The sequence below is a fragment of the Agelaius phoeniceus genome, chromosome 33, assembly GCF_051311805.1.
Source record: "Agelaius phoeniceus isolate bAgePho1 chromosome 33, bAgePho1.hap1, whole genome shotgun sequence".
In the NCBI taxonomy this organism is placed as follows: domain Eukaryota; kingdom Metazoa; phylum Chordata; class Aves; order Passeriformes; family Icteridae; genus Agelaius; species Agelaius phoeniceus.
In genome coordinates this window covers 1449193-1514447 of record NC_135297.1, presented here as the reverse complement: position 1 = coordinate 1514447, position 65255 = coordinate 1449193, and the positions used below count along the sequence as shown (strand labels likewise).

Genomic DNA, 65255 nt, shown 5'->3' with positions numbered 1-65255 from the left:
CTGCCTTCCAGCAGAAGTTAAAGATCCATGAATTCCTCACCTTATTGTGATATATGTTATGGAATAATTCGTGCCTGTGTAAAATATACATGAAATAACTTGTGCTTGTACAAAAAATTCTTAAAGATTTAAAACCACAAACCGCAGCCGGGGGGGAAAAGATTGCTTCACAAATTGAGAAATCACAGATGGCAGTGGAGACAAAAAACTGATTAGCAAACAAAAAGACCTGGTGGGTGTGCAGAGATGGGCCCTTTCCCAGGACAGTCCAGAGACAGCCAAGCCATGAATACTCAGTAAGAATCTATGATCAAGACAGTCAGAATCTTCAAGGGTGTGCATCCCAATGCCAGGTTCCCATAACTCGACGATCAGCATTCATCACTTCCCAGAAACAGTTTTGTCCAGCCCAGCACAGAGAAAAGGAAACTACATAAATATGTGAAGCAACAAGAAGAAGAGGAGCAACTCTGCCCCAGGCGGTAAAATCTGTATAAAACCAACCCGAAGGAGACAACATTCGTGAGCAGAGGGGATCCGAAGCGATAGAGTTTAGATCACCCAGTGCCGATCCCAGGCTCGAAGCTGCCCCTTTGATTGTGGCTATCGGAGACCGAATCTTGGTTGCAAAATAAAAAAACCCTTTTTTATTGATTATTGATTGGCTTTATCATTTATTACTTATATTATTATTAAGCCATAAAACAAACTGGATTGCTGGGGAAGATGAAACAGGAAAGCCTTAGAAATACGATTCCCTGGTAAAAGATTTTGAGAATATAGAAAGTATAAGCGAGATTGAAATGAAAGCAAGCTTTGAGATACCTCAGTTACTGAACAACTTGAAAACAATGGCATGGCCAGCTGAAGGTAATCCCCTTTTGATCAAACAATTCCCTCTGCTTGCAGACAGTTCCAAGGGTCAGAGCAGACCCCACTAGCTTGGCAGAAGGGGTCCAAAGAGGAGTTTTTAGGGTTTAAAATGTAACACAGTGTGGTAATGTAATGGTTCTTATAGGGTGTATGTAAATGCTATAGGATTTGTATCTTGTACTAGATTGGTTAGTGAGAATTAGAATATTCAGCACAGAAGATGATTTATCATATTGTAACGAGAACCTCGCCCTCTCATCCTCTCTCTCTCTCTCTCTCTCTCTCTCTCTCTCTCTCTCTCTCTCTCTCTCTCTCATCTCTTGCCACGCTCTTGCCTTCTCTCTCTTTACCACTCTCTTTACTTCTCTTGGGCCTGCTCCAGCTGCATCTGGCAGCTCCCAGCAGGGCCCTGCACCCAGGCCCTTTGCAATAAACTGCACGTTCCACAGCCTGGCTTCAGAGATCTCTCCAGATCCCTTGGAAGGTGAGACCACCTGGAGACCAGAGGAGACCAGCTGGAGCTGCAGGGACAGCTGATGATTGGCACAGCTGAGCCTGGGGAAGCTCCCATAGCTCCTGCCTTCTCCCTCCCTGTTGACAGCTCCCTCTCTCCAGCCCTCAGACCCTGCCTGTGGTAGTTGGTGTTTTACAGTTGTTTTAACATAAAAGTTAGACTTCCTATGTTAGTCAGTTATAATGGTTTCTCCCATGTACCCCATTATGTTCCCCCTAATGGTTCAGTCCTAAGTTGCTCACCACAAAGTTTTCTGCCACTTGTCTGCCCATCAGTGTGTCAGTCTCCCTGCTCCTCCCCTCATTCCCTTAGAAGCCCTTGTCAATCTCAGTTGTACTACCCCTTACTCTTGTCAGTCTCTGTAGTCACTCCCCTTGTATTCTCAAATGTTCCGTGTCAGTTAGCTATGTCTCGATGGTTGATTGGTTTGTGAGGCTTCTTCCCTCCCCTGAATGATCCTTATTGGAGTTGCTGAGTGATCTGTTCCTCCCCTAAGATCCCCTCATTGGGTGAGAGTTGTATCCACCCCTTGCATGATCCCCTCTTTAAAAATGCTAGTCGGACCCATTTTCTTTGTGACTTGCACCTGACCCCTTTTGGGAATAAACCTTCCTTGGAAACTCAGACCAGTGATCCTTCCTTGTTTCCTTTGCCTCTGATTTCTCGTGCCGTGCTCCTGCTGTGTCACCCACGCCGTAGCGATTACCGCCACCCTGGATGGTCTCGGCAGAGATCAGGGGGCGGCCACTCTCGAGTGTGCCCTCGGCCAGCAAGGGTGTGCCAGCCAGAGAACCTCCATCCCGTGGCTGCAGAGCCCTTCCACACCTGCCCATCCCCTTTCTTCCCTTCCAGCTCATCCCTTTGCTTCGCCTTCCATTAATAAACAGTTTGGCTTCTTCGCTTTACCTGCATCTCTGTGGAGCTGGATCAATGCAAATCCAGGGCCCCGGGTCACTCAGGCCCCTCCTGCCGTTCTCCTCCACGCCGTGTTTTGTGCACAGACACAGAGGAACGAGGGCAGATGAGGCTGGACAGGTCCCTGTGCTGAAGGTTCAGTTCCACAACACTGTGGAGGTAGAGATGTTGCTGAGCACCCTGGAGCCCCTGGACATTGGAAGAGCCAACCCGAGGATGCTCTGAACCCAGCTGTGAGGGATTCCATGGCAAGCATCCATGGAGGGCAAAGGAGCTTGGAATGCTGGAAGGTTTCAGGAACAGCTTCCTGAAACCACGGCAGTGCTCCATCCCTGCCCTGGATCAGGAAGAGAGCAGAACCAGAGACCATCTGGGCTTAACAGAGAGCTTTGGGTGTGCCTAAGGGCAAATGAAGCAGCAGCACAGTGCCCGAGACTCAGACGCGCGACCGTGCCAGTGCCCGGAGCGCTGTCAGGCAGTGCCGGGATCCCGGGTGTGGTTCTGGTCCCCACAACTGAGGAATGGCAGCCCCAGGCTCAGACCCAGTCAGAAAGCCAACCAAGTGAGACCAGAGGGAGGGCACCCTTCCAGTTTCTCTTGGGTATGGCCACAAAACAGCCCTTGCTGCTTCTTCCTCCGCCTGTGTTTGGGGTGTGCTAGTGGCAGAGCCAGCCAGGTTGTGCTCTGTGTTCCAAAGCCTGTTGAGAGCGGGCATGAAAAGCGCTGTGTGCACAGCAGAGAGTCCTGGAAGGTGCTGGCAAGAGCGTCCTGCAGGGACAGGGCTCTGGGCTCTGGCTGGGAACAGCCTGGTTTTGCTGCTGTGAGTGCAGGCAGGAGCTGAGGCAGGTGAAGAGGCAGCAGGCAGCTTGTGTTTGTAGAGGGCCTGGGGCTGCACCTCTAAACCTCCCCCTGGACACACACTTGGGGGAATACGAGCTAGAGCTGGAGTGCCTGTCCTGAAAGGACCTGGAGTCATTCAGCCTTGCCAGCTTTTCTAAAGAGTGTGTTGGTGTTCCCCAGGAAAGCTGCACATTTGGGGAAATGCCTTTGGAGGAAAGGGGCTTGCTTCTCAAGGGAAGTGCTTCCCAGGGAGCTCCCAGTGAGGTAGGTGCAAGTGTCCCCCTTTGGCTCTCTGTGCTCCTTTCAGTCCTTGAGGCCCCTTGCACTTGGCAGAGGGGCAGGGCAAGGGAGAAGGCTGTGAAGAGCAGGTTTGGCATCTGCCTGGACCTGCAGAGACCAACCCAAGCACCTGCAGCAGGGTGTGTTCCCCCCTTTGGACAGAGGTGTGAGCAGGAGCATCTCTGTCCAGCCACGAGCCCCAAAGCTCTCTTTGAGAGCTGTGGATTAAAAGGCCTTTACGCACACACTTTTCTCATCTTCCCTGTCTGCTGTGTTTCAACTCTTGGCAATGTGCATTTGCCTCCTGCCTGGTGGAAGCTGCTGTGGCCCAGGGCTGGCACAGAGCTGGGCTGTGTGGGCCAGGCAGCGTGGAGAGCCTTGGCTGCCCTTGGTGTGTCCCTGGCCTCACAAAAGGCTTGGAAGGTTTGCCTCCCAAGGCATCCTGCTCATTGGCTCTCCCTGTGCATCTTGGAGAGAGCAAGGTGGGCATTTCTGGCAGCTGGGCATCAGCAGGCCTCAAAATGGGGGCGTGTTGTGGAGCGAGCCCAGCTGAGATACCTGAGAGGAGCCCAGTGCTCCTTGCTCCCCTCTGCTGACACGTGAGCGTTTGTCTGGTTTTGGGATGGCCCTGGCTGTGTCAGGGGTGCTACGTGGACACGAGACAGCCGGTCCTGTCCTGCTGGGTCCCAGCAGTGCCTCACAGCAGCCCTGCACCCACATCAGGATGCTGGCCAAGAGAGGTCCTGGAAGCTGAGGCAGCTGATTTTAAGCTTGTGCAGGTGCCTACAGCTCAAGGGCAAGTGTGTTCCCTCGGATATAGCAGTCCTGAGGGCTCTCCCTCATTAAACGAAATCGGCAGACAAATGCATTGTCTGCCAAAAGCCCTTTTATTGACTTGGCAGGAGGACAGATGTCTGCACCCCACTAAAAGGTGTCTCTGCCACGTATAAATTTCAATGGGTTGATGTAGGAATTGTATCAAAAATACCATCCATTTTTAAACTGCTGAGATGATTCGATAGGCAGGGGGTTAGAAGTACATTGTGTCAGATTCCTAGACTTGAAGCTGATGTCCAGGCACTGCCCAGGAGCGCTCTCAATGCCCTAAAGCAGCACAAAGCCTTCCTCTTCCCTGCACTGGGCTGATTCCCTACTTGCCCTTAGTTCTTCTGGCAGACTATGTCTAAAGCTTTTTGTCAAGTCACTCTCAGGTCAAGTTAGGCCTGCCAGGTTTTTCTTATGCTAGCTGGTGCTAAGGACTTATGTCTGTCTGTGCTAAGCACTTGTTTACTAATGTGAATTGCTTGTGCTTACTTATGTCAAACCAAGGCCTTGTTCCATTGCCAAAGGTGCCTGAGGCCCCCTGCTCCTTGTGGCACCAGTTGCTTTGCTGTGGGATGTTCTGCCTCCCCGGAGAGCAAAGAGGGAGCTGGAGAAAGAGCTGGCCAGGCTGCTCTGGATCCTTTCCCAGCAGCCCTGGCTGAGTGGAGCAGTCCGAGCTGAGCGCAGAGGTGCCCATGGAACAGCCGTGCCCAGGAAGGCTCGGTGGGAAGGGTGATCCAGGAACCACAGGCCTGGCAGCCTGAGCTGCCACCGGGGAAGGCCTTGGAGCAGATCCTCCTGAGTGCCAGCCCACGGCACGTGCAGGGAGCCAGGGCGTCTGCTGGAGGCTGGGAAAGCTCTGCGGAGGGACAGGGACAGCTGGGGGTCCTGGTGGGGTGTTGAGGGCTTCTGTGTGGGAGTTTGGGGGGTTGGTGTTGGTGGGTGTTGGGGAAGGCGTTGTCTGGAAGGTGAGAGGTCTAGGCTGGAATTTGAGTCAGTTTGAAGGCAGCATCTGTGCTTTGGCACAGCTTTGGTTACAGAGGGCAGAAAGAATATCTGTGACTTTTACTCTTCATGGTCCTGATTCTCCTGCAGGGAACAAGAGGGGAGAGCTGTACTTTACTGGCCACTTAGATATCTGTACCGGGGGGAGGATTAGCCCTTTTGCCATCTACTCATTTGCTTGGGCTACTTTTGTAACACTGAGTGGACCTTCATTACTTGAGAGCTTTTATTCCTTAAGAGAATTAGGATATCATCATCCCTTCATAGGAAACTGTTTGCAAACCAAAGAATGGCCTTTTGTTTGCCTCTGTGTAGTGTTATGTTCTGTCAAGTGACCCTCATTTGATGATTTTAAGGCAAATGAGTTGCTGCTTTGAGAAGGGAAGCAAAATTCCAACTCTTCACATTCTCAGGCCATCCCAATGAATTTGGAAAGTTTGCAAATTTTTGGAACTACTTGAGTTGAGCAATGGGAAGTAAAACTTTCCTCAACTGAGGAGTCTTAAATGCCAGGTTCTTCTGTGTCTTTGTCACTAAGGTGTTTTTGTGCTGAAGGAAATGACTTCAATGAGAAAATAATTTCAGCATGGAGTAAGAGACCAAGTGTTGCCAGCAGTTGCTCCAGGTGCTGCTGCCAACAGCCCCTGCTGAAGGAGCACAGCCCCCAATGCAGGTGGGCTTTGGCTCCCTGTGGCACAGAAGCCCCCCGGGGGCACAGGTCTCTGGGGCAGGAGATGGGCACCAGCGCTGCCAGGGCTCGGGGGGTGGCAGCTCTGCTTGGGCAGGGACTCTGCCACAGCTGCTGATGTCAGCGCTGCCCGGGCCCCAGGGGTCAGAGCAGCATTTGTGCCCTGGCCCAGACGTTCCCTGTCCATGTCACAGCCGTGGGTTTAGGATGGCCACCAGCTGGGACGTGTCCCAGGGAGGCCGTGCAAGGTTTTGTGGAAGGTCCTGTGCCCTTCCCAGCATGGCTGCATCGGCAGCCCTGGGGCTCCTTCTGCTGCCCTGAGCCCACAGAGCCGGGCAGCGTTTGCTGATGGTTTGAGCTGTTCCTAAAGACCCTGTTGGGCTGTCTTAGACACCTTAGGTGAGGGATTTCTTCCAACCTGAGCCACTTTGGCTGGGCTGGGGGCGGCCCCAGGGCAGAAGGCAGTGTGTGCAAGGGCCCTGGCTGGCACGCTGCAGCACGGTCACCGTGCCATGGAACGGAACCCGGTGACCAAGGCCCCTTTGTGACACGTGGGAAATAGAAGCTTGCCTGGCTGCTGGGAACAGGCAACGGGGCAGAACGGGACAGAGCGGTGCCGTGAGGAGCCCCCGCACAGCGCACTCGTTCCTGTCTGACCCGCAGCCTTTCCCAGGCGTTATTCCTGCAGCTGAGCTCGAGGCCAGGCCACAGGACTTGGTGACCCGTGGCCTTGCCGAGGCTTCTCTTCTGCAGGTGCTCTGGAGGGCAGAGCGTGGCACTTGGTGCCCCAGAGGCATCTCCCATCCCTGCCACCAGTGCCCTCGAGGCCCGACCACAATCCTTGACAGGAATCTCCTGTCCTTGTGGCAGGAGCCCTGGAGACCAGAGTGCAGGACTTGCTGTCCTGTAGCCTTCCCCAGGCTTCTGTCTTGAAGGTGCCTTCCAGGCACAACTGCAGGACTTGCTGACTCGGAGCTTTTCCCAGGCATCTCTCCTGCAAGTAGCCACAAATCCAGCCACTAACATGGAGCAGAGACCCCTCAGAGCGCCCAAGGTGGCCTGGGGGGAACAGGAGGAAGAAGGCCCTGCAGCTGCCCCAGCACAGGAAATCAAAGAGGTGGTGCCGTTTGAGCTGCCGCAGGAGGGTGAGTGCCAGAGCTGGGCCACAGGCTTGGTGCCTGCAGCCAGCTTGGCACCTTTTCATCCCATCCCATCCCATCCCATCCCATCCCATCCCATCCCATCCCATCCCATCCCATCCCATCCCATCCCCTGGGCCATGCCCATGGACAGGACGGAAAAGGGGCCGGGCAGACACCCCGCAGGGGCCGTGCTCCATCCCCTGGGGCATCCCGGGGCTCTCCCTGCCTGGGGAGCGCAGGGCTGGGCCGTGTTCTCCGGCCTCTCCCGCAGCCCCTCAGCTCTGGCTGCGCTCGCTCTTTGCCAGGTGCAGCCCTGGAGCGCACACAAGAGCAGGAGCCCGCCCGTGGCCTCTTCCGCAGAACAACGCAGGTACCTGCAGCCATCCCCACCTGGGCTGGGCCTGCTGGCACCGCGCTTGCAGCATTCCCTGCAACATCCCTGGCTTCTTGCCCTTCTCCTACAGCTGGTTTGCAAATTCATCAAGAAAATCCGGGCAGAAGAGACCCGCACCATGGGCACTGGGCTCAGAGCCTATTCGCACATCTTCAAAACCAAGAGCAGTGCTGCTCTGCTGGATATGCTGGTAGAGGAGGGCTTTTCCAAGCCAAAGCAAGTAAGCAGCCTGTGGCCAGGCTTTGATCCTCCCAGGAATTGCTTGGTCTCCCAAGCTGTTGTGGTTTATGGCAAATTTGGAGGAGAATTTCCAAATTAGGGCCCCTCCAGTAAGCAAACCCACACAGCCCCTCCCCTCAACTGTTTCGGGAAGGATTCCTCGGAGAGGAGTGGAAAGAACCTGTTTATTTAACAAGCACAGCACCCCCCAGCACACAAAGTGAACAATACCGGATGACACTGCTCTGAAAAAAGATGACAAATTCAGAAAGTCTCTCTTGGGTGGTGGTCACTCTGTTCTCAGTCCCTCCAGCGCTGGGGCAGCCGGAGCAGGTTCGAAATGGTCAGAAAAAGGAAAGGAGAAACAGTCCAGGAAGAAATTGGACAGTTTAGCTAAACTAGCTAATGAGCAAAGCAAGCAGAAGCGAAGCAAGCAAGAGCGAGAGAGAGCAAAGCGAAAAGCAAAAGCAGAAAAAGCAAAAGCTGCAGTCTCTGTGTCCCGCCAGGCTGATAAGAAAACCAAAACAAAACTTTCCCTCTTCAGAGCCGGTCTTAAAGGTACAGAACATAATATCCAACATTAACAGAACACATGAATGGGGATACAAGCATCATAACGTCAACCTAGGACATTCCACCCCTTATCCCCATATCATCAACATACTACCACACATCATGCATTTTTTCACACAAAATTTCCATCTGCTCCCCCAAAATTTACAAGCAATACCCATCATGCCCTCATCACATCCCCACACTGGACCACTGAATCCATGCCCTATACTACAGAGCTGCAGGATTTCACCCCTTTCACCTTACTCACTCAAAGCTCCATCTCCCACTTGCCCAGACCTTCAACACTTACACATTTCCTTCTATCTCATGTCTTTATGGTTTAATGTACAGACAATGGCAGTAACATCCAAGGAACAGTGATATTGCATATCATTCTCACCCCACAATCAGATCTCCCTGTGGTACACATCGTGTTGCTCCATCTCTTTGCATTATCCACCATGTGCAACCTGGTCCCTGAGCAAAAACAACCCCATGAATGGGTTTGTCTGTACTCGAGGCAGAATTGACCCACACAGTCTTCCCTAACAAACCTCTGACACGTACCACTGGGACTTTATCTCCATCTATTACATTCAGGGACTCAGACTGGGCAAGACCTGCTCGGTTGGTGGAACCTCGGGTGTTAACTAACCAGGTGGCCTTTGCTAAATGCTGCTCCCAATTTTTGAAAGATCCCCCACCCAAAGCTTTTAGCTGGGTTTTTAGTAGTCCATTGTACCTCTCCACTTTGCCTGCAGCTGGTGCATGGTAGGGGATATGGTACACCCACTCAATGCCATGTTCGCTAGCCCAGGTGCTGATAAGGCTGTTCTTGAAATGAGTCCCATTGTCTGACTCAATCCTCTCAGGGGTACCATGCCTCCAAAGGACTTACTTTTCAAGGCCCAGGATGGTGTTCTGGGCAGTGGTGTGAGACACAGGGTAGGTTTCCAACCATCCAGTGGTGGCTTCCACCATGGTCAGCACGTAGCGCTTGCCCTGGCGTGTCTGGGGCAGTGGGATGGAGTCAATCTGCCAGGCCTCCCCATACTTGTACTTGGACCATCACCCACCGTACCACAGGGGCTTCACTTGCTTGGCCTGCTTGATGGCAGCACACGTCTCACAGTCATGGATAGCCTGAGAAATACTGTCCATGGTTAGATCCACCCCTCGGTCTCTTGCCCACTTATAGGTGGCATCTCTGCCCTGATGGCCTGAGGCATCATGGGCCCATCGAGCTAGGAACAACTCTCCCTTGTGTTCCCAATCTAGGTCTATCTTTGACACCCTTATCTTTGCTGCCTGGTCTACCTGCTCATTGTTTTGGTGCTCCTCATTGGCTCTACTCTTGGGGACATGGGCATCTACATGGTGGACTTTCACAGGCAGCCTCCCTACCCTGGTAGCAATATCTTTCCACTCACCAGCAGCCCAAATTGGTTTTCCTCTACGCTGCCAGTTAGCCTTTTTCCACCTCTCCAGCCATTCCCACAGAGCATTGGCTACCATCCATGAATCAGTGTAGAGGTAGAGCTTTGGCCATTTCTCTCTTTCTGCAATGTTCAGGGCCAGTTGAACGGCTTTGAGTTCTGCAAGTTGACTTGATCCACCTTCTCCTTCGGTGGCTTGTGCAACCTGTCGTGTGGGGCTCCATACGGCTGCTTTCCACTTCCGGTTCATCCCTAAGATGCGACAGGAACCATCAGTGAAAAGAGCGTAGTGTGTTTCCTCTGGGGGCAATTGGTTATAGGGAGGAGCCTCTTCAGCCCGTGTCACTGGTTCTTGTTCTTCATCTGTGACACCAAAATTCTTACCTTTGGGCCAATTTGTAATTACCTCCAAAATCCCAGGGCGATTCAGTTTACCTATATGGGCGTACTCAGTGATAAGAGCAATCCACTTGCTCCATGTGGCACTGGTGGCATGGTGAGTGACAGGAACCTTGCCTTTGAACATCCACCCCAGCACCGGTAGTCGGGGTGCCAGGAGGAGTTGTGCTTCTGTGCCAATCACCTCTGAGGCAGCTTGGACTCCTTCATAGGCAGCCAAGATTTCTTTCTCTGTGGGAGTGTAGTTGGCCTCAGAGCCTCTGTAGCTTCTACTCCAAAATCCCAGTGGTCAACCCCGAGTCTCCCCAGGCACCTTCTGCCAAAGGCTCCAGGACAAGCCATGGTTCCCGGCTGCAGAATAGAGCTTGTTCTTCACATCTGGTCCTGTCCTAACTGGGCCAAGAGCTACTGCATGAGCGATCTCCTGCTTGATCTGGACAAAGGCCTGTTGCTGCTCAGGGCCCCAGTGGAAAGTGTTCTTCTTGCGGGTGACCAGGTGGAGAGGGCTCATGATCTGACTGTACTCAGGAATGTGCATCCTCCAAAAGCCTATGGCACCTAGGAAAGCTTGTGTCTCTTTCTTATTGGTGGGTGGAGACATTGCTGTGATCTTGTTGATGACGTCTGTAGGAATCTGACGCCGTCCATCTTGCCACTTCACTCCCAGGAACTGAATCTCACGAGCTGGTCCCTTTACTTTGCTCTTTTTAATGGCAAAACCAGCTCCCAGGAAGATTTGGATGATTTCCTTTCCTTTCTCAAACACTTCCATTGCCGTGTTCCCCCACACAATGATGTCCTCGATGTACTGCAGGTGTTCTGGAGCCTCACCCTTTTCCAGTGCAGCCTGGATCAGTCCATGGCAGATGGTGGGGCTGTGCTTCCACCCCTGGGGCAGTCGGTTCCAGGTATACTGCACGCCCCTCCATGTGACAGCAAACTGAGGCCTGCATTCTGCTGCCAGAGGAATGGAGAAAAATGCATTGGCAATGTCTATAGTGGCAAAGCACTTTGCTGCCTTGGACTCAAGCTCCTACTGGAGCTCTAATATGTCTGGCACGGCAGCACTCAGTGGTGGAGTCACCTCATTCAATGCACGGTAGTCCACAGTCAATCTTCATTCTCCTTCAGATTTTCGCACAGGCCAAATGGGGCTGTTGAAGGGTGAGTGGGATTTGCTGACCACCCCTTGGCTCTCCAGCTCTCAGATCATCTTATGGATGGGGATCACAGCATCTCGAGTGGTTCTATACTGTCGTCAATGCACTGTGGAAGTGGCAATTGACACCCGTTGCTCTTCTCCCATCAGACATCCTACTGCAGATGGATTCTCAGACAGCCCAGGCAAGGTGTTCAATTGCTGGATGCCCTCTGTCTCTACAGCAGCTATCCCAAATGCCCACTTGAGTCCTTTTGGGTCTTTGAAATACCCACTTCAAAGGTAGTCTATGCCCAAAATACATGGGGCCTCTGGGCCAGTCACAATAGGATGTTTCTTCCACTCATTCCCAGTGAGGCTCACATCAGCTTCCACCAAAGTGAAATCCTGGGATCCCCCTGTCACACCAGCAATAGAAACAGACTCTGTCCCCACGTCTCGACGGAATTAATGTACATTGAGCACCGGTATCAACCAAAGCTTTATACTCTTGTGGTTCCGAAGTGCCAGGCCAACGAATCCACACAGACCAGAAAACACGATTTTCCCTGGCCTCTACCTGGCTAGAGGCAGGGCCCCTCTAAGCCTGGTTATCCTTCTTTCCCTGGGCATATGTCTTGGATGTTCCTTCAAGGGGATCAGACGTGGCATCATCAGCATCATACCTGGTGGTTCGGCTACGGGCAACTGGAGCTGCTTTCTTTCTGGTGGCTTCCTTCAATTCACGCACCCATCGTGCCAGAACAGCAGTAGGTTTTCCATCCCACCTCCTCATGTTTTCTCCACAGTCACGCAGGTAGAACCACAGCTCTGTTCGTGGGGTGTACCTTCTCTGGCCATCTGGGGAACATCTGCCTTGGATACCAGAACCTCTGATCTGTACTGCCGAGATTTGGAGAAGGTCTTCTTTAATCTCCTCTCTGAGCTTCTTATGATTCTCCTCTATCTTATCCTCTAAGTTCTGCAGACGTGTTTCTACCGCTGCAATTCTGGCATGTGTTGGGCCATGCACAGCATCTGCATATGCTTGGAGCTTCCTTGCCATATCCAGCACAGTCTCATTCCTCTCATCCCTCTTCATTATGGCTAGGGCAGAAGCATATTCGTGTGGCCCAAGTCGCACAAGTTTCCGCCACGTCACAGATGTGCATGGCACCAAGTCTGGGTTCCTAGTTGTCACATCATCTGAGAAGATAATCTCTGCCACTGCCATTTCTCTCAGGCATTGGATCCCTTGCTCTATGGTCTTCCACTGTGCTTGTTGCATGTAAAGATCATCTGCACACAGGTATCTTTGTGCAACACTTTCCAAGACCCGTGCCCAGAGGCTGTGAGGGTTTGCTCCCCTCATCATTCCTTGGTCGATGACAGGATCTTGTGATAGGGATCCCAAATGCCTCGCTTCTGTGCCATCCAGAATTGTAGCCTCGCCTGCAGCATCCCAGAGACGGACTAACCAACTAATTATAGATTCATCAGGTCGTCTGGTGTAATCCTTCCGTAAGCCACAAAGGTCCTTCAGGGAAAAGGACTCAATATTTGCATCTGGTCTTGCACCTGCTGCTTTGACTCCTGATTTTATGTCAGGAGGCATTGAGGTTCCTTCTGCTGCATCATCATCATCATCATCATCCACTGGTCGATTGGTCTTGTCCGTGCATTTCCCACTTCTGGTACTGGTAGCAACAGCCATTGGTTTAGCTGCTGGCTTAGGCTCACTATCTGGTTTGGCTGCTGGCTTTGAGCCTGTGGTGTTGGCTGCAGCCTGAGTGACTGGGATAGCTGCTGATTTATCTCCCTGCCCCCCTGCCTCTGTCTGCTGTCCTACAGTCTCCAACAGAGTGTGATAAGCATATGCCAGGGCCCAGCTCACTGCAATGACCTTTCTCTCCTTAGGCTCATCCTGATATTTCTCTTTCAGATATTTCCCCACCTCAGCTGGGTTCTGAATTTGTTTATGGGGAAAATCCCAGACTATAGGGTCGGAGAATTCCTTCAGGATTTGGCCCATATCTTCCCATTTCCCACACCACTCAGGATGTTCCACGCCTGGCTCTACTCCTGAGTCAGGGGTCTCATCAGCCCGTCTAGAAATCTCAGCCCTCATTCTGGAGAAGCAGCAGACTGTATAGAAGAAGGTTACCAGATTGAATACTAGAAAGATGGTTTCTTTAACATTCAGGGGAAACTGAACATCCTTCACTACTGATGCAACCGATTCATAGGAGAAGAAGGAAAGCAAAGGCTGAAAAGCCTCATTCCCTGCTGCTCCTCCTCTAACAAACTGGATCAATAACCATAGCCAGTAACCACTCATACCTGGAGCAGACCCCAACATGTTTATAAACTTCTTGCAAATCATTGCCATCAAGCCCAGCAGGATAGCTATTCTGGTCACTGCCCCTCTGCTGTAAAAACTACGTATTAGGGACAATACTAGAACTATTTCAGGATAAGAAAATAAACCTTGGGACCACAGAGGTATTAAGATCTCGAAAAACCCTAGGAACCAGAAACACATGCAAGCCTTCATCCCAACACTCATCATGAATTCAAAAAGCATGGCTATTAACTGCTTCAAACAAACAGAGAGTAATGGCAACCAAAATACACTCAAAACAGGGTTTTTCTACTCTCTCCCTCTCGCCCCACGTTGGGCACCAAGATTTTGTCGTGGTTTAGGGCAAATTTGGAGGAAAATTTCCAAATTAGGGCCCCTCCAGTAAGCAAACCCACATGGCCCCTTCCCCCAACCAGTTCGGGAAGGATTTCTCGGAGAGGAGTGGAAAGAACCTGTTTATTTAATAAGCACAGCACCCCCCAGCACACAAAGTGAACAATACCGGATGACACCGCTCTGAAAAAAGATGACAAATTCAGAAAGTCTCTCTTGGGGGGTGGTCACTCTGTTCTCAGTCCCTCCGGCGCTGGGGCAGCTACTGCAGGCCACAAGGTGCAGGATCTTGGTGTTTCTCAGGTGCCAGTCCGGAGCAGGTTCAAAATGGTCAGAAAAAGGAAAGGAGAAACAGTCCAGGAAGAAATTGGACAGTTTAGCTAAACTAGCTAATGAGCAAAGCAAGCAGAAGCGAAGCAAGCAAGAGCGAGAGAGAGCAAAGCGAAAAGCAAAAGCAGAAAAAGCAAAAGCTGCAGTCTCTGTGTCCAGCCAGGCTGATAAGAAAACCAAAACAAAACTTTCCCTCTTCAGAGCCAGTCTTAAAGGTACAGAACATAATATCCAACATTAACAGAACACATGAATGGGGATACAAGCATCATAACGTCACCCTGGGACAGACACCAAGTCCCACGCTCTGCCCTCGAGAGCAGCTGCAGAAGAGAAGCCTCAGCAAGGCCACGGGTCACCAAGTCCCGTGGTCTGGCCTCGAGCTCAGCTGCAGGAATAATGCCTGGGAAAGGCTGCGGGTCAGACAGGAACGAGTGCGCTGTGTGGGGGCTCCTGACGGCACCGCTCTGACCCGTTCTGCCCCGTTGCCTGTTCCCAGCAGCCGGGCAAGCTTCTATTTCCCACGTGTCACAAAGGGGCCTTGGTCACCGGGTTCCGTTCCATGGCACGGTGACCGTGCTGCAGCGTGCCAGCCAGGGCCCTTGCACACACTGCCTTCTGCCCTGGGGCTGCCCCCAGCCCAGCCCAAGTGGCCCAGCTTGGAAGGAATCTCTCACCCCAGGTGTCTAAGACAGCCCACACAGGGTCTTTGGGAACAGCTCAAACCATCAGAAAACACTGCCCTGCTCTGCAGGCTCAGGGCAGCAGAAGGAGCCCCAGGGCTGCCGATGCAGCCATGCTGGGAAGGGCTCAGGACTTTCCACAGAAGCTGGCACGGCCTCCTTGGGACACGTCCCAGCTGGTGGCCATCCTAAACCCACGTCTGTGACATGGACAGGGAACGTGTGGGCCAGGGCACGAATGCTGCTCTGAGCCCTGGGGCCCGGGCAGTGCTGACATCAGCAGCTGTGGCAGAGTCCCTGCCCAAGCAGAGCTGCCACCCCCCGAGCCTGGCAGCGCTGGTGCCCGTCTCCTGCCCCAGAGACCTGTGCCCCCGGGGGGCTTCTGTGCCACAGGGAGCCAAAGCCCACGTGCATTGGGGGCTGTGCTCCTTCCTGCAGGGGCTGTTGGCAGCAGCACCTGGAGCAACTGCTGGCAACACTTTGTCTCTGTCAGAACTTCTCGCTCCCTGCTGAAATTATTTTCTCATTGAAGTAATTTCCTTCAGTACAAAAACACCTTAGTGAAGGCACGAAAGAATCGGGGGTTTAAGACTCCTCAATTCAGAAAAGCTTTACTTCCCATTGCTCAACTCAAGTAGTTCCAAAAAGTTGCAAATATCCCAAATTCATTGGGATGACCGGGGAAGGTGAAGAGTTGGAATTTTGCTTCCCATTGTTATAAATGATCAAATCGTGGGCCAAAATTATCAAAAATTTTGCAAAGATTTATTCATTTGTCTGCGAGACCGAATTCCGGTGTTCAAAACCACCACAGCCAAAGAGACAGCGTCGAGCCCGAGTTTGGCGCTGGGTGAACCTGGACCTGACCCCTCGAGTGTCAGAGTCTCCCCCATTCACACACGCTGCTTCTTGCAGCGAGGTTTTATACTTTTTATTGTGCCCAAGGCAAAGATGACCATATTTCCTTTGTAACTCTTCACACACATCGCTGTTCCTTTCCATGTGCAGAGCTGGACAAAAGCCGGGTCCAGGTGTGCCATTGGTGTCAATCGGCTCCAGGGAAGCCGTGTATGCAGATGTATCAGTTTGGCCCTGCTGACTATCCTGATAGATGCAATTGGCAAGGCGATAATCGCTCTTGGGTGGCTCCCGAGGACTCCGGAAACCAGTGATCATCGCCCTGGACGCTTCTATTCTTATATTAAGGCGTCGATCGTTATCTTAACGTGTGTCTGGGAGCTTGTTGAATCTAAATAGACAGCTGCTCCCGGCCGGGATGGTCAGACACATAGATTTGGGATTTTACAATATTTTATACCATACATTAATAGCATGAATTATCCCTACCAGATATTACAACTGCATTTACATCTTCAGCACTGCTTTCTAAAAAAAAAAAAAAAAAAAGGAAGGGGAAGAAAACTGTACAGCTCATGGTATTTTACAGTGTCTAAAACCTGCCAAGGATCTTCGAGGTGAGATCCTTTTGGAATTAATGGGATGGAGAAGTAGTACAAAGGGGAGCATAAAAATAGAGTAAAACATCTTGGTTTGTTTCTTTCTATTTTCATTTCATTTCCTAAACACTGTTTCGGTTCTTCCAGAATATTGTCCACAGTCCTGTTTGCTCTTTCCAAGAGCCTTTCCTGGAGAACCAGGTGCAGCTTCTGTCACAAGATGTGCCACCAACTGCAGCTTCTCTTGGCTTTCCACACCGTGCGTGCAGCACGACTCTTGCTGCAAAGCAGGACAAATGTTTGAAGAACTTTACAGCTTGTTCTTTCTTTTCCTTGTGGGCTGGACACTTGTGCCATTGGTGATGTTTTCATTGTTACTGTTCTACCCTAAGAAAACATGATGGGCTCCCAGGAATTGTTAGGCAATGCAAGCCTGACTGAATGCAGAGAAAGAATCTCCAGAGCCTGCAGCCAGAAAGGGAGAGATGTGTGATAATCATTCCAACATCCCCATGGACATCTTGAAAGTGATGTAGAAGATGAAAATGGGCAGACAGAGGGAGTTTGTTTCAGTGTTCAGTTCAGATGCTTCTACATCTCCTGCATTGATATAAATCAAGAGTACAGTCAGTTCATGAAAAGCAATTCCAGAGGCAATTTCTGTGATGGCCTCTGTCAGTTGATTCTATTTCAGCAGCAGCAGCAGCAGGGCTGTGTTTGAGCCCTGCAAATGTGGCCTGTGTGGCTGCTTTGATTCTCTTTGACTTTGTGCTCAGGGACTTGAGAGCATTTCAAGATCTGCTAATCATGATGCCTATGACCAAAAGCCTGAGTTCACCAATTCCCTGTCAGGGGCTATGTACAAATCACCAAGAGGATGGGACTGCTGAGGAACGTGTCTCGAGCTGTTTATTTTCCAGCATCAGTCTCATTACATGGTTATGACAATGGGATGATGCCTGCAGCTCGTGTCCTCGGCAGCAGACAAAGAACTCAATGTTACAACTTACTTTAAAAGTTTTTTTATCAATCCCACAAAGCAAAAGCATATTGACAGTAGTTCTATCCAACCACTATAAGCACAGGTACCTTTGGTTAAAACAGTGCTTGCTTATTTTGAATACAATACCTGCTTGTAAGCCTTAAAACACAATGCACAGAGCTCAAGCTTAGAACTTCCTAATATCTCGTTAGATAAACTTTTGTGTAGCTTAGGGAGTTAGTCTACCAAGCGTTAATACAAAAACCATTTTTGTATTTGTCCTTACTTTCTACTTCTAATATAACTTTTCTGCTGACAAATCTTATGGCTACCGCTTAGCTCTAATCGCAGTTCTGATGTCTCTGAGGGCTGTCTTTTGCAGCTTTCTCAAAACCCTCTGATTTTAAGGATTCCTAAATTCACTGTCACAAAAGCACTCTGGGTAGCGCTGATCAAAAAAGGCAATTGCAGTTTTACAGATAAATTTCAAGTGGCAAGCAGAAGAGGGGCAAGAGCAGCCATGATCTCCAATTCTCAAGGCAAAGGCAGAAACAGCCTCCTGCTGTCAGCTCAGGGTGAGTAAAACAGTGCTGAAAACAGCGCTGGAACCCGATCCTTTCTTCCTCTGAGGGCTGGCTCAGGGCAGCACAGGCGGGCCCTGAGGAGTCAGGGCTGTGTGTGGGTGATTGCTGCTCTAGTCCAGAATTGAGCTGGAAAAAGCCCTTGGGAGCCGAGGCAGGAGCAGGTGGGAAGGGGCCGGCGCTGCTGCTGCTCCTGGCCGGGAGCCCCGGCTGGGCCGGGCCGGCGCCCCCTGCGCTGCGGCTGCTGCTGCTGCCAGAGCCGGGCGGGACTCGGGGACAGGGAACAGACACGGGGGGACAGCAAAGGCCTGGCGGCTGCAGGGATGGTGGCGCTGGGGCCAGCGCCAGCACAGAGCTTCAGCCCGCAGTTAACCCCGAGGGAAACGCTGGGGAAAGGCTCCATTTCAGCCTTTCTGCACTCGTGGCTGTGAAGGGACCGAAATAAAAGGAGAACAAGCAGGGCCCGACCCCTTCTCCTTTGGGAGGAGCCCCAGGCCTGGGGCTGTGAGGGGCCATGAGGGTTATAATTTGTGGTGAGGAGCCAATCACCGACAAGTGAGTCCAAATGAAATGTAATTTATTAATTGACAGAGCAAATAATAATACGCAAATTACTGGGCTGGGTCCAGCCGGGGAGTCTCCGCTCCACCAACAGCTCACACCCACCCGGCTGTTCAGGCCTCTCTTTTATCTATCGTGGTTGTGTATTTTCTGGTGTTTTCTGCGTCTGCGCCGATAGTTGCTAGGGGGTCTTTTTCTGCCTTTTGGTGGTCATTTGGAGGAAGGCTGCTGTCCTGTCTCTCAGAGTTTTGATGACCCTGCAATAGCCTTTACCATATATAGGTGTGTGGCTGCATATAGTTACATATTGCATATTCAGCTTTTCAACATATTAGCTTGTGACATATTGCGGTTTAAGCCTTATGACATTTTGCAACATATTAGCCCGTTATATTTATCTTGTGGTTTTTCATCGGCTTTTCCTTTTGATGAACAAACTTGAGAAATTAACCTATTACAGGGAGGAGCCCCGGGCCTGGGGCTGTGAGGGGCCGTGAGGGGCCGTGAGGGGCCATGAAGGGCCGTTGGGGACCTTGAGGTAGAGAAGGGTCTCTGAGAGGCTGTGGGAGGCCAGGCACCTCATGGAACCCAGGGTCACTTATGACACTGTGGAACCAAGGAGACTTGTTGGCAGTATGGAAACTTACGGAGTTTCCATACTGCAAACAAAAGTCCATTGTGACATTCTGGGGCCTCATGGAACCATGGAGACCATTATGACACTTCAGGACCCACTGGAACCAAGGGGCCATTGTGACACTGCAAGGCCTCGTTTAACCAAGGGCTCATTGTAGCACGGCAGGGCCTCATGGAATCAAGGGGATCGTAGTGGGGCTCCATGAGACCATGGGGACATTCTTACTCTTTGGAACCAAGGAGACCATTGTGACACTACAGGGCTGCATGGAACTGTGAACTGATGTGACAGTGAGGGGCCCAATGGAATCAAGAGGCCATTCTGTACTTCAGGGCTTCATGGACCCAAGGTGCCCTTGTGGCACTGCAGGGCCTCATGGAATCCTGGAGACCATTCTGGCACTTTGAGGCCTCATTGAATCAAGGGGCTCTGCAGGGCCTTGTGGAACCAAGGAGCTCTTTGTGACACTGCAAGGACTTGTGAAAGCAATGAGAAAAATCTGGCACCCTGAGTCCCCATGGCACCAAGGGGCCACTGTGCCACAGCCATGCCCTGAGGAACCAAGGCTCCATTGCGATCCTGGGGAGCCCAATAGAACCAAGAGACCATTGTGCCATTGCGCTGTTCCACGGAACCAAGGAAACCATTTTGACACTGCAAGGCCTCATGGAATCAAGGGGACATTGTGCCAATGGGGACCCAAAAGACCACTGTGATATCACTGGACTTATGGAAACAATGATCTGTTTTGATACTATGGGGCCTCATGGAACCTAGGGGCAATTGTGATGCTGCAGGGCCCCAAAGATCCAAGAACATGGAAAAGTTCTGGTTGGCTTGGCCTGACTGGTCCCGCTGACCTTGGCATGTTGAGGGTTGCTTCTCATCTGCCCCTAAAACCCTGGACTTCTGTGCTTTCCTTCCTGTGGGAAAAAACTCTCCTCCTCCAGGGGTTCATGGCTGAAATTGGGATTCTACATCCAAATTCAATTATATCGAAGGATGATTCCTGTATGAAACCTGCCAGGACAGACAGCTTTGGGTGGCCTTGGCATCTTGGAGGCCACCTCTCATCTGCCTTCAAAACACAGGGGGGCCAAGCTTTTCTTTCCATGGAAAAATCATCTTTCACGTGTCCATAGCCAAAATCTGGAATCTGCCTCCAAAATTCCCTATATCCAAGGACAGCTCTCAGACAAAAGTTGCCAGGACTGTCTAGGTTCCCTTGGCTTCCTGAGGGCCAGCACTCATCTGCCTGTGAAACACTGGGGCTCTGTACTCTCCTTCCAATGGAAAAGAACTGTCCTTCTCATCCAGGTGCCCATGGACAAAACTGGGATTTGGCCTCCCAAACTCCATCTACCCAAGAACTGCTCCCAAACAAAAGCTGCCAAGACAAACAGGTCTGGCTGGCCTTGGCCTCCTTGGAGCTGCTGCTAACCAGCCTTTGCAACACTGGGGCTCTGCCCTTTCCTTCCTGTGGAGAAGAACTGTCATTCTGGTCCAGGCACTCATGGCTGAAATGGAATTCCACCTCTAAAACTACCCAAATATCCAAGGATTGCTTTCAGACAAAAGCTGCAGGGACAGACAGCTCTGGCTTGCCTTGGCCTCTGGTGACTGCCTCTGATCTGCCTTCAAACCCCTGGGGCTCTGTGGTTTCCTTCCTGTAGAAAAGAACCGTCCTTCTTGTCCAGGCACGCATGGCCTCAAGCACATGAGCACTTTACAGGGACAGAGGTGCTCTGGGCTCAGTGGGGTGGAGACTGAGGAGAACAGAGGAGAGCCCTGGGAGGGACTGAAGGGTAGATCATTTTACCATGGTAGAGAACAGCCAGAGAAAGAAAAAAATCAAAGCTATGGGAACCTGGGGAAGACAAGATGAGGAAAAAAGAGAAAGGAATTTCCCTCACAGGGGAAGGCTGTGGTGCAACACATCCCCCAGAAGAAGTCTGGGTCAGCCCAAGGCTTTGTGTGGGCAGGCAGAGGCAGGCAGGAGGCAGAGCTGTCAGCAAAGGAAGGGCCCAGCCAGGTGGGGCAGCCGGGGGATGCCGACAGCCTGCAGGGACAGAGGCGCAGGGCAGGGACACCGTAGGACAGCCTGGGCTGCACAGGGCACAGGCATGGGCAGCAGCTGCAAGACAGCCCTGCCAGAGCCAACTTGGGCAGCACTTTGGCCATGGCTGCTGGGCCTGGGCCTGAGGCAGGAGCAGGAGACAAGTGACCCTTGCAGGCCTGGGGCCTCATGGCCTCCTTGTCCCTGCTCAGCAGCCTGGCAGGGGCCGCCCCATGCTCCTGCCCTTGGCATTGCACATCCCCACATGCCAGTGCCCATCCCGGCAAGAGCCCTGAGCAAGGAGGGAGGGACAGCATCTGCCTGGCCAGGCCCTGGGGCTCAGGCCTTGGCCCTTGGCATTCCTCAAACACATCCAGCTTTGCTCAGCACCAGAGACACCTTGGCCTTGTTTGTCCCCAGCTGTCATCACTGCCTCCAGGGTTCTGCTCTACCTGGAACCTGGGGACTCTTTCTCAGTCGTGTCCCTCAGTGGGACCCATTAAAACTTCAAGGAACTTTGGAGTCTAAATTTATCTTTGAGTTCTTGAGATGTTTTTTAAACAGTATCTCAGGGACTGAGTCTGATGTAAACAACACCTAAGCCTTGAGAGGATCATTAGAGTTTTCCTAGTCCAGTGATGGAAAAAGATTTCAAAGAACTTGTCAGAAACAGACATTCCTATTTTAAATGATGTATTTTTATTTTATTTCTTTTTAGACCAGAGGTAGTTTCAGCATTCTGTGATTGATATTGACCCAGGGTCTCTCCTCAGCAGCTCTGGCCTGCTCCCAGAAGCTGTGTCTGGAGCTCTGACCCAGTGAGGACAACCTTGCTCCACAGTACCCAGCCCCATCCTGTCTGTCCTCACTCCCCTGGGACCTGCTGTGCTTGGAGAGCTGGCTGCACCCAGCCTAAGAGGGGTTTTCCCTTTTTGTATTTTTTGAAGCAATCTGAAACTCTTGAGTTTCCCCACTGCAAACAGACACACTGCTCAGGTGTGTGCCAGCCCCAGGTGCCACCAAAGCCACTGCAGAGCTGCCCTGGGCCAGCTGTGAGGGTGGATCATCAGCCCAAGCTGCACTGGGCCACTGCAAGGGGCTGTGGCCATGGGCACTGCCCTGACCCCACTGCTGGGTTTGGCTGCCACGGCCACCGTGAGAAATTAAACTGTCCTTGGAAACACTGGGGAGGACAGGGACATACTGGGGAACACTGGGAACACTGTGGGAGACACTGGGACATACTGGGAGTGATACTGGGGACTACTGGTGCAAACTGGGGAGACTGGGGACATTGTGGGGAAGACTTGGAGACACTGGGGCATCCTGTGGATGACATTGGGGAGGAACTGGGAGGGACTGGGAATGGACTCAGGTGTATTGGGAGAGTCTGGGCTGTACTGGGAGGGATTGGAGGGACACTGGGGTTGTACTGGGTTCAACTTGGGATGAACGGGGTTGTACTGGGGATGAACTGGTCTGTACTGGGAGGGACTGGAGAGGTTGAATGGGCTCTTCCCGCATCCATTTTTGAGTCTCCCGCCTGTCACTGGCCGCAGCCTATCAGCACCGGGATCGGTGCCTCGGGGGCGGTGCCTGGTGGGGCCGCCATTTTTCTTTTTGCCTACAACTGCCATCATGCCCCGCGGCCCGATCGATCCCCATTGGAGCCGGGACTACAACGCCCGTCATGCCCCGCGCTCCACAGCCCCCCCCCCCCGGGATCCGCCCCCATCTGTCCCATAAGTGTCCCCCAGACCCTCCAGAGTCCCTCAGTGCCCCCTCAGCGCCCATTCGGGACCAACCAAAAGCGTCCCCGTACCCCCTGAGTGCTCCCAACCCCACAGATACCCGGTACAGCCACTTCTGGAAATTCATCTCCTCTTATTCCCCGCGGCCCCAGAGCCCCTCAGAACACAGTCCCGCGCCTAAAACTCCTGCCGTTCCCATGCCCTAAAGAGCCCGGTTAGAACTCTTCGAACTCCCCCCAAGGGCTCCCGAACCGTTTACGTTCCCCCGAGGACCTCAAGTCGAGGCTCGGACGCAAAAGTGCCCCCCAAGAGCCTTCTCGGATGCCCAAACGCCGCGTTCCAACCACTTCTGGGACTACAGCTCCCATCATGCTCCGCGGCGCACGTCCAGCGCCATTCCAGCCGGGACTTCATCTCCCGTCATGCCCCGCGCCCCTCCGAGAGCCATTGCAGCTGCGCCAAGAACTCCCGTGATGCTCCGCGGCCCTGTTAAACCGTATGATACCCGCGCCTACAACTCCCATCACCCCCCGCGGCCCAGAGAGCCCCGTTAGAGCCCCCCAAGGGCCCGCCTGGACCCCGAAGGGCCCCAAATTCCCCTCCCTGACCTCCAAGGGCCCCCCTGGACCCCGAACTGTCCCTCAGAATCCCTGAGTGCCCCTCCAAGTGCCCACCCGGCTCCCCCAAGTGTCCTCTAGACCCTCAAGTTCTCTCTGAATTCCCTCCCCAGACCCAAAACTGCCCCAAATGAGCCCCAGAAATGTCTCCATGGACCCCAAAGTTCCCCCTCTTGACTATATCGAAGAAAAATATGATAAAAAAGATGACAAAAAGACTACAAATATAACTAGTTAGCATAAAGAGGAAGAAATAAATAGCCTATAGATATTAATTAATTAATGAAGGGAATTGTGAAAAGTGCCTATTATATGGCTCTACACAGATATTTACCATCTGTATTTTGATGTATTGATTAGTAGTGATGAATATATATTTTGATGTATTGATTAGTAGTGCTGTATTGGCATTTTAATAATAAATGTAGTTTTGCAATTAGAAGGTATCTTTGGCATTTAAAATAAGAACTATGTTAGTGGTTTTTTTTAAGAAAGGAATGAGGCACTCACACCAGACAGCAGCCACAGGACACCTAAATCTTTCAAGGAAAAGAATTTATTGCCTTCTTATCAGAAGAAATGAACTTCTTCCCACTTTGAAGGCGCTGTTGGGATTAGAAGGAAGAAGTTGACAATGACCAGACAGAATCCTGTATTTGAATGGAATTGATGCATCATGTATGAAGTGTATGAATATGCAACGGGCTATTGTTCTTAAGGGTTAATCCTTTGTTAACTTTATTACCTTTTCTGGTTTCTTCAGGTTAATTTCTTCAGAGATCCCTAGGTTGGTCTGCATGGCAGATATTACCATTTTTAATTAAGCAGGGAAGTAAGCATGATAAAAAGAGCAAACCAGCAAGTGTACACACAGTGAAGAAAGTTACCTTTTTCCACCAATCTCCTTTGAAAGTCCATAGGTTATCCCACCAAGTGGAATCAAGTGCAGGAGTCTGTTCTTGGTTACTTACATATGCTAGTTTTTTTATTTCATTTGAGATGTTTCTAATGATTGCACTCTTCATCTCTAATACTGCCTGGAGCCTGATGACTCTGTTTAACATAGACATCAGGTTCCAATAAGCCCAGGACTCATCTTGAGCCCAGGTGGCTGGGCCATAAGTCTTGATAATTTTTCTTGGGGTCCGAACCTGGCTCTTACAATTTTGGATTTCCCCAATTTCAATTGCACTTTGCCTCCTCCTTTTGGTTTTTCTTAAATCATCATATATATGAACTCCTAAACTTGATCCAGATTCTTTGGGTAATAAAAAGAAAGCTGGTTTTATCATTCCAATGGTGCAACTGCCAGACCAGTCTCCTGGCAATTTAGTGTATGCTGTAGTACTACAGATCCAAAACAGGTGTTTAGGGGCCCCCCCAAAATGTATGCTTAGGTTCTGTTGGACATTCCCAATATTTAGAAATGGCTTTCATTCCCCAAAAGGGGTTTATCCCTTCTTCAGTATACTCATAAAATTCATATGCTTCATGGTAGATATACACTTGTTCTTTTCTTTTCTTTCAACAGACCAAAATCTATTTGGATCTCTTGGGATCCACCGGGTAGCAGAGTTCTTTACTGCTAAATGCCTTTTGCAGACCATTCTTTTTACTGGTGTACTGTACCCCTTAATACTAAATTAATACTAAATTCTGAGTTATTCTGTATCCAGTTACAGATTTCTAATAGCCTTAGATTAATCTTCTCCCATGGCCAAATTTCGGTCATCTGGGTACAAACTCGACAATCAATTAAATTTAGTTTGTGGCTAACTTTTTTCCCTGAATCTATGAATAGGTTCTTACCTCGGGGTATCTCTAAATGGTCTTGTTCTCTTATTGCTTTTACTGTCTCTTTCTCTTTGACCTGATGTACCAGGCTTGCTTCAGTAGCATCACATTCAAGCACAACCAGGTTTCTCCTACAGGGCACTGTCCCAGGAGTTGCTGCCTAAAAGTGGTGGTATTCTGGACTATCCAATACATTGGGGGAGGTTAACACAATTCGAGTTAGAATTGGTGTGGACTCTAGACAAGGAGCTCACTTCTTCCTCCTCATAGAGGGGTTGGTAGCACTCACTGCATGGCTCTCTTGGGTTCCCCAGAGCACCACCAGCAATTAGAGCCATCATTACTGCTCTTCCCAAGAATCTGGTATGGGTCATCTGGCACGACCGGCCCACCCGGCCTTGCCTCTTGGGGAACTTTACCAAGAAGAAGCTTCCAAGCTCTTTAGAGTCCCTTCTACCGCTTCTCTGGTTAAACTTCTCTTGGTCCGTTCCTTACTCATTTTGGTTTCTCTTAGGGGAGTGGTCTGTAGAGGATTAACCTGGTGTCTTTGGAACTGAATTGGGGGAACTTAACCAGAATTACTTATTAACAGTCGTTAACTTTTTACAAACTTATTTTAAACACAGAACTGTCTTCTAACACTTTAAGATAAGGTATGGTTCTGATACCAAACTCTTCTTATTCAGTTCATCAGTCTTTTGGGCTCTTCCTTTTGAGAGTCAGCTTTAAGTCTTTTGGTCCTTTTATAATGGTATACTCAGGTGAATTAACTCATGATGTGGTTGACTCCTGTCCTGAGTTAGGGGGTGAGTCACGTGGAATCCAGTCCAATGCTAGGGGGTGAAACTGACATTGAATCCGGCCCAGTGCCAGAGGGAGAGTGGTGTGGAGTCTGGTCCAATCCCAGAGGGAGAGTGGTGTGGAGTCTGGTCCAATCCCAGAGGGAGAGTGGTGTGGAGTCTGGTCCAATCCCAGAGGGAGAGTGGTGTGGAGTCTGGTCCAATCCCAGAGCGAGAGTGGTGTGGAGTCTGGTCCAATGCCAGGGCATGAAACTGATGTTGAATCTTGGTCCAATGCCAGGGGGTGAGAGTGGTGTGGAATCTGAGGATGTGGGTCTAACGTTTTCCTCTGGTCCGCACAGTCAAATTAGCAATGAGGAGTACCTGAAAGGGGCTTTCAAATATAGGCATTAATGGTCTACTATGATTTTATCAAAACCCAATTTCTTGGGTTAATGTTATGTATAATTTGTTAATTTCCCTTTTTCCATAGCTTGCATGTTTCTCTCATCAATTTCTGCCTACTCTGTATTTTGCAAGGAGTTGTATTTCTGTTAGCTAACTTAACTCCCAAAGGGCTGTCTTGGGAGTATCTTTTCTAGCATGCTTTTATTCTCCCATTTTTCTTGGCATCTAACTTACTGGTTTTCTGTTCAATTTTCAAGATCTTATCTATTCATCCCCTGCCTCTGTTTTTCACTTTCACTAACAGCTTAAATACCACTTTTCTTTCAACCCCTTGCATCTAAAACAAGCTTTTTCCCCACACTGCTTTTCAACACAATACACCTCCCTCCAAGGAGATGTGGTAAAACTTACAATGCACAATCCACATTACCTATACTTTAATTCATCTACATTCACTCACTTTTATTTCTCATTCACCTTCACACATTCCTTCCCACCCTCAAGACACAAAGTGGATCTTTATTGCCAGAAAATCACGGGTCCCTGTGGCCCCCCCTCGCCTTGGGGTTGGCCTCCAGCTCTCAGTATCTCCGGGCCTTCTGGAAGGGCCCTGGCTCTGGCTGCCTCCGGTGCCCGTTCACCTGTGAGGCTGCCTGCGTGTCACTCACGCTCTTACAGCTACGGCCCCCTCACACACTGGGGAACACTGGTCTGGTTTGCAGGTCACACACACTCTTTCTACTGCCCCCTTCCTACCTGCCCGGGAAGTTGAGGCTGACTTTGTTTGTGACTCACTCTCACACATACAAGACAACAATAACGTACCTTTTACTTTCACATCACTTATTACAAGTTTAGTGCTACTGTCCAGTCCTAGTGCTATTGGATATCCTTCTACCTAGCTGTTTTTGTCTAACCTCAGATGTTTTTGGGTATTTTACTATACTGTTTGGTACTTTGTTTAGAACAGGACTTATCTGCTCCTGTATCCAACCAAAAATCCAAATCCTTTAGGGGTCCCATCTCAGTGTTTACCAAGGGCTTTCCTAGATGTTGCATTGGGTCCCCTAAAGTGTAAAACCCCTGACACCTTTAATCATCACCTCTAAGAACCCTCTCCAAGGCTTCTTGTTCCCTGGCTATTGCCTCATCGAGACTGAGCTTTCTACAAAACTTCCTGATGTCTCCTGCCTCTCCACAATAATAGCAGTGTCATTCACTCAAAGGGGCTTGAGGTCTCTCTATCTCTCTTGTACCTGACAGTCCTGGCCTATCTTTGCCTCCTCCTGGTGGTGGACCCACCCACCCCACACTTTCTTCAGCTATGGCAACCATGATCTTGGCCTTGGCCTTGGCCTTTGCTTTTTCTTCGTCTCTCCTTAAATACACTTTCAATGCTTCTCTTAATAACTTATTTCTGTCCTTCTCTTGCAGATCTTTGATTTTTTCAAGTTTTCTCCATATATCTGGCCAAGATTTGGTAACAAATTGGACTTTTAGTAGCACTTGACCTTCTGTGGTGTCTGGGTCTATTCTAGAGTACAATTGGAAGTTCCGCTTTGGGCGATTAAGCCAAGCAGCAGGAGCTTCATCCTTCTTTTGTGCCCCCTCAAATGCCAATTTGGTATTAGTTCCTTTGGGAACTGACTCTTTGATCCCTGAATTATCAAAGACCTATATTCCATTGTGGCCTTCCTCCCTTCCTCCTGGTTAGGGTTCCAGCTGGGATCTGTCAGTGGCAATTTCTGTTCACCTGATGGCACTTGGGGTCCTGGACAGTTCTCTTTCTGCCAAATTCTTATGCCAGCCACCCTAATCATCTGGACCTCTTCTGGGGAAAAGAATATATTTAGAATGGAATTCATCTCCCCCCAAGTGTAGATATTTGGGCCTAAGAATTGATCCACTTGGTTGGCTATGCCCACTGGGTCCTCAACTAAATGCCCTAACTCTTTCTTGAATCTTCTCACCTCAGAAGCTGTTAGAGGAGCATCCACAAAGCCAACACCTCCCACTACTCCACCTATAGGAACTTCTCTAAGGGGAAAAAGTCTCTCTGCCTTGGAGGTCTTGGATCTGGTACTGCAGTACGGCCCATCTTCAGACGCCATGCTACCAGTTTGAGGGATATCAGGGTTACCCTGAACTTTCTGCAGATCAGCAGGTGTATTTGGTGATAGCTGTTTACTGGGCAAGGAGACATTTGTGTCCCAACTAGGAGGAGGTAAAGGGACAGCAATAGGAGGGGGAGAAGAGCTTGGGTACATATTAAGTGGAGCTGGAGAAGGGGTGGAGAATGCAGCAGGTGGGGTAGGCAGGCACTTGTGGTGGTGCAGAAGGAACTGGAGGAGCCAAAGGGGGTGGTGAGGGAGTGGTTACTAGGGGAGATACTGGGTCTACCATAGGGGAAGCCTAAGAGGTAGAAGGAGGAATTTGAGCAGGCAGTAATGAGATAGCAGCTGGGGGAAGAACTGGACCTGCCATTTGAGGTGCCCGAGGAAGAGGATTATAAGGTGGAGGGGCAGAAGGAGGCAAATAATCCAGGGGATCCCATCTTTTACCAATTCCAGCATCCTCTCCTTCATTCCCTTCTTTCTTCCTCTGTACCTTACAAATTCGCACTCCTTCATCCCCAATAGCGTTCTTTAACCAGCAAGCTACATACAATAATTGCTCAGGATCGGTATCTCCTCGAGCTGTCAGACAATGACTCAGTTGTTGGCACATCCACTTGTCCCTTGTCCCACACCAAGGCCATCCTCCTTGCACCTCTAATTCTGGCCAGACTTCTACACAGCAGTGGATCATCTTCACCTTATCTAATCCCTCTGCTGCCTCTATAGAATGCCATTTCTCTAACAGTTCCCCCAAGGGGCTATTGGGAGGTATATTCCTCAGTCTCTTGCCTGTCTTTTTACTATTACACCCTCCCATTTTTCAGGTCTCAACAGAAAAAAATCCCAAAGGTGCCTCTACTGACAGGTAATCTCAAGAAAAATTTATTTGCCTGATGCTCAGGACTTTACACTGAAACAACTGCCTGATCTCTTGATTGCCTAACTTTACTAATGTCAGGTCTTGTATCTATCAGGACTTGAAAACACAAAACCCTGGCGTAAGAAGCCGGTTCGTGCCTGACTCCCCTCTGTCAGGAAAAACAACTGCCTGATTTCTAGTTTGCCTAACCTTCCAAATGTCAGGCCTCACCACATCAGGACTTAAAAACAAACCCCAGCTTCCTTCCCTGGGATTTGTGCCTGACCCCTTTGTCAGGACTGAATTTGCCTGCAGGACTTGTGAGCTTGCCCGAACCCTCCTCGGGACTTGCAATCTGCCTGACTTCCCTCTGTCAGGACTTTTGGGGGTGCGTGGCACTCATACAACTATTTCCTCCACACGCCCGGAGGGGCGGCCCTCTCTCCCCCTTAGGAGACGACTCACTCACGCTGATTCCATGCGCTTCCCCTGTTCCCGGCTGGGCCCTCGCAGGAGTCCGGAAACGCGGCACTGAGGGGTCCACTCTGGCTCCGAGGGTCCGGCCCTCGTCTCACTCACACACACACTCGCTCCTCTCCTACTCCCGCCACCGGATTTCTCACCAGTCCGGAGCTCCTCAGTGTCACTGGTCCCAAGCCGATCTCTCTGGTCCTGATGGCCAGCTGTCCTCGAGGCCCAAGATGGCCACTCCTGGTGTCCTCTTCTGGCGTGGCTATCCTGGACAAAACCCCAGCTGAAATAAACAGGGCAGGGGAGCATTTCTGCTTTTAATGCCTTTATTAAAAGTGATCAGCTCAAGATTGGGAAGCTCAACAGGTCTGCAGTCTCCATCTTCTTTCCCAGGGTGACTCAGAGGAGGAGGATCTGCGCAGCTTTGTCCATTAGGGGCAGAGCTGGGGGTCCAATCCTTGTGGGAGCCTTTTGGGCATGACCCAGATGTTGATCTCTACAACTTCTCTCTCTCTCTGGGTCCCGGTTTGAGAGGATTTTCTGCTCAGGGTGAGGGGCAATGAACATTTTCAGCATCTCTGCAGGCTCAGCCAGGGCCTTTACTGATACAGAAAAAAGAACCATTAATGACAACGACTCATAATTATCATAACAAACAGGTAGCACTTTAGCAGCAACACTGGTCTGACAATTTTTTGTAACTTTTTTCTCACAAAAAACATTGGCAAATTTTTTGCTTGTAAACACTCCTGAGCCTCTTCTCCAGACTGAACAAACCCAGCTCCCTCAGCTACTCCTCATGGGCCATGTTTTCTAGAGCCTTTGTGAGCCTTGCTGCCCTTCTCTGGCCACACTCAGCCCCTCAATGTCCTTTTTCCTGAGGGGCCCAGAGCTGGACACAGCACTCGAGGTGTGGCCTCAGCAGTGCCCAGCACAGAGGGGCAGGCGCTGCCTGCTCCTGCTGCCCACACTGCTGCTGATCCAAGCCAGGTGCCATTGGCCTCTTGCCCCCTTGGGCACACTTTGGCTCACCCTGAGGCGGCTGGTGACCTGCAGGATGTGCCACTTGGCCTTGTGGAACCTCACGCCCCTGTCCTTGGCCCATTGATCGAGTCTGTCCAAGTCTCACTGCAGAGCCTTCCCGTCCTCCAGCAGATCCACACTCCCACCCAACTGGGCATCTGCAAATTTACGGAGGGTGCTCTCAATGCCCTCCTCCAGATCATCAATAAAGATGTTAACCAGGACCAGCCCCAAAACGGAGCCCTGGAGAACACATTTCAATGCAGCTCAGGTTGCATAGTCTGCAGTTGGAGGCTGCAATGCCCCCACAACAGAAAGAGCCGCCATCCCTTGGCATTGGCCACACACACAGGTGCAGGAAAAAAACCTTTTACTAGGTGAATATGGCTGACAGAACTGAGCTCTCAGGCACACCCTCCCTTTGCCTAATGACCCTGAACTCAAGAAAAGGGATTTCACCTTCCAGCTCTTTGCACCATTGGATCCTCACACCATCAGAGCTGCTCCAGCCTCTCTCATCCTTTTGCGCCTTCTCCCCACTCAAGCTGATGAGCAGCTTTGATAAGAAAAAATGCAGTTCTGCTGCCAACCGGGTGAGCCAATTTGCAAATGCAACTTACCCTGCCAAAAACAGCTACTGCCTTTTTCTTTCAGAGGTGAATGATCAGAAGGAATGAAAATGTGTTGCATTTTAAACCAAAGAGGAAAAGAAAGGAAAGCACTCACAGAGGATTTGCAAAGCCAAGAGATGCCAGTGTGGCTTATCCCGTTGGCTGCTCAGTTATTGCAGCCCTTTGCTACTTTACCATTTGTCTTGTTTGGAGATTGTGCTCAGACCATTCAGTTATGGGTGCAGGAGAAATTTAAAAAATCATAGCTGATTGCTGCAGCAGTGCGACCCAGTTGTCAGCGTCCGGCTAGCTCCAGCACTGCTAGCAGCACGAGGGGGCACTTCTCCCGAGAGCTGGCTTCGGGATAGCGCCTAAGGCAGTGCCCAGCTTCCGGCTGTAGGCACACCTTGTGCAGGACGGAGTCTAGTACAGGCTGCAACCAGCGGAAAGAAGACGGCGGACTCCAACTGTGGCTTAATCCAGGCTTTAATGAATCCCAGAGGGACCGACAGGAGAAGACGGGGGGAAGGGGTGACAGCAAGTTTTAAGGGGTAGGGAGGTACCAGGCATTGGGCCAATGGGGGTGTAGTGGGGAGTGGGGTCCAAGGGATTGACACGTGGGCAACACCAATGGGAAACATTCTGGGGAGGGGCCCCGGTTCCTCAGCCAACCATCGAACTCCCCTGCTGGAACATTCTAGCAGTAAGGGTGGGGAGTGAGAGTGATTGGCGGGGTACTGGGGAGGGATCAGAAGAAAAGATCCAAGGGTTTCCAGGGAAACCAGGGCGGAGTTTAGGGGATACATTGTTGGCTGGGGTGGAGCCAGGAAGACAGACAGCTCCAAAGGCGGGAAGGGAGAACTGGGGCAGAACCACTTTCAGACGGAAGGGGATTGGAACAAACCAACCCAATAACTTAACAAAACACACTGCAACAGATTGCAAAATAATACAACTTAGGAAAATTTAAATAGATTGTGAGGTATTTACATCAGGGTGATGGCAGTTACCACACAGAGACCAAAATAAGCCCTTTTAACAAAACTTCATTTCTATCCTTGTTCCTCAAGCCCTACTATCCATTTCTTTGGCTGATGTAGTATAATGTCAAAATACTGTTCAATATCTTGTATTGTTTATACTTTGCAACACTTCTGTTGTGTTTTCTAAAAGTTCTGAGTATTTTTTAGTTTGAAAAAAAGATCTATTATTTTGGGAGCAACATTGCAGTTCTGTGTTTCCTTTTGGTACTCAGCTGAAGAAATAAAGAAAAAAAAAGAGCAGAAAAAATTGCAGAAGTGGATAGTAGATCACAAGGAGCAAAGGTACAGGAGATGAGTACATTACTACTGCCACTGCTTAAGAGCATCTCTCACAAAAAGCAGACTGGCTACACTGTCCCAACTCCATCATTTCAACTCTCCATGACTTGTTTCTTGCTTTGCAAAGCTGAGCTGATCCATTTTTACCTAATATGAATAACAACTAGTAATCCTCACTTACAGTTCTCTTGTATTACTGCAACAGCTCTAGGTCCCCTTCGAATTTTTTAGGGCAATTGTAATGCCACCCCTGAATTTAAACAGGTTCAAGATATTATTTGTAGCTTACTCTTGAAGGTAATTTGTAGCAAAAGTCAAAAAATTAATGCAGATGGTCAGTAACTGGACTGTTATGTGTCTGGGATGCACACGATGATTTAAGTACTGCTTCATTCTGTGTGACTCCAGGCTTTGAGAAAGAGTAATCCCACTTGGCATTTGGGCTCCCTTTGGTCTCAGGAATTATGGATCCAGAGTAACTTGTTAGAAGCTTGTGAAAAAATGTCTCTGAAGTTTACAGCAGAGCTGAAGTGTACAGAAGGATGAGAATTCAATGAATAATTCAATGAATACTAAGTTTGAAAAGCATATCCAGTTATCCTACTGGCTATGTCCAGTTACTATCCACTGTTACAGTACAGTGCACAATATCACCAGGAAAATTGTGAATGTCATCTTCAGACATTCTGATCTATTAACACATTTTATTTTTGATCAAAGTTCCTTTCTACAAATTACCAAGCTGTTTTGCCTTTTTGATGCTCTTGCTTTTTTTGTGTTAAGTATTTACATGTCTAACACAGGTGGCTCCTCTGTCTTGGTTTGGAAAGACAGGTGTTTGCTAAGGAAGGCAGGAGCCTTTCTTGAAATAGAAAAATGTAAATCCCTTCCTTCTGAATTGTTATGAATTTTAAATTAAGGGGGGCTCTCAGGTAAAAATATGGGAGCAGGAATAACAGTTCTTTATTAGGGAAGAAAATAAAAAGATAAAATAAACAATGCAGTAAACCAAAACAGCACTGACAGAGTCAGAATACAACCTGACACCCTGTGGGTCAGGGTGTTGGTAGCAGTCCAATTGGAATTGTGGCTGCAGCCCTCCTGGAGTGTCAGGTGTGGTTCTGTTGGAGCAGGGATCCTGTAGAAAGGTGTAGTCTTCCTCTGAAGATCCAGTGGAAGAGGCAGCTGCTGTTCTCTGGGAAATCCAGTGGAGAAGCTGTGCTGGTGTTCCAGAATTTCAAGATTATATCCGGGTAGGAATGCTTGGCTCCTCCCTCTGGGCGGAGCATCTCCCAATGGGATGCTGTAGTTCTTATCAGCCATGCAGTGACATTCAATAGCCCATTATCAGCAGATGTCTCCCCTGGAGGGAGGAGTGGCTGTGGAAGAGATAAGGAAAACTGCCCAATTAACAGAAGACAACTGGCACACAGGTGGCAAATAGAATCCATACTGCTTGGCCATCTAGTATATCCTGAATCTGATCAAGGAACCGAAAAGGAGCTTTTAGATTTTCTAAGCTGAGGTCTGTTTTGCCTGTTTCTGAAGCTGCAGTCCAAGAGCAGTGACAGAAAGGTTGCTGCTCTGGGAGCATGCTTCTAGCTTGAATTTAGGCCTGAAGGCATTGTACCAATTTACAGCTCTTACAAGAGCTCTGTCACTGCACAGGATTTCCATAGGCATTACAACACAAAGAACTCCCTTTCCCCCCACAAGCTCTTGATGCAGCTTTCTGTCCCACCCTGGTTATGTCCTCGGTGAGGGGCCTTTCTGCAAAAGGAGAAGGATACTCTTTAGCATAATTGTGTTTTCTGTGGAGTGTTTTATCATAGTCTATTAATATTCCCTTTTCCTCAGTTCCATAGCTGCTTACTACTTTCTAACTCATTGATTTTAATAAACCAACTAAGCATGCTGCTGTATTCTATTCTACTCTCCCTGTATTCTTTTCTACTCTCCCTATGGAGGAAAAAAATTGCCCATAAAACCTATATGCAACAGCTGCCTCAATCCAATGAAATGCAAGAGGAAACAAATGCCCAAAGAGCAGAAATCCCCAAACATGTCACATCCAGTCACGGAGAAGCTGATGGGACAGAGCCATGTGGCTGGAGTATGTGTATTGCACTCTGTATTGTTAATTGACTGATGCTGAGTATTTCAGCAGGAAACTTCCAGGGCTTCCAGGACTGTCCTGGTGGCTGTGATCCCAAATTACTCATCAGTAGCAAGTGAACAAGAACAGCCTCTAGGAACAAGGGCATTGCTGAGGCTCTTGCTTGCTGTGGCGGCAGGGTGGCCGTGGTAAGGGTGCCACAACATTCCTTAAGAGCCTCTTAAGAAGGACAGCTCAGGGGCACAGGCACATCCTCCTCCCAGACCAGCGTGTGATGTTCAGCTTCCTTCTCCAGGTGACACGGAGAAAAAAGGCTGGAGCTCTGCATGGCATTCCACAGAGAAGAAGCCTTTATTAAGAGCAGGGCACTCTGCATAGGGAGCCAGGGACAGAAACTCTCAGAACCAGGCAAAAATGGGATTATATAGGGAAGGCAAGGGGCAGGACAAAACTGGTAACTAATGGGATAAGGGCTCAGGGGCAGAACACAAAGGGAAGGACCAATGAGTACTGGGGGATCAACATAAAGTTGCAAAGGCATCTGGGGGTCATATTTGCTCGCCCTGACTACAAAGTCAGTGGGTCAGGAGTTGGCCCTCCAGGGGAGCACAGCAAACTCTTCTCTGGCTGGATCTCTGGCCCCCACAACTCCCCCTTCTTTATTTAATAAAAAATCTTCTCCTAGAGACCTTGCAAGTAACTTCTTAGAATAGCTGAACATATATAAGAAAATAACAACATTTAAAAGGAGCCAAAAAATATTTCTTAGGAGATCTTGGGATCTCTAGCTGGTCAGAGTGACCCTGATATACGTTAGAAAGTCTCTTTTCCCAGCCCGGCGCTCAAAGAAGGAGTCAGAGCTCTTCCGTTCTTGGTCTCAAGGTTGTTCATTGTATCTTAGCTATAAAATTCTTTCTCCTGTCCGGAAGAGGTCCGCTCAGCAAGACAGTCAGAGGCATTCTGCCTGCCCCAAGGCGGTGTTATCTTTTTATACTAAAAACTACATGTACGATATTTACAATTATTTTACAATACCTATTCCTATGTTAGACAGTGAGCTTCTACTCTAGACCAATCTAAAAGTGCCAACATCACAGCAGAAGTTGGAGGCCAAAAAGAAGAAGAAGGAGAAAGGCTGGACACGCCCCGATTGCTCCATCTTGCCCCCTGAATCCCCATTCTAGAAACCCCAAAAATCTATTTTTCACCCTGTGATAAATTAATTTTCATTCTACTTAAAACTTTCATGGCTCACAATTCTTCATATAAGATTGGTAATCGTTTTTTCCAAGGGCTAAATCAAAGGCACAGGGGTCTTGGGCTCTGTGCCAAGGTCTCTGAGCCCCCTGGACAGGGGCTCGAGTCCTCCAGGGCAGCCAGAGGAATTTCCTGGGTTCTGACAAGTAGCCCTGTTGCAGTCCCTGCATACAAGAGCTTACTTGATCACTTTGATGCCAGGGAGCACCAAGAACTTGAACCTTCCTGGAGTCCAGCCCTGCCTGCCTATCACGGAGCAGAGGGAAAAGATGAAGAACCTGGGTGGTGGTTGAGCCAAATTGGCATTTTGCCATTTCTGATTTCCTCCCAGCTTTTGCAGCAGGGCAACAACCCCATGGCTGCAAAGCACTTCCTTTTGCAAGGCACATGCAGACCTCACTGGAAGGGGCTCTTGAAGGAGCTGCTGCAGTTGGCAACAGGAGCTGTTGTTGAATTTTTCACGTTGCTTAACCCCCCTGCCAAATGCCATCAAGAGGCTGAGGAAGGACACAAAAAGATTACCCTGGAGAAAGGGAGGCCAAAAGCTTGGAAAAGGAGGAAAGAAATGCTCTGATGATGACGATGACAAAAAAAACCCAAACAAATTTATTTTGACAGCAAATGAACACTGGCTGCCCTCCAGCCCTCCCAGGCGGGCAGGCCGAGCGGTGCCATTCCCATGGCATGAGGTGCTGGCAGCCTGCGGAGAGAAACCAGAGAGCCACGGTCAGTGGCAGCAGGCTCCTGTCCCCCTGTCCCGCCATGGCCTGTGCCCGGGCCAGGCTGCTGGCTCTGCTCAGAGCCCAAACCTCCCGACCCATTCTCTGTTTTTAGAGAAGGGCAGCGGGGCAGGCCACGTTCCACCTCCTCTGCTTAATCACGGCACAGCAACCTCCTCAGCAGCTGCAAGAGTGGGATGCCCGTGTGCCCGCTGCCGTCTGCCCAGAGCCCTTCTGCCAGCCGAGCTGTGGAGCCGGGTGCCCACCTCTGGAGAGCTGCTGCCAGGAGAGTAGCCGATCCCAAACCGGGTCCTCGTCCTTCTGGAAGGGGCTCTCCCTGCAGACCGTGGCCCCTGGGGCAGCGCTGGCACTGGACGCGCTCCACGGACACTGCAGGCGCTTCCCCATCCGGTCTGGGCACCAGGTGTAATCCTCCTGGGAAAACAAAAGAACAATTGCATGAAAGTCAATTCAAAACAAGACCTGGAAACAAGAAAAAGCACAAAGCCTCTCACCGTTTCACAGGCCTGAGGAAGGTCTGACCACTCCATATGAGAATTAAACCTGTCCAGGGGTGGGGAAAATCCCCACCTTTCCTGCCCGTAAACGCACCCCTTCCTCAAGGGCCTGCAGAGCAGAGCAGCTGGGGCACGGCTTCAGAACCCGTCCCCCCCTCTGCCACCCCCCCATCCACATGGATGGATGCTTTTGTCAGGCTGGCTGCCCCCGCCTCAGCCCGTGCCAGGCTGGCTGGCAGAAGCTGTCAGCAAGGCCAGGAGCCGGCTCCCCTTCCACAACATCCGTCCCCTGTCCTGCCAGAAAGCAGCTCGGCAGCCGGCAGAAAAATTAATATTCCCCAGCGCTGCCGAGCGGGGAACCTCCGGCACGTGGCCAGGCCGAGCCCTGCCGTGCCTGGAAGCACCAGCATCCCCCCGCCCCTGCGCCGGCTGGGGACTCATCTTGATTTCATCGGAGTGCAGAGCGTGTCCTTCAGGCAGGGGCCGCAGCCAAAACCAATTGGCTCTGCCCCGCCAGCGGCCAGCTCCAGGATGGTGTTCCCAGCTCCACGTCGTGCTCCAGAAGAACACGCCAGCTGTGCCTCGGCTTGCGGGGACATCACGATGCCATTGAGCTGCAGGGGGATGTTTCCTCTGTCCCAGTCCATGTCACCTTCACTGCACTGCCACCACTTCTCCAATAGGACGGGCAGCACGAGCCGCTCCCCCCACAGCTCTCGCGGGGACCAGCGGAAGCAGCATCTCCTCGGCTGCGCTCTCTCCTCCGCGCCGCGGCCGCAGGGAAACGCTCCGGGGTTTTCTTCCAGTGCCACGAGACGCGTGCCGCTGCTGCTTGCTGGGCTCCTGGATCCTACTGTGCTCAGGGATGCATCTCTGCTGTCTCCTGGGCCAGGCAGGGCTCCTGCAGCCAAGAATGCTCAAAAAGGTCCTCCAAGCATGGCCTGTGTGTGGGGTCCATGGATAAACACCACCTGATGAGGTGCTGGCACTCTGCGGAGAGAAACCAGAAGGCTCCTGTCCATGCTCTCCCACATTCCACAGTGCCCAGGCAACACCAGGAGTGCTCAGAGCTGCACCCAAAAGCTTCCTATTGATCCTCTCATGCGGAGGACACCAGCGCAGAGGCACTGGTGCCACCTCCTCCAGCTAAGCCCAGGAGATCCACCTCCTCACCAGCTGCAAGAGCAGGATGCTTATGTGCCAGGTGCCCCTCCCAACCCCATTCTTCCCCTCGTGCCTTGAAGGCGCATCCCCACCTTGAGACACCCGGGGCGGGAAGACGAGCTGGCCCCGGACGATGTCCTTGTTGGTGTGGAAAGGAAGGTGCCCGCTGACCAGCTCATAGAGCAGGATGCCCAGGGACCAGATAGTGGCTGGCTGGCCATGGTAGCAGCCAAAGAGGATCCACTCCGGTGGGCTGTACTCCGGCGTTCCTATGGGACACGGGCACAGCTCATCAGGCCCATGCTGCTCCCTCCCATCCTCCTTCCCTCCCTCCCTCCCTCCCAGGCAGCTCCCGTTCCACAGCAGCCAGCCCCTGCCCTGCCAAAAAGCAACTTGGCTGCAGCTGGCTGAAGAAGGATTCCCCCTCCTTCCTTCCCCCCTCTTCCCCCTCTGCCAGCAATGCGGGGAACTCAGCTGCCCGGCTGGGCCCCAGCTTTGGGCTCACCTGACATCCGGGTGTAGATCGTGTCCTGGAGGATCGTGCCGCAGCCGAAGTCGATGAGCTTCGCCTCGCCCGTGGCCAGGTCGACGAGGACGTTCTCGGCCTTGATGTCGCGGTGCAGGACGCCGCGGCTGCTGCAGTGCCGCACGGCCTCCAGCACCTGGCGGAACAGCCCCCGTGCCACGGGCTCCGTCAGGAACCGCCGCTGGTGCAGGAAGTCCCAGAGGTCCTGACAGCGCTGCGGACGCTCCATGACCAGCGCGAAGCCCTCGGGCACCTCGAACCAGTCCAGGAGCCGCACGACGCCGCGGAAGCCAGGCCGCGACACCATCCACAGCAGCGCCAGCTCCAGGGGCACAAGGGCGCCGTTGCGCTGCGGGGGGACCGCGATGCCGTCAGCGGGGCCGATGCTGCGCCGCGCCTCGGGCAGCCCCTGCCCGGCCCCGCCGCGGCTCGCCATGGCCCGGCCCAGGGCGCTGCGCGGCCCCCGCTCACTCCACGCTCGCTGCCCTCGCAGCGTTCCGGCTGCTGCCCTGCCGGGCCTCGCCTCAGCCCTGCCCGGCCCGCCCCGCCGGCTCCTCCCGCTGGCCCCGCTCACTCACCAGCCGCGCCCACTCCGAGATGCGCTCCCGGGACACTCGCTTGATGGCCACCTGCGAACCAAGGCGAGCGGCGGGCTGAGCTCGTCGCCCGCCGCCCGCCGCCCGCCGCCGCCCTCCGAGCCGGCCCCGTCTCTTACCGGGGCGCCGTCGGCGAGCCGGGTCCCGGAGTAAACGCTGCCGCAGCCGCCGCTGCCCAGCAGCGGGCCCTGCCGGTAGAGCTGCTCCAGGGGAGGCTTCTCCGCCCGTGCGGGCGGCACCGCGCTGCCGCTCTTCTGCCCGGGGCACCCGCCCGCCCGGCGCGCTGCTGCTTGCCGAGCCGCCCCGGGCTGCGGCGGCTCGGGGCCGGCGGCCGAGCTGGCGAGCGGCGGAGCTCGGAGCGGGGAAGCTGCCGGCCACGCTCTCGGCCACGGGGCGGGAGCCGGGCGGCAGCGGAGCGGCTGCGGGCGGAACCGCGGCAGGGGCTTCGTTCGGGGCCGGGGCCTCGGCCGGGGCTGGGCCAGAGCCCGCGCCAGGCCGAGCCAAAAGACCGCGATGCTCCGCCAGCACCAGAGCAAGCGGCTCTTCCAGCGGCGCCACAGCCGGTACGGAGAGAGCCCGGCCGAGGCGGAACCACGGCGGGCCGGGCAGGGGCGGGCACGGGGCGGCCCCGCCAAGGGGCGCCTTGCGGGACGCGGCATCAGCCGGGCTGGGAGAGGCGGAACACGGATGGCACGGCCCGGCACGGAACGGGACGGGAATACAGTGAGTGGGAGGGAGAAGGGGATGCGGAGGGAGGGAAAAGTCGATCGGAAAATCGATTGAGAAAAGCGCTGCTGCTGCTGCTGCTGCTGCTGCTGCTGCTGCTGCTGCTGCTGCTGCTGCTGCTGCTGCTGCTGCTGCTGCTGCGGAGCCGCCGGAGCTCGCGGCCGTTCCTCCGTTGCCCCGCGAACCCAACGGAGGAGCCACCGCGCGCCCCAAGGAACGAAAGAGAGAAACAAACAAATCACACCCCAAAGTCATTCCTATTAGAGAAGGAACCAAAGAAAACAGTGTAGTAATAAAGAAGAGTGTTGGCTTGTGGCTTCTTTCTTCTTTGCGTGAGACGCAACATTTCATGTGTGTGATAAACGAGTTCACTGGATTTAAGGATCATACAATTTTTATTTTTATTATTATTATTATGCAAGCAAGAATAAGCAAAGTTCAGCGCTGGGCAGCCGGGAGTCTCCGCTCCTCTAGGCTCGCACCGTTCCTATCCCCAAGGTTCAGCTTTTATTGCCTTCTTCTCCCGGGTCCAGGGATGACGTGGTCTGTCTTTTGCTCTTGCTCGTTCAGTTGCTAGGGCGTCTTTTTCTGCCTTCTGGTGGTCGTGGGATGAAGGCTCCAAGTCTTCCTCTTTTAACCGCTGAGTGAACTTTCCCTTATAAGGCATATCTATACAGTGGAATTTTCAGAACACTATACAATTCCTGCAAGCCTAAGCAATTCTTGTGAGTTTAAGGATTGTTGTTACAGCCTTCCTCTGTGACCTCTGGGTGAACTTTTCCTTAAAAGGTATATCTTTACCATGGAATTCCCAAAGCACTATACGATTCCTGCAAGCCAAGCAACCATATGTGGCTGCGCATTTAAGAATCAAGCGGTTTTAGCTATTTAGTTATTGCTTTGATATTGTATAATTTTTTAGCTATTGATTTAATTAATGAACAAACGTATTGCTACTTATTACAATCCCCCATTTCTTCTTTTTTACCAATTTTGATCATTAAATCTTTTTAGTTCCTTCCTAGTGTGAAAAATGCATGTATTTTATGATTGCCTTTTCGCAAATATTAAAATGAATATTCTAAGTGTTGTGTTAGAAAGTAATGCTGTATTAGTTTTCTTAAGTACTGTGTTAAATATAGTTTTAGGTTATAAAAATTGTTAAAATAGAAACAATGCTATGTAGGATACTTTTTTAAAAAGAAAGGACTTGCAGCGAGATAGCAGCCACAGGACACCTAAATCTTTCAGAGAAGAAGAATTTATGGCCCTCTTATCAGAAGAAACCAACTTCTTCCTGCCTCGAAGGCACTGTTAGGACTTGGAGGAAGAAGTTGACGATGACCAGACAGAATCCTGTATTTGAATGGAATTGATGCGTCATGTATGAAGTGTATGAATATGCAACAGGCTATTGTTTTTAAGGGTTAATCCTTTGTTAACAGGGGTCCTTTTTCGGGCTCGTGCTGCCCAGAAAAAGGTACCCGGACGTCCGTAACTCTTTGTCTTTATTGTCTCATATTGTCCTAATTCAGTTTGTCCAAATTATTATTACTCTAATTGTATTACTATTTTTATAAATATTTTATTACTATTAAACTTTTAAAATTTTGGAAACAAGTGATTCACATTTTTAACACTAGCAAGCGTTAACTGAGTTTCCTCATCAGTTAAGCTATGTGCACTAATTATAGCTGCCAATTTCCTTAGCTTTTTCATCATATTCCAATTCATAATGAATAGAACTGCTGACAAAATAAAACCAAGCACAATCAGAATCAAAAGAACAACAATGGGATGGCATATACTGTTTAGGACACCTGTGGTAGTAGGAGCCCACCCGAACAGGGTATCCCACCACCTGTGCTCGCCATCTTGCTTTACCCTCTCTATAACCCGGTGTATTTTTCCTACGTCACGATGAACAATCACCAGGGTTTTCTGTCCGCTTTCCTTGATTCTCTCGAGGATTTGGATCAGGTCTTGATGGAGCATCAGTTGTCTCATTAGAGTGAAATTCATCCCAATCGGGGTGGGCATTAGCTTGTGAAGCAGTGTGTAGTTGGATTGTAATAGGTGGTGAGAGGTGACTTTAGCTTCATAAGCGATATCACACCCTGTAATCTTAGTGAAGTTACAAGCACAGAAGTTGGAGTGATTCTTTGTATCCACCACAATATCATCTACAAGCACAGAATCACAAATAGTTCTAAAACACGCACATCCATTGCCTATGGATGTAAGAACTGTTTTAGAAGTCTCGTTAGGACGAATCTCAAAATGACAGATGTTTTGCTCCGTGTCTAAACAGATATCTTGAGCTATAATTACATTGCCCTCACAGATGAACCCCAGTTGTTCTCGGATAATACAAGATTCCAAATCAACAGTTTGCCATGTGTCATCAAACTGACATAGGGCCCATCCCCTATGTTCTGTAGGATAGAGAACAGCTCCGTCATGGTTTATTCCTAATGCAGTAACAGGAAAAACTAGATGTACAGAGGCATTGTGTATGGTCAAGACAAAAGCAGTAGCTGTATTTGAAATAGCATTATAGGTAAAATTCACCAGTTTCCACCAGGACTGGAATTCTCTTTCAAAATCATTGGCATTGTCCCAGATTATTTTCCGAATTTCTGTGGGGAAAGTGCCTTCCTCGCCTTCTCTTATAATCGAGGCAGAAACTGACTGCATACACAATTGTGCTTGGATACAGCTGAGGGCTGAGGAAACATTATTTTGTGCAGCACATCAACCACCAATTTGTGATTGTTCACATTTACTCTTTCCCAATTTGGCAAAATGTTTGACAGCATCCACTGGTGTGTCCCCAAGGCTAACAGAGATGACTTCAGTGGTTGCTGTAATTTGGACAGATCTCTAGTTGTAGCAGCCAATTTGTTCATTAGTACTTCCGAATCAATGCTATTCAGAATTTCCAATCCTGTGCCTAGAACACCGGTCACATCTCTAGGTTTCCTTGTTTTAAAAGAGCTGCGTTTCCAGAGCCAAATGGTCCAGCCTTCAAAGGATGTTTGCAAAAACAGAGAACAAGCTGGCTGGATGTCTGAAGCATTGGTCTGCATCAGCAGTTCGAGCTGTTTGAGAGACCATGCTGGATTGAATAATATTTGTTGTTGACCAGTTTTCCTGATTATATAAGGTCCAGATTTGAAAATGTTTGGGGTGAGTATAACTGGAGGTGCAGGTGGAGTGGTGATATTGTGAGGTTCAGCAGTGGTAGAGTGTGTTTTAGTATCTATTATAAATTTAATAGAAAGGCCCTGTGTATCTTTCGACCAGAGACAGACTACCTCTGCAGTGTGAGTTAATGTGAATTTTGCCAGCAGTCTCGTGTTATTGGGTATGCAGGGCAGGGTCCTAGCAACAAATTTCTTTCTCCTTTCGTACTCATATCTCTTTTACCTGGGGCTTTCCTGTGCTCCGTTCCTGTTCCTGTGCTCCGTTGCTCTCCCCCACTACTCCTCACCTCTCTGCCTCGCCTGCCAGCCCGGGTGTGTCGGTCTGCAGGGATCATTATCTTCTCGGCAGCAGGGGGAGTCTTCAGGGGTGCATTATTTGGGCTTTCTCCTTAACTCCTGCCCCCACTTTTAAGGGCAGGCTGTCAGGCCTCCAGGGAAAGGGTATCTTGCAAAGGATTTCTTTGATTTTACGACGGACTCTCTGCCGTCCCTAGCGAGCTTTACAGGGCCTGAGTCCCACACCTACTTAGGGTCCACCCTCTGCCTTTTATTCCCTTTCTCCTGTCTTCCTAGAGTTATGTCATTCATCCCTTTGTTCTCTACGGTTTTGTTGTTTATAGACTCTGGAATAGCAGCGAATCGTGCTATTCCACTCGTCAGGCCTCACTTGCCGCCCCAGAGGAACGTGGATTCCCTTCTTACACAAGGTAGTTAATATGACTGTCTGGTTTTGGCATGTAATGCTATGAAATTGGTGTTGGAATTCCCATGCCAGGGCCCAATCTCTTCTCTGTTCTAGATTTTCAACTAGTGACGCTGCTTCTCTGTCAGGGATCTCCCGCTCTCCAGGGATCCTTATAAATTCTCTTAAGGCTCTTTATGGATTTGCTCTTCTCCAATCCCAGTCACAAGTAAGACACCATGCACTCCCCACCAAATGTGACTGGAGAATCCACCATTTGTCTTTACAGCCCCTGCAAAAAATTTTTACCCACGCCCGACAAGAAGATTCCCGACATTTAAGACACTCGGTGTAATTGAATAATTCTCGCCTCACTTCAGCCACTACTGAAAGAGCAAGTGTCAGTTCATTCCAGGTTTTCCACGGCAGAGGGCACTTGAACTCCTGTTCCAGTTCCTGTAGGGGTTTTCTTACCAAGAGTCTCAGTCGGTATAGCTCTCTGACCCCTAATTCAGTCATTCACGTTCCCAGCTGGCGCAGGTCCCTGTGCCTTCCGAAGGGTTGGCCGTAGATCTCCAGGGCGACTGGTCACCTCCCAGGGGTGTCTGCAGTGATGGGTCCTTTCACTCGACTGGCATGTGTCCAGCCTTTTCCAGCAGTTGGGATGCCTGTTTCTGTGGTAAACAGGACAACATAGGGACCTTCCCATTGGGGTGTTAGGGATGTCTCTTTCCAAGTCTTAATTAGGACCCTATCTCTGGGTTTAAGCTTATGCATTATTATATCCAAAGGGAGTCTTTGTCCCAATAGCCCTTTTCGTTTTAATTCCTCCCTCTGTTTCATTAACTGTTATATGTAACCCTGAATTTGACTATCTTGCATGCAAGGATGGTTCCCCGGGAGTTCTAAGTCGTAAGGCATTCCATAAAGCCTTTCAGAGGGAGAGATTCCCACATCCGTCCTAGGTTGGGTTCTCATGTTTAGCAATGCCATGGGGAAACATCTGACCCAAGACATTTTAGTTTCTACCATGAGCTTGGTGAGTTGCTTCTTGATTTCTCCATTTGCCCTTTCCACCCTCCCTGAGCTTTGAGGGTGCCAAGGGGTGTGATATTGCCATTTAGTGCCTAAGGCCATGGTTACCTCTCTCAGATCTTTGTTTGCAAAATGGGGACCTCTATCAGAGTCTAATATTTCTACTAGTCCATACCTAGGGATTATTTCTTCCAGCAGGGTTTTAATCACCACATTTGCAGTAGCCCGCGATGTAGGATATGCTTCTACAAAGTGGGTTAGATGATCTACCAGTACCAAGAAGTACTTGTATCTCCCTACTTTCGGTAGCTCGGTGAAATCTATTTGTACATGTGAAAAAGGTCTGTGTGCTAATTCCCTTCCTCCTGGAATCCTTTCTCGAGCCTGATGTCTGTTAACTCTTTGGCATGTTATACATCCCTTAACTACTTGTTTTGCTATGTCGTAAATTCCTATACACATGTACTTAATAGTAAACTGATCTACTAAGGCTTGGGTTCCCCAACGAGTCTGGCCATGCAGCTGCTGCACTATTCTTGGGCCATAGATTATGGCAGTACCTCCCTATCATCTGGCAATTTTCGAATATCCCCATTCTCTTTTATTCCCATTTTGTCTAATTTCTCCTTTTCCTGGGCTGTGAAGCTCAGGACTCAACTTTCTCATCATCTCGCGTTCTCCTTATCCCCTGATCCTGGAATTTTCTGAGAGCAGCTTCCTTTGCCTCTCTGTCTGCTGTGTTGTTTCCTCTGATCAAATGGGAGAGACCCTTTTGATGTCCTTTAACATGTACGATTGCTATTTTCTTTGGGCCTCTTAAAGCTTGTAGTACCTGAGTAATTAGTTCCTGATGTATTAATTCTCTTCCTCGGGAGTTTATTAACCCTCTTTCTTCCCAAATTTTCCCAAAAGTATGTGCCACTCCAAAGGCATATTTTGAGTCCGTGTAGATGGTCCCAACCTCAGCTTCCAAGAATTTTAGACCCGCAATACTGCATACAGCTCACAGGCCTGGGCTGACCAACTAGGACTCAAAGGTCCAGATTCTATTATTTCCAAATTTTCACCTCCCACAATTGCATATCCAGAGATTTGCTTTCCCTCAACAACTCGAGAGGACCCATCCACAAATAACCTTTCTCTCCCTTCCAGTTCTTCCTCTTCGAGGTCCGGCCTAATTTTTCTTTGTTTTTCTATGCTATGTAAGCAGTCATGAGTTAAATTCTCCTGTGGATCTCCAAACAAGAATTCAGCGGGGTTTTGCAGAGAGGTGGTTTCAAGTATCAACCAAGGGGATGACAGTAAAATGCCCTCATATTTCAAAAGTCTTGAGTCTGTTATCCATTTTTCTGCCTTTTGTTGCAATACTGCCCGTATGTTATGGGGGGTAAAGACTTTCAGTTTTCCTCCATAGGTAATTTTGAGAGCTTCTTCCACTAAGAGGGCTGTTGCCACTATAATCTGCAAACATGTTGGCCATCCTCTACTTACAGGATCTAGTATTTTAGAAATAAATGCTACTGGTTTTCGACTGCCGGCCCAGTCCTGAGACAGTACCCCAAATGCTACTCCTGCCTCAGTGTTAACAAACAAATAAAAGTGTCTGCTAACATCCAGGAGGCTTAGCACCGGGGCATTAGCCAATTCCTCTTTTAATTGTTCTAATGATTCATCATCCTTCTCAGTCCATTTCATCAAACCTTCAGCAGTCAGTTTTTCATACAAAAATTTTACTTTACCACGAAAGTTTTCAATCCATTGTCTGCAGTATCCTACAAGACCCAACAGCTGCCTGATTTGTCTCTTATTTCTTGGGGGAGGAAGGGAGAGGATTCCCTTAACCCTCCCTGGGTCTGGTGTTTTAGTTCCTTTACTAAGTCAGTGTCCTAGGTACTTCACTTCTTCTTCTACGAATTGCAATTTACTTTTGGACACCTTCAGCCCCTGGATGCTTAAAAAGTTCAGAAGCTTAATGCTTTCTTCTCTAACTGATTCCTCACTTTTTCCAGCAATTAAAAGGTCATCTACATATTGAACAATGGTTATTCCTTGGTTTGGGGTATAGGATTTCATTATTTGCTCTAGTGCCTGCCCAAACAAATTCGGGGATTCTGTGAATCCCTGTGGGAACACTGTCCACCTTAGTTGTTGCTTTCGGTGGGTATCGGGATCTTCCCATTCAAATGCAAAATAATCTCTACATTCTTCTTTCAAGGGGCACGCCCCAAAGGCATCTTTCAAATCTATAACACTATACCAGTGATCATCTGGTTTCAATTGACTGAGCAATGTATGGGGGTTTGCTACTACAGGGAACCAGGCAATGGTTCTCTTCTTTATTTCCCTTAGATCATGTACTAATCGGTATTTTCCGTCTGGTTTCTGTACAGGTAAGATGGGGGTGTTGAAGGGAGACATGCAAGGTTCCAAGAGCCCTTGCTGTATTAACCGTTCTACCTCTGGTTTTAGTCCCCTTCGCCCCTCATCTGACATGGGATATTGTTTTATCCTTACTGGGATTTCTGGGTTTTGAATGTTGACTGTGAAGGGCTCTATATTCAATCTTCCTGCTGTATCAGGGGTGTACCAGACTTCTGGGTTGATTTTCTCTTCGTCAGTGACCCGTAAGGGGCACAACCTGACTTTCAGCTGTTTTTCTTCAATATTTATATTTATTCCTAATTCCACCATTAAATCTCTTCCTAATAAAATGTAATCAGCTTCAGGGACCAGTAGCAGTGATCCTACCGCTATTTTCTTCTCTGATTCTATTAAGACATCTTTAATTACAGGAACCTTGAAGGGTTCTCCTTTTGCCCCAATAACCTGTACTGTGGAAGGTGAAATCTTACATCCTGGGGACAAAGATTGAACTGTTGATCTCTCAGCCCCTGTATCTACAAGGAAGGTTATGGGGGTTTGCTGGGGACCCACCTTAAGTTTTACCAAGGGCTCCGATGACATTTGGGTCCCCAATAGATAGAGCCCTTGACCCCCCTAATCCTCTTTGAACATTTTCTCATCCCTAAGCCTCTTTCAACATTCCCTCTTCATGTGTCCTTTTCCACCACAACAGTAGCACACTGTTCCTTCTCTCCCTCCAGGTGGAGGTCCTCCTAAATCCCCGGGACCTCTCCTCATGCCATTTCTTTCTCGTGGTGGAGTGTTGTTTCGCTGTCCCTCCCTGACTGCCGCCACCATCATACGAACTTGTCTTTTGTGTGCCTCATCCTCCTGTCTAACATACACCTTCTGAGCCTCCCTGAGCAATTCATCAAGTCCTCTGTCCTGCCAATCCTCTAACTTTTCTAATTTCTTTCAAACATCCTCCCATGATTTGGCTACAAATTGTGTTTTAAGGAGCGCTTGCCCCATTGGCCTCTCTGGGTCCACCCCTGAGTATAACTGAAAACTCTTCCTTAATCTTTCCAACCATTCAGTGGGGGTCTCATCTTTTCCTTGGCACTCTTTGAATGCCTTGCTTATATTTTGTCCCCGGGGCACAGCCTCTCGTATGCCCTGGATTAGGATGGTTCTTAAGTCCTGCATATGACCACGATGGTTGGGGTCCTGATTGTTCCAGCTGGGATTTTGCAAGGGCCATTTCACATCAGCTGCAGGACCTTGAACATGTTGGGTGTCCCAAATCCTCATTCCTGCCCTTCTAATCATCCCTCTCTCCTCTGTTGTAAATAGGATGCCTAGAATGGATTGCATCTCCACCCAAGTATATATGTTTGGCCCTAGGAACTGATCCACTCTTTCTGCTACTCCTATAGGGTCTTCTAATAATTTTCCCATCTCTTTCCTAAACTCACAGGCATCTCCCAAGTTCAAGGGGACAGTGACAAACCCCATCCCAGCTTGAGGTCCTCCTAATGCTATTTCCCTGAGAGGGAACAACCCACTGCTCTCTCCTTCCTCAATTACTGTCCTCATCTGACTCCGAGTACGCCCCCTGCAATGTGGGGAGTCCGTGACCTGCTGTCTATTAGGGGCCGATGCCTGGGGTGCGTTTGGGGGGGTTCAGGGGGAGCTGGTGGTATATACGGGGGAGGATAAATAGGAACATATTCCTCCGGTCGAGACTTTTTCTCTTTGTCTTCCTCCCCTTGACTTCCCTTAAGGGGGAACAACCTAGCTGTTTGCTCATTACTTCCTACCAACCATAATTTAGCATGTGCACTCTCCTCTGGGTTCACCGGCTCTTTAGAATTCACATAAATGTTCAGGGCTTGACAGGCCCAATCCTCGAAGGATCCGAAAACAGGCCAGTATATACTTCCTGAATCCAGATTCTTACCTCCCCATACTACCATGCAATAATTTATCATTTTTGCCTTATCCTTCCCCTTTCTGAAAGGAAAGTCATCCCAACACTTGATCATTAATCCTAACGGACTGTCCTTAGGTATTGGGGGTAACTGGGGACCCTCCCCCATGGGATCAGAAGGCTTGCTCTTCTTCTGCCCCATCTTCCAAGGCACCTCCACACACACACACACACACAAAACCCCTCGGTCGTGGCTCACTCCCTCGCGGGCTACGAGAACTGCACTACTAGAGGGTCCCTCTCACGTCGTCCGCAGGTGGACGTCTCATTCACCGTGCCCTGGGATCCCAACCCCAACCGAGCGGTTCACCTCGTATACTCACGCATCCTGCGTCGTCGCTCGGATCTTCGTGCACAAAGTTTACAGGGTTACCGGTGTTTTCCTTGCTTATTCCCGAATTTAGGTTCATCAGTCCAGATGAGGGGTCAAGTGAGAAGGCCAGGGCCCCCAGGTGGTGGGGCACCCACCCAGGATTCTCAAACCAACCCCGTTTTCTGGATCTGAGTCACGGCACCAAATTGTGATACATGAATTCACTGGATTTAAGGATCATACAATTATAATTTTATTATTATTATTATGCAGGCAAGAATAAACAAAGTTCAGCGCTGGGCAGCCGGGAGTCTCCGCTCCTCTAGGCTTGCACCATTCCTATCCCCAAGGTTCGCCTTTTATTGCCTTCCTCTCCCGGGTTCAGGGATGACGTGGTCTGTCTTTTGCGCTTGCTCGTTCAGTTGCTAGGGGGTCTTTTTCTGCCTTCTGGTGGTCGAGGGATGAAGGCTCCAAGTCTTCCCCTTTAACCGCTGAGTGAACTTTTCTTTATAAGGCATATCTATACATGGAATTTTCAGAACATTATACGATTCCTGCAAGCCTAAGCAATTCTTGTGAGTTTAGGGATTGTTGTTACAGCTCTCCTCTGTGAGCTCTAGGTGTGCTTTTCTTTACCATGGAATTCCCAAAGCACTATACGATTCCTGCAAGCCAAGCAACCATATGTGGCTACACATTAAAGAATCAAACGGTATTAGCTATTAAGTTATTGCTTTATATTGTATAATTATTTAGCTATTGATTTAATTAATAAATGAACATATTGCTACTTATTACAGCTCTGTCCCTCCCTCTTTCAGCCCTTCAACACCTGACAGAGGACACCAGCAGTGCCGTGTCAGACGTGGCACTTGCAACATTGCATGTCCTCCAGGCACTGCAGAGTGAGCCATATTCCGTCTTCCAGAGGCTGCAAGATCAGCTCCGCAGGGCATGGAGGACTCGGCCTGGTCTCTCAGGGCTTGGCTGGCTGCGCTGCTGCAGCTCTACAGAGAGCTGATGCCAGAGGCTCTGTCTGCTGGGACCACCTGAGGCAGCGGGAATTTCCAATTTCTTTCAGATTGTTCTTTTCTTCATTTTCTTTTTTCTTTAGAGTATGAATATAGAGTTTGTTAGAATACCCAGACTCCCAGGAGCCTTCTTTTGCTACCCAGGCTCTGCAGGGCTTAGGGGAAGAAGGGGACAAGGGTGCCTGGGCTCGGCCAGCTGCCCAGGCGTGCAGTGTTGCAGGGAAAATGGCCAGAAGCCCCTTGGCCTTTGGTGGTTCAGTGGAAGCTTTTGTGCTGGTGACAGAGCGGCTGGGCAGGGGCCAGAGCTGCGGGGATCCCTGTGAGAGCGGTGCCTGGAGATGGCCACAAGCCCTGTGCCAGGCAGGAAGCGCCCTCTGTGTCCTCCTGCCTGTGTGCTGCTGGCTGGATTGCTGAGGGCTCCCGGCTGCCTCTGGATGGGGCTCCTCTGGAGCTGCAGTGGGGCTGCGGCGCTGCTGCCGGGCAGCTTGGCCGGGCTGGGGCAGCCCCTGAGGGGCTGGGGCGCTGGCAAGCCCTGAGCAATGGGGCTGTCAGAGGCCACAAGCAGCCCCCTGGCAGCTGCCTTCTTCCTGCCAGAGTTGACTTGCAAGAGGGATCCTGGGCACTGTGCAACTAACAGCATCGGTGTTGTTGGAAAGCCAAATGCAGGGAAATCTCAGACCTTTGGTCTTGTCAGCAAAGCTTAGAATCAAACACAGCATTTGATCGGAGACCTTGGAAGGGGCTTCCAAACGTAGGTGCTAGAAGCCAGCATGCGGATTTCTGGTTTATTAGAGCAGAGACACGGGGAGGAAAGTTGAAGTGGAGGAAAGTTTAGAGTTTTAGGGCTGAAGATCTAGAAAAAATCCAAGGAGTTCCAATGGTAAACAAGAAGCTTAGGATGCAGTGCTGTAGGTTTGTGTGTCCTAACATGATTGGCTAAGGAAGCTTCCACTGTAGCCTGAGTCCAGAAGAGGAAATATTGAAGCATTGGCTCCAAAACAGAAATATCCTTGTTGGCAGTGTCTTCTTGGCCAAGAAATCCTTCAAAGCTCTTGGAACTACAAGTCTTGCGGCCTTGTGAGCCATGCACTGGAGATGTGAGCCAAAGTCACCCTTCCTGGCTAGGTAGAAGAGAAGAAAAAGCAATGGCATCATCTAAAAAACTCAGAGGTCCGCTCTCTAGCTCCTTCCAAACTCCTTCAAATCCCCCAAAGCGGCATTCAGCTCCAAATAGATGACAAGGACTCTTAGTGCTGGCTCTTGGACTCCAGAGCAGCTGCTTTAGGATCTTTCCCATAAGGCTGTGGAGTTGTGTGCCAGCAATGGATCATTTGAAGAAACTTTCCCAAGTGACTTGCATGGAGGTTTGTTTGAAGGGTGTTTGAGGAGAAAGGCTCCCAGCAGAGGTCTGGCCTTTGGCCTAGCTGTGTCCCCTGCTGATTGTCAAGTGTGCCATCAGCTGCAGGGCTTTCTGGGCTAAAAATATCATCAAGTCACTTGGACTTGCTCTTTGTGGCCTCTAAGAGCTGGACCCAATTTTGGGGCAAATTTGGAGAGCTCATCTACGGCTGGATGGAGCAGCTAGGATTTTCCCAATTGCTGGCAATGGTTCTCCAAGTCCCTGGTGTAAAACGGGCTCCCCAGCAACTGCGGATCTGCAAGATGATAAACAATTGTCTTGCTTTGAAGAGAGAGGCGTCTGCTAATGAAGGCAGAAGGCTTCTCTGAAATGGAAAATGAACATGCCCTCCCTTCAAATGATTCTAATTTAGAAATTCAAATGCTCTCAGGGAAAGATATGGGGATAGGAGTGAGCCCGCAGAGCCGGGCAGCGTTGGCTGATGGTTTGAGCTGTTCCTAAAGACCCTGTTGGGCTGTCTTAGACACTTGGGGTGAGAGATTCCTTCCAAGCTGGGCTACTTTGGCTGGGCTGGGGGCGGCCCCAGGGCAGAAGGCAGTGTGTGCAAGGGCCCTGGCTGGCACGCTGCAGCACGGTCACCGTGCCATGGAACGGAACCCGGTGCCCAAGGCCCCTTTGTGACACGTGGGAAATAGAAGCTTGCCCGGCTGCTGGGAACAGGCCACGGGGCACAACGGGACAGAGCAGTGCCGTCAGGAGCCCCCGCACAGTGCACTCGTTCCTGTCTGACCCGCAGCCTTTCCCAGGCGTTATTCCTGCAGCTGAGCTCGAGGCCAGGCCACAGGACTTGGTGACCCGTGGCCGTGCCGAGGCTTCTCTTCTGCAGGTGCTCTGGAGGGCAGAGCGTGGCACTTGGTGCCCCAGAGGCATCTCCCATCCCTGCCACCAGTGCCCTCGAGGCCCGACCACAATCCTTGACAGGAATCTCCTGTCCTTGTGGCAGGAGCCCTGGAGATCAGAGTGCAGGACTTGGTGTCCTGTAGCCTTCCCCAGGCTTCTGTCTTGAAGGTGCCTTCCAGGCACAACTGCAGCACTTGCTGACTTGGAGCTTTTCCCAGGCAACTCTCCTGCAAGTAGCCACAAATCCAGCCACTAACATGGAGCAGAGACCCCTGAGAGCGACCAAGGTGGCCTGGGGGGAAGAGGAGGAAGAAGGCCCTGCAGCTGCCCCAGCACAGGAAACCAAAGAGGTGGTGCCGTTTGAGCTGCCTCAGGAGGGTGAGTGCCACAGCTGGGCCACAGGCTTGGTGCCTGCAGCCAGCTTGGCACCTTTGCATCCCATCCCGTCCCATCCCATCCCATCCCATCCCATCCCATCCCATCCCATCCCATCCCATCCCATCCCATCCCATCCCATGCCCACGGACAGGATGGAAGAGGGGCTGGGCAGACACCCCACAGGGGCCGTGCTCCATCCCCTGGGGCATCCCGGGGCTCTCCCTGCCTGGGGAGTGCAGGGCTGGGCCGTGTTCTCCGGCCTCTCCCGCAGCCCCTCAGCTCTGGCTGCGCTCGCTCTTTGCCAGGAGCAGCCCTGGAGCGCACACAAGAGCAGGAGCCCGCCCGTGGCCTCTTCCACAGAACAGCGCAGGTACCTGCAGCCATCCCCACCTGGGCTGGGCCTGATGGCACCGCGCTTGCAGCATTCCCTGCAACATCCCTGGCTTCTTGCCCTTCTCCTACAGCTGGTTTGCAAATTCATCAAGAAAATTCTGGCGGAAGAGACCAGCACCATGAGCATTGGGCTCAGAGCCGAATCGCACATCTTCAAAACCAAGACCAGTGCTGCCCTGCTGGATATGCTGGTAGAGGAGGGCTTTTCCAAGCCAAAGCAAGTAAGCAGCCTGTGGCCAGGCTTTGATCCTCCCAGGAATTGCTTGGTCTCCCAAGCTGTCGTGGTTTAGGGCAAATTTGGAGGAGAATTTCCAAATTAGGGCCCGTCCAGTAAGCAAACCCACACAGCCCCTCCCCCCAACCGGTTCGGGAAGGATTCCTCGGAGAGGAGTGGAAAGAACCTGTTTATTTAATAAGCACAGCACCCCCCCAGCACACAAAGTGAACAATACCGGATGACACTGCTCTGAAAAAAGATGACAAATTCAGAAAGTCTCTCTTGGGGGGTGGTCACTCTGTTCTCAGTCCCTCCGGCGCTGGGGCAGCTGCTGCAGGCCACAATGTACAGAATCTTGGTGTTTCCCAGGTCCCAGTCCGGAGCAGGTTTGAAATGGTCAGAAAAAGGAAAGGAGAAACAGTCCAGGAAGAAATTGAACAGTTTAGCTAAACTAGCTAATGAGCAAAAGCAAGCAGAAGCGAAGCAAGCAAGAGCAAGAGAGAGCAAAGCGAAAAGCAAAAGCAGAAAAAGCAAAAGCTGCAGTCTCTGTGTCCCGCCAGGCTGATAAGAAAACCAAAACAAAACTTTCCCTCTTCAGAGCCGGTCTTAAAGGTACAGAACATAATATCCAACATTAACAGAACACATGAATGGGGACACAAGCATCATAACGTCACCCTGGGACAGGCACCAAGTGCCACGCTCTGCCCTCGAGAGCACCTGCAGAAGAGAAGCCTCAGCAAGGCCACGGGTCACCAAGTCCCGTGGTCTGGCCTCGAGCTCAGCTGCAGGAATAACGCCTGGGAAAGGCTGCGGGTCAGACAGGAACGAGTGCGCTGTGCGGGGGCTCCTGATGGCACTGCTCTGTCCCGTTGTGCCCCGTGGCCTGTTCCCAGCAGCCGGGCAAGCTTCTATTTCCCACGTGTCACAAAGGGGCCTTGGTCACCGGGTTCCGTTCCATGGCACGGTGACCGTGCTGCAGCGTGCCAGCCTGGGCCCTTGCACACACTGCCCCCTGCCCTGGGGCCGCCCCCAGCCCAGCCAAAGTGGCCCAGCTTGGAAGGAATCTCTCACCCCAAGTGTCTAAGACAGCCCAACAGGGTCTTTAGGAACAGCTCAAACCATCAGCCAACGCTGCCCGGCTCTGCGGGCTCAGGGCAGCAGAAGGAGCCCCAGGGCTGCCGATGCAGCCGCACTGGGAAGGGCTCAGGACTTTCCACAGAAGCTGGCAAAGCCTCCTTGGGACACGTGCCAGCTGGTGGCCATCCTAAACCCACGGGTGTGACATGGACAGGGAACGTGTGGGCCAGGGCACGAATGCTGCTCTGACCCCTGGGGCCCGGGCAGCGCTGACATCAGCAGCTGTGGCAGAGTCCCTGCCCAAGCAGAGCTGCCACCCCCCGAGCCCTGGCAGCGCTGGTGCCCATCTCCTGCCCCAGAGACCTGTGCCCCCGGGGGGCTTCTGTGCCACAGGGAGCCAAAGCCCACGTGCATTGGGGGCTGTGCTCCTTCCTGCAGGGGCTGCTGGCAGCAGCACTTGGAGCAACTGCTGGCAACACTTTGTCTCTGTCAGAACTTCTTGCTCCCTGCTGAAATTATTTTCTCATTGAAGTCATTTCCTTCAGTACAAAAACACCTTAGTGAAGGCACGAAAGAATCGGGGGTTTAAGACTCCTCAATTCAGAAAAGCTTTACTTCCCATTGCTCAACTCAAGTAGTTCCAAAAAGTTGCAAATATCCCAAATTCATTGGGATGACCGGGGAAGGTGAAGAGTTGGAATTTTGCTTCCCATTGTTATAAATGATCAAATCGTGGGCCAAAATTTTCAAAAATTTTGCAAAGATTTATTCATTTGTCTGCGAGACCGAATTCCGGTGTTTGAAACCACCACAGCCAAAGAGACAGTGTCGAGCCCGAGTTTGGCGCTGGGCGAACCTGGACCTGACCCCTCGAGTGTCAGAGTCTCCCCCATTCACGCATGCGGCTTCTTGCAGCGAGGTTTTATACTGTTTATTGTGCCCAAGGCAAAGATGACCATATTTCCTTTGTAACTCTTCACACACATCGCTGTTCCTTTCCATGTGCAGAGCTGGACAAAAGCCGGGTCCAGGTGTGCCATTGGTGTCAATCGGCTCCGGGGAAGCCGTGTATGCAGATGTATCAGTTTGGCCCTGCTGACTATCCTGATAGATGCAATTGGCAAGGTGATAATCGCTCTTGGGTGGCTCCCGAGGACTCGGGAAACCAGTGATCATCGCCCTGGACGCTTCTATTCTTATATTAAGGCGTCGATCGTTATCTTAACGTGTGTCTGGGAGCTTGTTGAATCTAAATAGACAGCTGCTCCCAGCCGGGATGGTCAGACACATAGATTTGGGATTTTACAATATTTTATACCATACATTAATAGCATGAATTATCCCTACCAGATATTACAACTGCATTTACATCTTCAGCACTGCTTTCTAAAAAAAAAAAAAAGGAAGGGGAAGAAAACTGTACAGCTCATGGTATTTTACAGTGTCTAAAACCTGCCAAGGATCTTCGAGGTGAGATCCTTTTGGAATTAATGGGATGGAGAAGTAGTACAAAGGGGAGCATAAAAATAGAGTAAAACATCTTGGTTTGTTTCTTTCTATTTTCATTTCATTTCCTAAAAACTGTTTCTGTTCTTCCAGAATCTTGTCCACAGTCCTGTTTACTCTTTCCAAGAGCCTTTCCTGGAGAACCAGGTGCAGCTTCTGTCACAAGATGTGCCACCAGCTGCAGCTTCTCTTGGCTTTCCACACCGTGCGTGCAGCACGACTCCTGCAGCAAAGCAGGACAAATGTTTGAAGAACTTTACAGCTTGTTCTTTCTTTTCCTTGTGGGCTGGGCAGTTGTGCCATTGGTGAGGTTTTCATTGTTACTGTTCTACCCTAAGAAAACATGATGGGCTCCCAGGAATTGTTAGGGAATGCAAGCCTGACTGAATGCAGAGAAAGAATCTCCAGAGCCTGCAGCCAGAAATGGAGAGCTGTGTGATAATCATTCCAACATCCCCATGGACATCTTGAAAGTGATGTAGAAGATGAAAATGGGCAGACAGAGGGAGTTTGTTTCAGTGTTCAGTTCAGATGCTTCTACATCTCCTGCATTGATATAAATCAAGAGTACAGTCAGTTCATGAAAAGCAATTCCAGAGGCAATTTCTGTGATGGCCTCTGTCAGTTGATTCTATTTCAGCAGCAGCAGCAGGGCTGTGTTTGAGCCCTGCAAATGTGGCCTGTGTGGCTGCTTTGATTCTCTTTGACTTTGTGCTCAGGGACTTGAGAGCATTTCAGGATCTGCTAATCATGATGCCTGTGACCAAAAGCCTGAGTTCACCAATTCCCAGCCAGGGGCTATGTACAAATCACCAACAGGATGGGACTGCTGAGCAACGTGTCTCGAGCTGTTTATTTTCCAGCATCAGTCTCATTACATGGTTATGACAATGGGAAGATGCCAGCAGCTCGTGTCCTCGGCAGCAGACAAAGAACTCAATGTTACAACTTACTTTAAAAGTTTTTTTACCAATCCCACAAAGCAAAAGCATATTGACAGTAGTTCTATCCAACCACAATAAGCACAGGTACCTTTGGTTAAAATAATGCTTGCTTATTTTGAATACAATACCTGCTTGTAAGCCTTAAAACACAATGCACAGAGCTCAAGCTTAGAACTTCCTAATATCTCATTAGATATAATTCTCTGTAGCTTAGGGAGTTAGTCTACCAAGCGTTAATACAAAAACCATTTTTGTATTTGTCCTTACTTTCTACTTCTAATATAATTTTTCTGCTGACAAATCTTATGGCTACCGCTTAGCTCTAATCACAGTTCTGATGTCTCTGAGGGCTGTCTTTTGCAGCTTTCTCAAACCCCTCTGATTTTAAGGATTCCTAAATTCACTGTCATGAAAGCACTCTGGGTAGTGCTGATCGAAAAAGGCAATTGCAGTTTTACAGATAAATTTCAATTGGCAAGCAGAAGAGGGATAAGAGCAGCCAGGTTCTCCAATTCCCAAGGCAAAGGCAGCAGCAGCCTCCTGCTGTCACCTCAGGGTGAGTAAAACAGTGCTGAAAACAGCGCTGGAACCCGATCCTTTCTTTCTCTGAGGGCTGGCTCAGGGTAGCACAGGCAGGCCCTGAGGAGTCAGGGCTGTGTGTGGGTGATTGCTGCTCTAGTCCAGAATTGAGCTGGAAAAAGCCCTTGGGAGCCGAGGCAGGAGCAGGTGGGAAGGGGCCGGTGCTGCTGCTGCTCCTGGCCGGGAGCCCCGGCTGGGCCGGGCCGGCGCCCCCTGCGCTGCGGCTGCTGCTGCTGCCAGAGCCGGGCGGGACTCGGGGACAGGGAACAGACACGGGGGGACAGCAAAGGCCTGGCGGCTGCAGGGATGGTGGCGCTCGGGCCAGCGCCAGCACAGAGCTTCAGCCCACAGTTAACCCCGAGGGAAACGCTGGGGAAAGGCTCCATTTCATCCTTTCTGCACTCGTGGCTGTGAAGGGACCGAAATAAAAGGAGAACAAGCAGGGCCCGACCCCTTCTCCTTTGGGAGGAGCCCCAGGCCTGGGGCTGTGAGGGGCCATGAGGGTTATAATTTGTGGTGAGGAGCCAATCACCAACAAGTGAGTCCAAATGAAATGTAATTTATTAATTGACAGAGCAAACAATAATAGGCAAATTACTGGGCTGGGTCCAGCCGGGGAGTCGCCGCTCCACCAACGGCTCACACCCACCCGGCTGTTCAGGCCTCTCTTTTATCTATCGTGGTTGTGTATTTTCTGGTGTTTTCTGCGTCTGCGCCGATAGTTGCTAGGGGGTCTTTTTCTGCCTTTTGGTGGTCATTTGGAGGAAGGCTCCTGTCCTGTCTCTCAGAGTTTTGATAACCCTGCAATAGCCTTTACCATATATAGGTGTGTGGCTGCATATAGTTACATATTGCATATTCAGCTTTTCAACATATTAGCTTGTGACATATTGCGGTTTAAGCCTTATGACATTTTGCAACATATTAGCCCGTTATATTTATCTTGTGGTTTTTCATCGGCTTTTCCTTTTGATGAACAAACTTGAGAAATTAAGCTATTACAGGGAGGTGCCCTGGGCCTGGGGCTGTGAGGGGCCGTGAGGGGCCGTGAGGGGCCATGAAGGGCCGTTGGGGACCTTGAGGTAGAGAAGGGTCTCTGAGAGGCTGTGGGAGGCCAGGCACCTCATGGAACCCAGGGTCACTTATGACACTGTGGAACCAAGGAGACTTGTTGGCAGTATGGAAACTTACGGAGTTTCCATACTGCAAACAAAAGTCCATAATGACATTCTGGGGCCTCATGGAACCATGGAGACCATTAGGACACTTCAGGACCCACTGGAACCAAGGGGCCATTGTGACACTGCAAGGCCTCGTTTAACCAAGGGCTCATTGTAGCACGGCAGGGCCTCATGGAATCAAGGGGATTGTAGTGGGGCTCCATGAGACCATGGGGACATTCTTACTCTTTGGAACCAAGGAGACCATTGTGACACTACAGGGCTGCATGGAACTGTGAACTGATGTGACAGTGAGGGGCCCAATGGAATCAAGAGGCCATTGCATACTTCAGGGCTTCATGGACCCAAGGTGCCCTTGTGGCACTGCAGGGCCTCATGGAATCCTGGAGACCATTATGGCACTTTGAGACCTTGTTGAGTCAAGGGGCTCTGCAGGGCCTTGTGGAACCAAGGAGCTCTTTGTGACACTGCAGGGACTTGTGAAAGCAATGAGAACATTCTGGCACCCTGAGTCTCCATGGCACCAAGGGGCCACTGTGCCACAGCCATGCCCTGAGGAACCAAGGGTCCATTGCGATCCTGGGGAGCCCAATAGAACCAAGGGACCATTGTGCCATTGCGCTGTTCCACGGAACCAAGGAAACCATTTTGACACTGCAAGGCCTCATGGAATCAAGGGGACATTGTGCCAATGGGGACCCAAAAGACCACTGTGATATCACTGGACTTATGGAAACAAAGATCTGTTTTGATACTATGGGGCCTCATGGAACCTAGGGGCAATTGTGATGCTGCAGGGCCCCAAAGATCCAAGAACATGGAAAAGTTCTGGTTGGCTTGGCCTGACTGGTCCCGCTGACCTTGGCATGTTGAGGGTTGCTTCTCATCTGCCCCTAAAACCCTGGACTTCTGTGCTTTCCTTCCTGTGGGAAAGAACTCTCCTTTTCCTCCAGGGGTTCATGGCTGAAATTGGGATTCTACATCCAAATTCAATTATATCGAAGGATGATTCCTGTATGAAACCTGCCAGGACAGACAGCTTTGGGTGGCCTTGGCATCTTGGAGGCCACCTCTCATCTGCCTTCAAAACACAGGGGGGCCAAGCTTTTCTTTCCATGGAAAAATCATCTTTCAGGTGTCCATAGCCAAAATCTGGAATCTGCCTCCAAAATTTCTTATATCCAAGGATAGCTCCCAGACAAAAGCTGCCAGGACTGTCTAGGTTCCCTTGGCTTCCTGAGGGCCAGCTCTCATCTGCCTGTGAAACACTGGGGCTCTGTACTTTCCTTCCTATGGAAAAGAACTGTCCTTCTCATCCAGGTGCCCATGGACAAAACTGGGATTTGGCCTCCCAAACTCCATCTACCCAAGAACTGCTCCCAAACAAAAGCTGCCAAGACAAACAGGTCTGGCTGGCCTTGGCCTCCTTGGAGCTGCTGCTAACCAGCCTTTGCAACACTGGGGCTCTGCCCTTTCCTTCCTCTGGAGAAGAACTGTCATTCTGGACCAGGCACTCATGGCTGAAATGGAATTCCACCTCTAAAAGTACCCAAATATCCAAGGGTTGCTTTCAGACAAAAGCTGCAGGGACAGACAGTTCTGGCTTGCCTTGGCCTCTGGTGACTGCCTCTGATCTGCCTTCAAACCCCTGGGGCTCTGTGGTTTCCTTCCTGTAGAAAAGAACCGTCCCTCTTGTCCAGGCACCCATGGCCTCAAGCACATGAGCACTGTACAGGGACAGAGGAACTCTGGGCTCAGTGGGGTGGAGACTGAGGAGAACAGAGGAGAGCCCTGGGAGGGACTGAAGGGTGGATCATTTTACCATGGTAGAGAACAGCCAGAGAAAGAAAAAAATCAAAGCTATGGGAACCTGGGGAAGACAAGATGAGGAAAGAAGAGAAAGGAATTTCCCTCACAGGGGAGGGCTGTGGTGCAACACATCCCCCAGAAGAAGTCTGGGTCAGCCCAAGGCTTTGTGTGGGCAGGCAGAGGCAGGCAGGAGGCAGAGCTGTCAGCAAAGGAAGGGCCCAGCCAGGTGGGGCAGCCGGGGGATGCCCACAGCCTGCAGGGACAGAGGCGCAGGGCAGGGACACCGTAGGACAGCCTGGGCTGCACAGGGCACAGGCATGGGCAGCAGCTGCAAGACAGCCCTGCCAGAGCCAACTTGGGCAGCACTTTGGCCATGGCTGCTGGGCCTGGGCCTGAGACAGGAGCAGGAGACAAGTGACCCTTGCAGGCCTGGGGCCTCATGGCCTCCTTGTCCCTGCTCAGCAGCCTGGCAGGGGCCGCCCCATGCTCCTGCCCTTGGCATTGCACATCCCCACATGCCAGAGCCCATCCCGGCAAGAGCCCTGAGCAAGGAGGGAGGGACAGCATCTGCCTGGCCAGGCCCTGGGGCTCAGGCCTTGGCCCTTGGCATTCCTCAAACACATCCAGCTTTGCTCAGCACCAGAGACACCTTGGCCTTGTTTGTCCCCAGCTGTCATCACTGCCTCCAGGGTTCTGCTCTAACTGGAACCTGGGGACACTTTCTCAGTCATGTTCCTCAGTGGAACCCATTAAAACTTCAAGAAACTTCAGTGTTTCAATTTAATTTTGAGTTGTTGAGAAGTTTTTTGAGCACTCTCTCAGGGACTGAGTCTGATGTAAACAACACCAAATCCCCAAGAGGCTCATTAAAGTCCTTGTGCTGTGTCTGTGCTGCTGAGCTTTAAAGGAACAGCTCTTCCCAGGGCCAGCTCCTCTCCCAGCCCAGCAGGGCTGAGGGCTCTGCCTGCAGGCACTGAGGGCACAGGAGCCAGGCAGAGACAGGCTGAAGGCAATCAGGATTGGGAAGACATTGAGCTGAGACTTCACCTGGGGAAAGATCTTCACAGCCCTGTGCATGGTGAGTGTGTGGGTGCAGGGCAATGTCCCCTGTGCTCCTGGAGGGATCTCCTGAAGCCAGCAGACCCCAGAGCCTGGGGGATGTGTCAGGAGGACTCTTCCAGTTTCTCTGTGGCACAGGAGGAGGAGCAGGAGCAGGAGGAGGAGGAGGATGTGCTGCAGAGCGGGGCTGCCCTGGGCACCGTCAGAGGGACAGGGCAGGACGGCTCCTGCTGCCAGGGACGGCTGCAGGGGCTGAAGCTGGGGCTGCAGCCAGGGCTGCCCAGGGCTGTCCTGCAGAGCAGCTCCTGCAGCCCTCAGGGCTCTTGGCCAGCCCAGGGCATGTGCCACCTGCCAGGGGCAGCTCTCAGCCTGCCTGGCAGCTCCCCATGGACGCTGCAGGGGAGAAGTTCCAGGTGCAAGGAGCCACCCCCATCAGGGCAGATTCCTCCTGCTCTGGGGATGGTGCTGCATGGCCAGGGCTGCTCTCAGCTTTCTCCTAAAGGGAAGGGAAAGGGGCTGCCAGCTTTGGCTGTGTCACTGAGACTCCTGCACTTTCAGCCTGGGCATCAGCAGATGGGCCTCAGATCTCCCTCAAAAAATTCCTCCTCAGCCTCCTCTCCCTACAGACAGCAGCAGCAGCACGTTGGCTCGCAGCATCTCTGTTTGTCTGGCCTGCCCTTAAGGCCCTGCTGCCAGGGAGATGCCCCTGGGCAGTGCCCTGTGCTGGGAGGGGTCTGCAGGGCAGGGCTGAGCCCCCAGGGCTGGGCTGGGCTCTGGCAGCGCTGGCAGGGACAAGGCTTGGATAGAGAGAAACAGCTCCCAGCAGGCACAACTGCCGGCAGCAGAGAGCCAGACCAACCCTTGGTATCCTATCCTGTCCTGCTGCACAGGGAAAGAGAGAAGGGTTTGGAGAATATTAGTTTTAATCTGGAGAATTCACAAAGTCCACTTCTTTTTCAAGAAAGATTTAAGAGTGATCATGCTGAAATAGAGAGAGGTAAAATGAACAAAGGGCACCTGTGTGGGACGAGCAGGTCTGACTGCACTGGGGCACTGGGAGCCCTCTTTTCCGTCAGGTGTCCCCAGTACTAAGGCTGAGAGCAATGCTGAAGATAAAGCAGTAAGTCAGAAGGAGCAGAAACCAGAAATCAAAATAAAGAAATTTAGCAAATTTCCTTTAAAACACGATAAATAATTTTGAAGGGATTCCTAATAAAAGAGCATAGGATGGACTCAGTGAAACCTGTCTCAGCTTGTTAATTTGTTCTTTCAACAGTCCACCATGGCCAGAGTGAAGGAATGTCCAACAGCAGCAGCAGCTCCATCAGGCACTTCCTCCTGCTGGCATTGGCAGACACGCGGCAGCTGCAGCTCCTGCACTTCTGCCTCTTGCTGGGCATCTCCCTGGCTGCCCTCCTGGGCAACGGCCTCATCATCAGCGCCGTAGCCTGCGGCCACCACCTGCACACGCCCATGTTCTTCTTCCTGCTCAACCTGGCCCTCGCTGACCTGGGCTCCATCTGCACCACTGTCCCCAAAGCCATGCACAATTCCCTCTGGAACACCAGGGACATCTCCTACTCAGCATGTGCTGCACAGGTTTTCTTTTTTTTTTTCTTTATGTCAGCAGAGTTTTCCCTCCTGACCATCATGAGCTACGACCGCTACGTGTCCATCTGCAAACCCCTGCACTACAGGACCCTCCTGGGCAGCAGAGCTTGTGCCCACATGGCAGCAGCTGCCTGGGCCAGTGCCTTTCTCAATGCTCTGCTGCACACAGCCAATACATTTTCCCTGCCCCTGTGTCATGGCAACGCCCTGGGCCAGTTCTTCTGTGAGGTGCCCCAGATCCTCAAGCTCTCCTGCTCACACTCCAAACTCAGAGAACTTGGGCTTCTTACTATTATTGCCTGTTTAACTTCTGGATGTTTTGTGTTCATTGTTTTCTCCTATGTGCAGATCTTCAGGGCTGTGCTGAGGATCCCCTCTGAGCAGGGACGGCACAAAGCCTTTTCCACCTGCCTCCCTCACCTGGCCGTGGTCTCCCTGTTTGTCAGCACTGCCATTTTTGCCCACCTGAAGCCCCACTCCATCTCCTCCCCATCCCTGGATCTGGCCCTGTCAGTTCTGTACTCGGTGGTGCCTCCAGCCCTGAACCCCCTCATCTACAGCCTGAGGAACCAGGAGCTCAAGGCTGCAGTGTGGACACTGATCACTGGATGCTTTCAGGAACAATAAAGTGCTGGGCAATTTATGCAAGTCATTTGTAAAATAAAAAAATCCTTGATAGTACTTGTTCATTTTATTTTGAAGCTTCTTTTTTATTGTTTTCGTTTTTAATATTGTCCACAAAGCAAAGTCATTTTTTCTGCCCTTTATCATTTTGTTTCTCTCCACCTTTACTGTGACCCACTGACTGTGTCAATGAGGGGCTGTGCTCTCAGTGGCTTTAAATGAACTAAAGGATCTCCCTGCAGAGTTTTCACCAGAGATGCCCCTTTTGTTCCCTTCTCTGGAGCTGCAGCAGCAATGTCTGTGTGCAGAGCTGGGGCAGATCAGTGCTGGCCCAGCAGCTGTGCCCAGCAGCAGCAGCAGCACTTGGTGTTGCCAGTGCTGCTGCCGTGGCCCTGCCCCGCTGCCCTGGTGGCCCTGGTGTTGCTGCAGGGCCTGAGTG

The 65255-nt window shown here is 50.8% G+C and overlaps 2 protein-coding genes across 2 annotated transcripts; one reads left to right on the top strand and one right to left on the bottom strand.

The window, feature by feature from the left end:
* Positions 1-38316: 38316 nt before the first annotated feature.
* LOC129131924 (serine/threonine-protein kinase pim-1-like) lies at positions 38317-40508 on the bottom strand. Its single transcript, XM_077192435.1, has 5 exons — positions 39969-40508; positions 39832-39882; positions 39233-39602; positions 38820-38996; positions 38317-38553 (listed from the first exon to the last, which is right to left on the bottom strand). The coding sequence occupies exons 1-5, from the start codon at positions 40506-40508 to the stop codon at positions 38423-38425; spliced, it is 1269 nt and encodes a 422-aa protein (XP_077048550.1). The 3' UTR covers positions 38317-38422.
* Positions 40509-63684: 23176 nt separating this feature from the next.
* LOC129131951 (olfactory receptor 14J1-like) lies at positions 63685-64819 on the top strand. Its single transcript, XM_077192434.1, has 2 exons — positions 63685-63701; positions 64021-64819. Exons 1-2 carry the CDS (start codon positions 63685-63687, stop codon positions 64817-64819), a joined length of 816 nt encoding a protein of 271 aa, XP_077048549.1.
* The last annotated feature ends 436 nt before the right edge of the window (positions 64820-65255 follow it).

Bases quoted from the DNA above. Each gene is read 5' to 3' on its own strand.
- LOC129131924 (XM_077192435.1), bottom strand. From the start codon at position 40,508: ATGCCGCGTCCCGCAAGGCGCCCCTTGGCGGGGCCGCCCCGTGCCCGC. The intron at 39,883-39,968 runs GTAAGAGACGGG...CTTGGTTCGCAG, and splicing joins GGCTCGCCGACGGCGCCCCG to GTGGCCATCAAGCGAGTGTC. The intron at 39,603-39,831 runs GTGAGTGAGCGG...GTCCCCCCGCAG, and splicing joins TCTCGGAGTGGGCGCGGCTG to CGCAACGGCGCCCTTGTGCC.